Source organism: Neolamprologus multifasciatus, chromosome 3 (assembly GCF_963576455.1).
Source record: "Neolamprologus multifasciatus chromosome 3, fNeoMul1.2, whole genome shotgun sequence".
NCBI classification, from domain to species: Eukaryota; Metazoa; Chordata; class Actinopteri; order Cichliformes; family Cichlidae; genus Neolamprologus; species Neolamprologus multifasciatus.
Window position 1 is genome coordinate 12496827 of NC_140441.1, and position 54842 is coordinate 12551668.

The 54842-nt window shown below is 37.9% G+C and overlaps 5 protein-coding genes and 1 long non-coding RNA gene across 7 annotated transcripts; 5 read left to right on the plus strand and 1 right to left on the minus strand.

Moving 5' to 3' along the window:
- Window positions 1-13834: 13834 nt before the first annotated feature.
- Window positions 13835-21451, minus strand: syt4 (synaptotagmin IV). Its single transcript, XM_085154802.1, has 5 exons — window positions 21130-21451; window positions 18681-19291; window positions 18260-18583; window positions 15538-15658; window positions 13835-15118 (listed from the first exon to the last, which is right to left on the minus strand). The coding sequence occupies exons 1-5, from the start codon at window positions 21161-21163 to the stop codon at window positions 14799-14801; spliced, it is 1410 nt and encodes a 469-aa protein (XP_085010928.1). The 5' UTR covers window positions 21164-21451; the 3' UTR covers window positions 13835-14798.
- Window positions 21452-34114: 12663 nt separating this feature from the next.
- On the plus strand, window positions 34115-36853 carry LOC146521642 (uncharacterized). The gene is made up of 5 exons (XM_085137570.1): window positions 34115-34761; window positions 34920-34961; window positions 35109-35186; window positions 35368-35421; window positions 35602-36853. The coding sequence occupies exons 1-5, from the start codon at window positions 34639-34641 to the stop codon at window positions 35794-35796; spliced, it is 492 nt and encodes a 163-aa protein (XP_084993696.1). The 5' UTR covers window positions 34115-34638; the 3' UTR covers window positions 35797-36853.
- A 2165-nt stretch (window positions 36854-39018) lies between these two features.
- Window positions 39019-40774, plus strand: LOC146521643 (uncharacterized). Its single transcript, XM_085155534.1, has 6 exons — window positions 39019-39190; window positions 39471-39601; window positions 39738-39779; window positions 39876-39953; window positions 40073-40126; window positions 40347-40774. The coding sequence occupies exons 1-6, from the start codon at window positions 39187-39189 to the stop codon at window positions 40539-40541; spliced, it is 504 nt and encodes a 167-aa protein (XP_085011660.1). The 5' UTR covers window positions 39019-39186; the 3' UTR covers window positions 40542-40774.
- Window positions 40775-41989: 1215 nt separating this feature from the next.
- Window positions 41990-44163, plus strand: LOC146521644 (uncharacterized). 2 transcript variants are annotated; one of them, XM_085155514.1, is made up of 4 exons: window positions 41990-42027; window positions 42130-42265; window positions 42418-42471; window positions 42629-44163. In XM_085155514.1, the coding sequence occupies exons 1-4, from the start codon at window positions 41993-41995 to the stop codon at window positions 42911-42913; spliced, it is 510 nt and encodes a 169-aa protein (XP_085011640.1). In that variant the 5' UTR covers window positions 41990-41992; the 3' UTR covers window positions 42914-44163. The 2 variants fall into 2 exon arrangements, with proteins under 2 accessions (XP_085011640.1, XP_085011639.1); XM_085155513.1 differs by lacking the exon at window positions 41990-42027 and having other exon boundaries at window positions 42040-42265.
- Window positions 44164-44664: 501 nt separating this feature from the next.
- LOC146521645 (uncharacterized) lies at window positions 44665-46691 on the plus strand. Its single transcript, XR_014870190.1, has 4 exons — window positions 44665-44978; window positions 45133-45239; window positions 45409-45459; window positions 45566-46691. It is a non-coding gene; the product is annotated as an uncharacterized LOC146521645 (long non-coding RNA).
- Window positions 46692-50610: 3919 nt separating this feature from the next.
- Window positions 50611-52201, plus strand: LOC146521646 (uncharacterized). The gene is made up of 4 exons (XM_085136743.1): window positions 50611-50806; window positions 50923-51058; window positions 51207-51260; window positions 51462-52201. Exons 2-4 carry the CDS (start codon window positions 50930-50932, stop codon window positions 51741-51743), a joined length of 465 nt encoding a protein of 154 aa, XP_084992869.1. The 5' UTR covers window positions 50611-50806; window positions 50923-50929; the 3' UTR covers window positions 51744-52201.
- Window positions 52202-54842: the final 2641 nt, after the last annotated feature.

Sequence of the window (54842 nt, forward strand, 5' to 3'; positions counted from 1 at the left end):
CTCTTTTTGGAGAATTGGTACGTTAACTCTGATTTAGTGTTAAACACCAAATCTGTCTGGAGTTGATAATTTAACGCTTACTAATGCTAACTAGGTGTTAAGAGTTTATATATTAACTCTCAAAGAGTATTTTAGTTTAACTATGTAAGAGTTATCTTCTAATTAATTCTAAAAAGTGGGAATTTTCCTGTTCTGAACTTCTAGAAATTTCTTTTGGAAATAAACATTTACTAAAAAGATGCAATGGTTTTTGAAAAACATTTATTCTGAACTGTGCACCACAATTTCAAAACATTTTCTGAAAGATGTAACAGTGTACATGTTCTCACTTTCATTAGAATTTTGTTTATCAAAAGGTCTGACATAGGTGAGCTGGTAAATGCAAATAACAGCATTCTCATCACTTATTTCTTCAATACAATATGCATGTTCTTCATTCATCACTTTGTGGAACTGCAACGCACTTCTGCTCTCCCCCATATTCCATCTTCACAAGCATATCCTATGTGGAGATTGAATAAAAATTAGTTGACACTAATTAATGGCACAAATAATCAATTGCAGCACAGTAAAAAAAAAGGAATCCTTTTTGAGACATTACTTGTGTAAAGTAGTTTCCCAAAAGACAAGGACACAGACAACAGGTAATACTGAACTAAATGTAAAACCTCAACCTTTTTCATTTTTACCTAAACCGTGTGCACAAAACTCTGGAGGGATCTAAATGCTAATGTAGAACCAGTCAGGACGTCTGCTACTGCTGTTTGCTCGTTTTTTATGGGAGATCGTTTTCAGGCTTCAAGTAGCACCATTATACCAACATTTCACATTCTAGACATTGTTTTAGGTGTATTTGACCAAAGGTTTGACTGAAAATTCACATGCAAGCTTTTTTTCAAGGCTGTGGTATTTGCCCGTAAACAATACCTTTCAGCTAGCTAAAACAGAATATTATGCTATCACCGAGCAACATGGCTAATGCCTTTCACACAGCTTTGTCTCAACTCCAAAGAGCCACAGAAGTAAAAGCTAATAATAATAATTGAAACAATCTATGAAAACATGACTTACCAAGCATGGCAAACAACTCAAATATGTAGAGCAAAATGTTCTGAAACGGCTTCACTTCAGCTTCGATTGGAGCCGTGCTGGGGGCGGAGTCTGTGAATTTACTCTATTGGTGTCATCAGTGTTGCCAACTCCTTAGTAAGGAAAATCGCTATTGGCTGTCCTAAAAGTCGCTAGAAGTCGCCAAATGACGTCATCACCTAATTTGCATAATTTGTCATGCTAATGTAATTGTAACCTACGTTGTTGGAGAGAAATAACGTTGTGGAAGAGACATAAAGTGAGTAAAAAACGTCCTAAATGCATTTAGAATTTATTTAGAACTGCAAATTAAATTTATTTTAGCAATTATTGTTTTTTAATGTCACAATTCCAACCCTTCTCCTTTATCCAGGCCTGGACCGGCAAAAGTGACCCGAAATTGGCACTCTGGTGGAGTTACTTTGTGTGTGAGAGTGTGTGTTTATAAGTAGTTTTAAACCTTGTGAGCCACAAAACAGCCTATCAGTAAAAGAAGAACTCATGCGCGATTCATTTGCAGTTTGGACGCACAGGTGTGAACGTCTCCTGCCCTGATAGCAGCTGGGGGAGGACTATCCTCCACCCGTGAGCGCTTTGGCACGGGTGAGGCGCCCACGGCAGCACCTCTGCTTGTTGAGAGTGAGAGCGATACGCGTTTTCACGTCAAAAAGTCGTCATAAATAAGTCTCCAATAATACCAGAAAAAGTCGCCAGATTTGTCGCTAGTCGCTTTTTAGAAAAAGAGTCGCTAAGGGGGTCTGAAAACTCGCTAAATATAGCGACAAAGTCGCTAAGTTGGCAACACTGGGTGTCATAGCCCCTGTAGGAGTTCAGAGTTAAGAGGTCAAGAGTTAATGTTTCCATTGTAACACCTCCAGATTTGAAACAGAAACACTAATTTTTAACACTCGGTTTTAACTACTATCATTTTACACCTCAGAGTTACATTAAAAGAATGTGAATCTACTTAGAGTAAAATTAACTCTACTTTTGCAAGAAGACTACTAACACCAAAACATTTAACACCTTTGAATTTGCTAAGGTGTTTTTGTGGACTATTTATATTCCACTTGGTGTTTGCAAACCAAATAGTTTGTGAATATTAGGATTCATGTAAATATCTCCAGTGTGTGTCTCCTAATCCATTCGTTTATTTTTTTTTTTGGTTGGTTTTCTTTGGGGGGAGGGGGGAGGGGGGGGGGTTGTACTTGTGTTTGTCTCATCTCAGCCTTAATTCCTTTCACCTGCATGTTCTTATGCAATGAGCCCCGTGTTCTATTTCAGTGTCTGTTTTCTTTGTCTTGCTTTCTCCGGCTCGTTTCTTTATATATGTGCATGAATGTGCTGTACAGTCTAATCTCCTTTCCTTTTCATTTTTGTTTGTGTTTTGTTTAGTTTTTTATATCTTCCTGCTGTGCTTTGTGTCTGTTCCCTGTGCAGTTCTTCCCCTGCTGTGTGATTTGTATCGGTTATTAAAGCTAGTTTTCTGCTCTTGAAACAAATCCTTTATGTAATGCACTTGGGTTCTCTTTTGAACTCTAAGTATCATAGGGCTCACATTTAGGCAAAACAATAAAACATCAAAACGTCTAACTTCCACCCAAAATGTCTGTATGATCAACAAAACACTAACACTCGCTGAACTAGAAAGAATAGTTAATCATTTCATCCAGTCAGTTTAATTTGTTCTCTAAAGGCAGTTCATTACAGGCAACGTGAAAATCACAAGAAAATACGCTCCATCTAGTTAACTGAAAGAAGGCAGATTATCCGTCTTATTCGCAGCACTGTAATTGTAAAGTCAGTGAGAAGTTGAAGGTTATTATGCCTTTCATCATTTTCTGTGGCGGCTACTCAAATTAAACACGGCAAAAGTTTCAAACTATGAGGTTAATGTATGTGCAAGTAATCCAAGCTCAGATTACTCTCTTTGTTTCAAACAGGGGTTTTTGTCTAATCTTGAACCTGTTTGATGTCAGTGAGGGTGGATGTCCCGAATATGATCATCATAACTCCGGCTGTGCTCTCAAAAAGCTCCCCTGGCTGTTTGCATCCCATTTGAAGAATGCTGGCTCATGAAAAAGGGCCAAGGGAGGTCAAATAGACATAAATTCCCCTTTATGCACTGCATTCATGTTGTGGCATCTAAGAGTGTAATCGGCTATGGCATATTAAAAATTTTAATTATTAATTTAGAAAAAAAAATATGTTGTATACTTTCTTCTTCATCTATATTGAGATGATGTGTGCAGATGTGAGTGTGTGTGGATCAGAGCAAGTCAGATGGAAAAATATGCTGAAAAAAATGACAAAGGGTGGAAGTAGGAGTGAGTGAGGATATTTGAGCTCTGCAGTTTAACAACATGGCAGAAGACTACGTTCATGAGAAATAGGGATCAGAGATCAAGGGTGTGTGTGTGTCTGTGTGTAGATGGGACTGAGTGAGTGATAACTCTTCATGGCAAGCCACTGCTGGCCACAGGGAATGTACAAAAAGAGCGTAACAAGAATAGCATCTGAAAGAAAAAGCAACGAGTAAGTGGAGAGTTTTTATCTGTTTTTAAAAAGGAATTTCACAGAAAGTGGCTGAATGAGAGAAATACAAAGAAGAAGAGGAAGGAGATGTAGGAAGTGGGATGGGAAAATCAAAAGGATGTTTTCCTCTGGGATCAATTAGGTTCTTACAAAAACTGAGTACCAAAGAAACACATTTTCTTTCTCCACAAGCACGATTCCACACAATTAAAAAGGCATTTAGATTAATGGAGGCCAGCTGTCACTAGACTTTTACTCAGCAGGCTTCTGTTTGAGTCAGTGGATTTGTATTCTATTTTTTGTATTGTTTGACTTTCTTTTTTGCTAGATTTAGGCACCAAATCTACTTGATTTGATTTAGCAAATGATTGTTTTACAACATTTGAAAATTCTCCTCCGTATCCTTGTTTATGAACATGCTTCTTCAAATACATGAGTCACTGTCTCAAAGTAAATGATAGTAAGAACACCAGAAAGTAAATTCCACAAATGCCGATTGCAAGTTACATATATTTGCGATATGACACATGCATAATGATTCTGCATCAATATGTATCTGAGAATACAGTTTAATAATAATAATAATAATAATACATTTTATTTGAGGGCGCCTTTCAGAAACCCAAGGTCACCTTACAAAAAAACAATTAATAAATGGAACAGTAGTACTTAAAATACATAAAATAAGTTAAAATTACAAAACAGAGCGTGACAACAGATAACAATCAGCATTAAAGCGAATAAGCCAGTTTAAACAGATGTGTTTTGAGCTGTGTCTTAAATACGGAGAGGGTGTCAATATTTCTTAGTGCAGGAGGAAGAGAATTCCAGAGCCGGAAAGCTCTGTTCCCCACAGTGATAAAGTGTGAGGACGGAACAGTAAGATGAATAACAGATGATGATCTGAGAGGGCGGGAAACAGTAGTGATATGGAGCAGGTCACACAAATATGAAGGAGATTTATGGATACACTTGTATGTAAGAAGTAAGATTTTAAAATTTATCCTGGCTTCTATGGGCAACCAGTGAAGCTGCTGAAGAACTGGAGTAATATGAGCACTTAATGGAGTACGGGTTATGATCCGAGCTGCAGAGTTTTGAAGAGTTTAGCTGTTGATCCCTGTTAGAAGACATATTGGTGAAGTCCAGGTTAGCAACACATGAAATTCCCATCACTCCAGCACTCTCACTGTCTGGTTGCTCTTGTAATCTTCCTCTGCCCGCTTCTCTGCAGACCATTAGCCGCACCTTTCCTCTGTCTCTGTCAGCGACTGTGGAAATACAAGGTGATAAAAATGATGGAGTGCCAGACTAGTGATTTAATCCACAAAACAAATTTGGCTTTTCATTTTTGCTCAGAGATGAATGTCTACAGTAGCTTATTCTGAATAATTCAACAGCTACTACTGAGTGCATTCACACATTTCTTCACACATCATCAGGCATTGTATGGATTTTCTACAATCCATGCTAACTGAGCAGTGCTATGATCCTACATAGCAGGATTTACTGTTATAATGTTGAATGTATCATATGCAGTTGTCATGATCCTGGGTCCTTTTGACCCAGCGTTTTGTGTTTTCTATTAGTGTGATTTTGGTTCTGTTGTTCCTCCTGTTTAGTGTTATTCTGTTCTGCCCATCTATTCCTGTGTTAAGTCCGCGTTTCCTAGTCTGTGTCTTTGCGTGTGTGTGTTTCCTGTTTTATTGTGAAGGTCTGCGTCTTATGTGAGTGTTTTCAGTTTGCCTCCCTAGTCTCGTCACGTTAATCACTCCCAGCTGTGTCCCCCACCTCTCCCTGTGTTCTCTGAGTGTTTTTAAGTCGTGTCTTCTATCTGTGTTGTTTCCCCTCGGTCTCCCCGTATGTATTTCCCCGGACCTCCCTGCATCTTTGTTTCTGGTTTGTTTTGTTAGTTTTACCCAGTTTAGGTTTTCCTGTTTCACCTTCACCCACGCCATTGCTGTTTGTATTTTCTTTTGTTAAATAAACACTCATCTGCACCAGAGCTGCCGCATTTTGGGTCCTATCTCCAATTCCACACATCTGCCACACCGGACGTAACAGCAGTAGGTTCGAGTAGACAAATGATTAGCCCAAAAATTATATTTCATATTTATTACTTGTCTCAAACTCCTTGACAGTACAGTAAAATCAGACCAGACTCGGGGAGTGCTGTGTGAGATCTAAGCGTGAAGATCCTAACTCCCAAAATGAAACAAGAATGTAGCCTGAGGCAAGAGGTCTAGAAAAAAACATGAGTGCAGTGCAGTGTAGAAAGTACACTATTTGTTTTAAAGAAGCATTCACACTTGATGCACAGAATTGATCATTATTTCTGAAACAAATCTAGAGTTTGCTAAAATTCTGTGTTTTGCACCTTTTTAGACTACTTGTAGAATACTGTGGAGCTGCATAACTATACAAAGTCATACATGTTAAACTGCCATGTGTTGCAGCTATTGCATTTTGCACTTATAGCATTCGGTCCATCAGAATTCCCTCGCCACAAAGACCTTCTTGCTACCCGAGCTTTTGTTTTGTGAACAGTAGAAGACGCACTTGTGACTACTCACCTTCTCTTGCTTTCTCTCTGTCTCCGTCTCCTGGGTCTCTGCAGTCATAGATCAACAGGGTCATAAATTGAACCCAGGGGAATGCTGGAATGTTGTTGTTTAATCCTTTCATTTGTATTTCTCATTCTATTTTCCTTCAATAAACCTCCCACATACTCTGCCTGCAGTTCCACTGGACATACATATTTGACTTTCTTTCACACCTCAACATATATTCTCCGTTCTTCTGTGAAAACAAGGAATAGACTTTATGAACTGTGAACCTTCACTGAAAGCAAAAGCTTATCAGTGCAGTCATGCCAGCCTTTTCTAATCATGCCCATTATCTCACTCTGGCTCTTTTCCATTCCCTCTCCTTTCTCTCCAGGATGACTGAGCAAAGCTGTAATGTCTCAGCCTTTCCTTCCCACCTCTGTTTAACCCTCAGTACTGTTCATATATCACACCTTCACAGTGTGAGCTGCATCAATTTTGGCCAATACTTCCGTCTTAGGTATCTGTTCCTTATTTTGAACTATTTTGAACTATTTCGGTGCCTAAATAGGTTCTCTGACATTAATAAACGGATGATTAATATTTAATAAATGTTTCTGAGAGCAGGGGCAGTGTTTTATTTTGTAGGTTTTACAGTCATTTTCAGAGACAAATGTCTACTATCACACAATATCATGTCCAAACATGTCCAAATCATGTCCAAACATAACAGCTATAATGATTTTAAAGAACATTTTAGGATTTGGGACTTTATATATCCATGTATAACCACTGGAACCATCAAACATTATCTTTTATATCTTAAAAAGTCATCATAGCAAAGAAATGATCACAATAATTTTATTGCACATTTACTAATTATATAACACCTGAAACATAAAACATGAAAGTGCAAATGAAACTTTTACTAATTCAGCTAGCTAGCGCCTGTCTTTGCATGAATATAGGCAAAGGTGGTCATGGTACTGTCAATCTCCCTCTCGAACTCTATCATGACTGTCCTACAAAAATAAACACATGACATGTACCGTTTCAAAGTTTCAAGATTATTTAAATCCCTCATTTTCCTTGACTTGACCCACACTAATTGGTTTAAAATCAGTATTAAGAGATAAGGTTTAAAAGTGATCAGGATCAGTCTCACTGTACAAAAATCCATTACACCTCAACAACAATTACTTATAATATTTTAATAGTTGTGTATTTTGGGTCATTTGAAAAGAAAGTCTTCCAACTTCAGCAAAAAGGGATGACATTTAGGGCTTTTTTGTTTGTTTGTTTTTTCCACTGTTGTAAAATGTCAAAATGGGTCAAATTTTAATTGCAAGTAACTGTCAACAGTTTCACTAATCTCCTACCTCCTGCTAAAAATTCCTCCTCCGTCTCTTCCAAAATATCATTTGTTATCCTCTCCATGGTCTCCGCCTTGGAAGCACTACAGCGCTCTGTTGCCATGACAGCAAAGGTAATGTCAAGGCAAGAGATCAGCGAACCTGTTTTTAACCTCTTGTTTGTGTCTGTGAATCATACAGAGACGCGGTGACACACTCTCCAGCCCCCAGGTGGTCTTAGCTTTACAGGCTGGGTCTCTCAGACCTAACAGGAGCTGGTTGTTTTTCTCAAAGAGAGAACCTGTGGCCTTCATTCTGTTGCCATGGTAACCCGCATGGATCCTTTATTTGATAATTCTTTGGTTGTAATGCCCCTGGCATAGTTTTGATTGGTTTAAATGGTGAAGGCTAGCGTTAATAAACTCTAACCTTCACCACTCTGTGTTTTGTCTGGATTGTTTTTTTATTGAGGGAGAGCTATAGGTCAAGCACATTACTGCACTGTATTCCCTGCCAGTTCTGTTTAAAAATAAAGCTATAAAAACACAGTTTGATCTTTTGGTCTTTTGAAAATACACGTGGTCATTATTGGAAGAAAGGACAGAAATGATGAGCTAATGCTAACCTGAATTTATCATTTACTGAGACACTAACTAAATGTTGATTTAGGAAATTTAAAATAATAAAACATAAATATCATTCCTTCCGCCTTAAATTATGACTTTTCCTATAGTGACCTACGATACTTAATTAATGATTAATAATTAAATACTTTTACACAGTGCTACAAATGTATGTGAATTGAGGCTGTTGACTATTTTGTATGTGGGCCTGATTTTAGGGAGTCTTGAAACTGTACGTGCCATGTCTCTGTGTTTTTATGGGAAAGTGATGACAGAGTTCATGGTAGGCTTTGGCACTGTTTATGTTCCCACAGAGAAAAGTACCTGCTGGCTTTGCATCATTTATATGAAGTCTTACCAGGCTATTTCCCTCAGATTGTTCAACATTTTGTATCGATTTAAATGGACTTGCATAATTAGTGCATGCTAACAAATAAATGTCTAAAAGACTGACAGCAGCCATACGTTTGAGCCATTGGTCACAGTAGTTATGGCTCAGGTGACGCTTGTCTACTAATTCCTGGGTTGTCAGTTTGTTCCCCAGCACCTTCTCATGTAAAAATGTCCTTGGGTAAGACAATGGACCTGAAGTTACCAGCATGCATTCTAACCAAACGCAAAATCAGCTGATTAATTCCTCCTTCCATAGTTGTTAATCAGCGACACTGCCTGCTGCTTGAAATTAAAGCCTGCAGCCTTTCAGCCTAAATTAATTGGTATATTCAAACGAAGCACTTTCATTCATGGGTCATCAAACTAACTAATTAAATGTTACTAGCAACAACAAAAATGTCTAAAGAGTCTAAAACTGACCTTTAATTAGGAAGGCACTGTTCTACTCCCAGAAAGTTATTGTTTATTCCCATTAACCAATGTCAAGCCTTTTCTCTCTAATGGCATTCCTTTTAGCTCTCACAGCCTGACTTATAGCCAATCTCTATTCCCCATTTTAATGAGGTAATTAGTGTCTGTTTGTTTATATGTGTTGTGACACAAATATCAGGACTGATGTGGATGATCAGCTTTCTTTTTTATCGGTCTATAATTGATGATTTGGTTGTCTGGAATATGCACTAAAATTGTCTGGAATAAATTCTGGTATGCAAGCAGCACCTGCAGGACAAACCTAAGAGTCTCAGTGAAACATGTTTAATTGTTGAAGTCTGCATGACTGAAAGTCGTTTGCACAATGACTCATCCCCTCCATCCCACGGTGCACCAGGGACAGATTTCTCCACACAGACAGGTAATTTGAAAGAGGAACATGCTGAAAGATTAGAAAGGCTCTGGAGTATAGTATAAACACGGTCATGACTCAGACTGCGTGAACCTTAACACAAGCTGAGCACAGAGATAAACAGTAAAAGTTAATCCTTATTACTAAAGTAAAGACGGCTGAACTTTTATCCTATAGTACCACAACTAAATAGTATGCAGTTTATATAGACTGGGATCAATCAGAAGCTAATAGGATTAGCAAAGAATAAAGCTATGCCTAAGCACAAACCAAACCACGCATTGAGCAAAGGCCCATAAGGAGAAAGACCTAAACATAAATCTGTAGGTAACTGTGGTGAAGGGGATGTGGTGCAACTGACCTTTGTTAGCCTTTATGCTACAGTCACACTAGAGAAAACAGCGTTTGGAGAAGGCAACCAAAAATCATGCAATGGTGGGAAGTGAGCTTGCATTTGCTTTTCTATCAGTTGCTATCTTTGAAATACTTTGGTGTATCAAGATTGTAATAGAAATAAGATGTAGTCTGTTTGCGTTCAGACTGCCACCAGTTTGCAGTTGAAAGACAATTGACAATTAGATGCAATCTATTTGTAAAAATACAGCAACTGACTATGATAAATCAGTGAAAATTGTGAATCTGCTGCCTTGGATATAAACAGAAATTCACATTCACTATGATATTGAGACATAATTGCTGCAAGATGGCAATTCAACTGCAAAATGACATAGGCACTTGGCAACCTTGCTTTTGTATAGGAATGTAACTAGAACACAAACACCTGGTAATCATTTGACTCCAGTCTACAACTGCAAAGAGGTGCATCACAGGCAAGTTGTGTTCAGGCTTCGATTAAATGGAACTGCCTGCATTCGAATTAGATCACAGTTATTTGCAGATATTTACCAATCTGTCTTAAAGGATTGCAGTCAGTTTGATTTGGACCGTGATTGCTTGGAGACAGGATTACCTCCCCCAAGAGTAACTGGGGAAGGATGTCTGGAATATCCTATTTAGCCTACTGCCAGCAAGAACCTGGATTTGGATGAACAGACGATCATGGGTGAGCGGATGGAGATTGCCTCTCTCCAGGCAACCAGTCCAGTCACCTTTTGAAAAAGGTCCTTGATCAGACACAATGATATCACTAATGTGTTCCTAATGATATCATTAGGAACACAACAACAAGTGTGATATTTGGAAATGTGAAGTTATAAACATACTCCTTCTAACATGTTTAATACTGAATATCATTACCACTGTCTAGTCTAGCATCAATGTTAGCATCACAAAAGATAATGTGCTATTATTATACACCTGAAAAAATGACAACAAAGTTACTTTTGCGCTGAACTGTTCCTGTACAGAATCCCTGCTCCTAATCGAATGGATGGGTTTCATCTTAGCTCTGCGGGGAACGCATGAAGCAATGCATTTTGAGGATTAGACAGGTTATTGACTGTAGTTAGGTCAATTTTAATGCACCTTTGAAACTTTTCTGCATCAGTTTATGCTGAAAATCTCAAACATCAGTTGATATCACAATATGTAATACAGTACGCGTTGCGCTTATGCTGACTCCCTACGCATTAAGACGTGATTTATTATTCTGTCCTCTTATGAAGCTTGAGACACAGTGTAGGGAGATGATAACTCTTCCATCTTTTGGATATCATCTACATCTTAACTATATTATGTAGTAGTGACAGACGAAATGGAAGGATGAACAAAGTTTCCTTTTGATCACTTAACAAAAAAGCAACAAACTTTCTGAAGCTGAAAAACAAAAGACTCGGGATGAAGTAATCATTCATAATCATATTTTTGAGGGAAAAAGCTGTGGCTCATGAAAAAAGATTCACCTCTGTCAGAGGTACCTGAGTGTTGGGTTTTTGTTCCTCTACTTGTTTTTATTATGGGGTGGTAGAGATGACACAGTGGCTCTGGGGTTATTTATTTCTGCCACACAGAAATATTGTATCTCATAACAGAATGATGGATAGAGACCAATAAGAACAATGAGGTGTAAACCACAGTGGTCTCTACGGCAACCTAGCTGGAATATTTAAAAAGTATCAACTAATTCCTTTTTAAGTGCAGTAGTGATAATTCTGCTATTTTGTATCTACATTTTTTCTCTTGCAGTCTATCCTTGATAACAGCTCCTTCCTCTCTGGGTGTGAGAATGAATGTCTCAACAGCAATTAGTGTTACGTTAGTTCAAGAAATACTTTGGCTAGGATGTTATGTAAGACTGTAATCTCTGCTTTGAAGTTTCACCATCACATGCTTTGTACTCTCTCGTCTCTCTCTACCTCAGGTAAAGCTACCTCACTGATAACAGGTTATATAAATAAGCCCCTTCTCTACAGTGTCAGCCACGTCTGCCATCTCTCCTCTGCTGTCATCACAATAGAGCAACCTTGAAGTGAAATGTTGCATGAGATTAAATGTCTGATCTGATGCAGACTATCTGGATAGTTTGGGACGTAAACAAACAAATCACAACAGTTAAAATGTCTTATATGAGCTGCTTTGTTGACATAATGAAAGAGTATTTTGAAGATGGTACTTTTTTATTGGAGGAGCAAAACAAGGGTGGGAAATGTATATTTGTTACAATGCTTAATATGGATTACTGCATGTTGTTGGTAATGTTTTTGCAACTCATAATAATAATAATTAAAATTTAATAAATAATAATTGCTTGTCTGTAATTATGATAAAAGAAATAAAGAAAGATTGACTTCAGAAATACAATGGAAATGAAACAAAAATGAAGAACATGAAATGAGACATGTGTTATTGGTGTTTTTGTTTATGCTGAAAATTCAGTTATTTACGAGATTAATTTTTTCTTATCACTATTTTATAAAAATGCTACAATTTAAACTTTATAAATTATAGTCAACTAATCTGGTTGGAATTTCTTCCTTTCTTCAGTGGATCATAAAACGTTTTTTTTCTCTGAGAACTGCTCTTTCTGTCCTTCACAAGTTCAAGTCATTGTTCAAGTTCTCTTGTCTAGTCTCCTGCAGACATCACATCTCAGTCATTCAATGTTTCCGCCTCTTCACTGCACTACTTTGTCTTCTTGACACTCAAATATACACACCCAGGCAGCTGTCTGCAAACCCACACACGTCAGCTATTCATAAACTCATCTCACACACTCCTAAACTAACTTTAGCCGTATACTCATCTCTTTCCCCATTCACTACTTTTAGTCATATGTCAGAATGGCCTTATGTGATCACTTTCCACACATCACTCTGCAGCAGTCAGGTGGCATGACTCCTGTCTCAACCTCCTGTGGCCATCTATTTGCTTCTTCCTTTGGTTGAAGTCAAAGTTATGAAGCCACGGTTGCTACTGGATCATGCATTTTGAATCTTCAGTGTCCATGTGTTGCTACCACCATGTTTGTTTTTGGACCCAAAAGTTACCTTATTTATATGAAGTTACTGAAGTTAGCAACTAATGTGCACAATCTTGGCTAACTACCTGCATTGACAAACTATGCAATGCATAGATAAACATACTAGCTGAGATACTAAAATACTAGCTAGTAGCTGATTAGTCCTAAGTAAAACTAAAAAACTGGAAAATGAGGCAAGACTTCTTGGATGAGTTGTACCATGTAGCAAGGTATAATATTAATCAGATTATTAATACACACACACACACACACACTCTTATATATATATATATATATATATATATATATATATATATATATATATATATATATATATATATATATATATATACATCATCAGCCAATCACCTTCTTAATTGTAACTGTATAGCTAGAAAAGCTGAGAATACGAGGATAGCATGGATTCGGCATCTTGCACAAAATAACCTTGAGTTCTTAAATAATGACAGACAGGTGTTTACAATAGAAACCAACTACAGTCTACAGGGGACAGACCAACAGACACTGATGTAACTCAGTGCAAGACTACAGACTAGAGGGTGGGAGGAGAAATGGAGGAATAGCAGTTTTAAAGACTTAGATTTGCAGTTGAATTTATAATTTTATGAAAGGATGGGAAAAAGAGGGGAGTAGCATGCTGAGGCAGCTGTCCTTGTTGAACCACTTAGCTGATATTAAATTCAGACATGATGACTTCATCCCCAAGCACTTAGCCACTCAGCAGTTATTACATCATCAGATTTGGAATTGAGCCGAATGATGTCATCCCTAGAGGTGGGGCAGGTGATGCGCACATCTGTGCACAGACTGTGTAATGTAGTAGTATAATTTTAAAGAAGCTTTTAGCTTATGCAGATTTTCTGTGGAGATGGTGGCTGTTGCCATAGGAAAATAATAAGAATATTTAACCTTAGTTACCTTAGTTTCTTGCATCAGGCTCAACCCTTGAAATCCTTTATAGAAGTGGTGTTAATGTATTTTTAATAACACACTGACAGTGAAATAAAAACTCATTTTCTTTCTCAGAACTTGCCATATTTTATAAGTACATACATTTACATTTCAGCCGTCTTTGTGCTCACAGTAAAGGGGACAAAACACAACGTAAATATTATGCGGCTCCCATCTCTTTAGCGCTATCACACAAACACACACACACACAAACTCACACAGTGGTGTCAGGACACTTTATTCGAAAGACGCGCACCCTCTCACACGTGTGTAAATGCATCCACATTACTGTCCCCGATGCAGTCAGTCAGTTCCAATCTATTCTCCAACCACCTAATTTAGGCTTTCTTGCACTTAAGAAAATGATATATGAAATACCACTTATACTTACAAAACATGTTCAACAAACCAAGAGTACAAATAAAAAAAGATAAATAAAAACAGTCTACATCTTTATGATGAAAACATTGTCATTATAAAATAAACTTTAATAATAATCCACTTTTTTACAGCTGTGTCAGATGTGGTTCATTCTGGTTTTCATATGATGGAATATAGGTTACTATTTATAGAAGGAAGAGCTGAAGAAAGAGAAGAAGAAGAAGAAGAGGAAAAGAAGAAGAGTAATAGCAACATTAAAGACATTCTGCACTGCACACGGCTACAGTGACAATTGGTTGCTTGCATGTAGATGATGCTGCATGTTTCCAGGTGATTTTCAGTGACAGTCTTTGGAATCGTTTAAAGCTTTGGGGTTCCTTTTGTCATGCCCCTGCCCTCCCACTGAACCCCAAATACTTCAAAGATAGGTGATTGAATGAATGAACGATTGAATGATGACATCACTTGAAATGAACCCCTCCTACACACATCAAAGTCCACTCCCCCCTTATTCAACCCGCCCTCATTTTAAGTCCATTGGTTACTGGCAAGCAGGATGTTGGATCCCACCCATCCTCATTCCGTCCCTCTCGCGGTTGAACCAGATCAGATATGGATGACAGGAGCCACCAACACCCCAACTTTCTAATCCTCTGACATGACATGCCACTTGGCGATCTGGCGACGCGGGTGGTCGCAGATCTCCCTCCAGTGCTCCCCGGGAGTACCTGCCGCCGATGTGCCCAGCACAAGGCGCCCAATGACGGTGTTGGGGCAGCGCGAGTTGCCCATGTCTGAGTCCATCAGCAGTAGCTCCACGCTGGTGTCCCTCAGGCCCTCTTCGGAGGGTAGATCGAAGACAAACAGCTCATTAAACACCGGGTTAGGCGAGCTTTTCTTCACATGGGTTTTCTTCTTGCACACGCGTTTCTTTCCATGATACATGTTCACCTTGACATATGGATCTGGAGGAGAAGAACGACAAGAGTTGAGCAAGAAAAGCCACAGCGACTATCCATGCCTGCGGCAGCTGCAGAGTGGCACATTATTCCTAAACCAGATCAATACAGCAATCAATAGAGCGGAAATGATGGATGTTAGTGATGAGGACAAAAGAGGCTGGCTGTGTAAACACTGTGTGTGTACGTGTGTGTGTGCTTGTCACTAAAGTGCTCTATCACATCCTGATCAGATTACTTTGGTGCGGTGGTGGTGCCATTAGTGCAACTATCACAGCATCTAAAGCAGTCTGGGATGCACAGCAGGAAGAGCAAAATGATTTTGGTTTCATCCCTTTACCGTTATGAAGAAGAAATACATTCAAGCCTGCAGTTATATGGACATGGTTTGCATATTAAACTGGTTCAGTTGAAAGCCTGTGTACCTGTAGGTCCATTGTTTTCAGTCTTGGGGAGGTGGCGAGCTTTGAGAACAACTACAGTCAGAGTGTTGGTGGTGGACTGGTAACACAGGGACAGCAATAACTCACCACGACCTGAAGATTTCTGTGGAGAAGAGAAGAATGGATAAAGGTTAAAAAAGAAGCAAAAATCGGCAGAGCAAACAGAGCAAACATTCGTAAGTGAAACCTACACTAAAGAAACCCTAAATCCAGCCTGTCCTTTCATGTTTTCCAATTCTACTTAATAAGCAGTCATTTGTAAAGTTGTTATTCGGTTGTCAAGTTAATACATTTAAGTAGGTTAAATTAGTCAGAAGAATGGATCCACTCAGTATGTATTAAAAGAATTAACACAATAGGGCGTTTAAATGATGAATAACCTACAAAATTACGAGCTATAAAACGGTTTGTGGTGCTGCTGCTTCCCGTGCAGCAATGGTGCCAGTCCTGACAGCTTGAGACACTGCCGGCTAAATAATCATCACCTGCTTATGTGGTAGATTTTCATATTTAACACACACAAAATGTGTCACTGAGAAGCTCCCGATCTTCTCTACAATTTGTTGCTGCTGTCACAGTTTGCTCATGCACATACACATCCATGCCCGCACCCTGTGAGAGTCGGCACCTCAGATGGTTGCGATCGCACCTTAGAGGCTCGCAGTCTCATGGTTGCCACGGCAACGAGAAGTAGCACACAGACAACTTCTGGCAATGACCTGATGTTCAGGTCTAAATCCAAAAGGATTGCCTGTTATTTTTAGTCTAATTAGTTTGATTATTTGTGTATTAATGTATTTATTGTTTCTGTACTTCCAGAGCGAAAGCATGTTGGTGATGGCTGTGTCTCTTATTTTCTGGTGTATTGATTCTTTAAACTAACTACACACAAACTACACAAAGCAGTGAGACAAAATCTATGTCACACAGACAAAGAGAGCCACCACCCTGTAAGGCACGGGCTGCAACTTTTAAGAAACAACTGCATGCGTCTCTCATGTTGATGTGGAGAAAATGGTTCTGTTTAATTATTGTCCCTTTGTACACTGTAAATCCATGTTACAAGGCCAACAAGCTGCGTTCTTCGCCCTTTTATTTGCATATGAAATGTTTCTCATTCTGACAGGTTCAGCTGCAGCAGAGCAAATAAATGAAAGAGATTAAGGATTTTCTTCAGCAAAAGAATCCAGAAATAACCTGCAAAGCAATTTCATGAATTCTAAAACTAATTTTTAGCTGATTTCACAGGTTCTTATCCCCCCTTACTATAAAGCTTTGCGAGATTTCTCTCCTCTGGGACCCAGATGAGAAATGGAATTGATGAAATACAGTTTTGTCTCAGCATGGGGTGAAGAGAAGAGAGATGAGAAATCTTATCCTCTTGAAGAGAGACGAGCGGAGATGGAATAAACCCTTTATACTTCACAGACTTCCATTTCCTAGCATTTCCCTAGAGTACGATATGGTACCAGAGACCATTAAAGACATTACACGTAGCTCATATTCCTTTTGAGAAACTACAAATATGCATGAACATATTCACAACTACCACACAGGGAAAGAGCTTCCATTTTAGAAGAGCACAATATCACCTCACACGTCTATAATTACACAATGAGAGATGCTCATTTAATACCATTTAATACCAGTCTATAGAGTGGTGCTCTATACTATACCACAGACCAATGATAAGCACAAGGATATCCTTTTACTTTTATTTAATTTAGCCAAACCAGGAATCATTTAGGCTAATGCATTTAGAGGAAATGAAGACATATTGTACTCATGGGTGTCAAAGTACTCAATACATTAAATGACACTTATAAACATTACTGCTGCATGTTTGTGGTCCTCGCAGATGCCAGGAACAGCAAGCCTGGAGTAGAAACCTACTGACCGCCTGCCCACAGATCTATAATGATGTAGTGTTGTTATCGTCTGACCTTCGTGGAATGGGAAATGTCGCCATGATAGCCTGGTTCACAGGTTGCCATTATCGTTTTAACTGTGTGATGCACTAAAGGAAAGGTATGTAGGGAGGATGTCATGTAAAGCAGTTCCAGCTGTTAAATGCAATGAGCAGATGAAATGACTTTTTCATTTTTGGCTAATGCAGTGAAAGAAAATAACAAACCCTAAAAAAGCTCCTTGTATCCAAGGCAGCTCAGTGTCAACTTGCAAATCCATATTCCTGTAACAGATCTTATCTCTCTCTCCACAGAGAGATATATACCCTCTCTGCTTTCATCTCTGGTTTCATATAATATTAAAATCATTTCTAAACCAACTAGAGGCTGTTATGATAGTTATTCCTCTGGTATATACCAATTAAATGTTAATTTAAAACTTCCATCGAAGATAGAGATCACACACACGGAATGAGATTAATCATTTTTATTAAGAGAACTTGGAATCGATAAAATGGTGGGCTTGCATTTGAATGATTTACATATTATTATATTTTAGTATTTAAATGACTTTTAAGATTATTTATTGATTAACAGTGGAAGTAATCAGCTTACTTTGCTGAATTTGACTAAGCTGTTCTGCTGTAATGCTTTTAGGGAGTGGTGGTGTAGACAGAGATGGATGAAAAAAAGCTGAGTCACTATCAGAGCAGTTGTAGAATTAAAATTGATCTCACTGAATGACTTTATACATGAAATACAACACTAAGGGTTCAAACATTTGTTCCAAATCTTACCTTGACATTTCTCTTGATTATCTCTCGGCTCATGAGGACACGCCCCTCGGACAAGTCGATCCCAGACAGGGGAACAAGGGTCTCGCCGATGACTTCATCACGAGAGAACCGGTCAAAGCTCAGCACCATGAAGTGAAGGGCCAACTCTGACACACGAGCAAGTGAGATGCCGTAGAAGCTGAAGGTCTCATCAAAAGTGGGGTCTAGAGTTTTTCGCAAGACTCTAGTCTTCACCCTGTGCTTTTTTTCCGGCAGTAGTGTCAGCTTGATGTAAGGGTCAGAGGTCAGCGACTGCTCGTCAGTTGGAGTCAGACCATGGGCTTCCTAGAAAAGTGAAAACAATCAAGTATTTAAGACTGTATGTATTAAAAATAAGTATTATTTGAAATGTTTTAAAAACAATCTTAAACATATACAGTACCTTGATATGAACAATGAATGCCTTCCTCTCTGGCTGGTATTCAAGGGAAAAGTGGAGGGTGCCTAGTCCAGCCTCCTTGTCTTCCCCCTGGGGCCTGTCCACAGCCGGGGTGGGTGCTTGGCTGGAGAGAGTACTGGATGGTGAAGGCAGGTCACGGCGGTCCATCACACCAGGCTGGGTGAACCCTGCATGGGGAGAAGGCAGCTCCAGATCTGGGGAGCTCCGCAGCTTCTGGTGGTGATGAAATGGTTTAGTGGTAAAGTTGCCATTCAGATCCCGTTTCTCCAGGTCCAGATGGAGAGTTGGCCTGGAGCCATTTGGGCTCGATGCCAGTTTGTCTGTGCCAGCTGCGTTCACTGGTGGCGCGGTGTGGCAGTTTCCATTGACATCTGTTTTACTGGTGTCGTTAGCTGCTGTGGTGGGAGCAAACTTTTTCTTGCCGCTGAGGCTCTCTGGGTAAATGTCGACTCCTTTGAGCATGTGCACAAACTTGTACGGAGGTGTCTTCTGCGACTTGGTGTTTTTACGCTGGCAACAGATCCACGCAAAGGCTGACACAGTGAATACGAGGCCGAAGACACTCACCACAGCAACACCTACTGGCACTGCCACTGTGGAGGAGGAAAGAATGAAGGGAAGGACAGCGGGGGTGTGGGTAGACAGAGGGAGAAAAATAATTCAGCTAAGTAAAATTAAAAATAAAAACTTAAACTAAGCAGCAACTGTAAAACAATTTTGATCTCACAGATTTTATTCTTACACCGAGGCAAGTGAGTCCATTTTGTGATTCTGACTAATGCAGCTGACTAACTGCAGCTGCAGACTCAGAGGGAGAACAACGCAATCTGTTCAACTCTGATCAAATCTCGGCATCACTGTTTTCAGATTCCAAACATGGTTACTCTTTATGAACAGGAAGCAGGTGGAAAAATAATGAACTTATGGGAAAACTACACAACGTCTTTTGTGACAAGGTGATCTCTCCAGCTTTATAAAAACAGCTAAACTCAGATCCAATCATTGTCACAAAAGAATTATAAAGATCAGTGTACACTATTACAAGGAAACAGGCAGAAATGTTGAAAATTCAAATATTTGCAGTGAGAATTTAATACATGTGGTTTGGGCAAATCCTTATTTCAACCGTGGTTGTTTCGGCTGCGTTGTCCTGATCTTAGAAACAGTACTTAATAACGCAGATATCTTTAGTCATACTCATCAAGGATGATGGTCACTACTATTGGGATTACTAAGGCATATTTAGGGACCTATTTCCTGTCAGTTTTCCTTTTATGGTATTGCTGGAGACAGAGATATTTACAAGTGAATGCTTCAGTTCTTTGTTTTGCAGTGCTGAGCTGTGACTCACCATCAATCAAGCTGCTTTGTCATGCTACCAGATTTAAAAGGGTTGCCTCGCAGAAGAAAATGCATACCATTTCCTGCAATTAAGCAGGCGACATAGTGGAAAAGCACTCAGATCAGCCCATAAAAAGAAGGAAGAGGTGGAAGTGGCAAGGTGGTGGTTGTGATAATCAATCACTCTGATACTTATCTTTAAAATCTGCCTTTTCATATTGTCAACACAATCACGGCTCTGCTTATGATAATTTGACAATTAGTACAGAATCACTTATTCACTTAACCCTAAATAATTAATATGTAATCTTCTTCTATGGGATTGTGGTGATCTAATAATATTGCAGAGATTTCCATTCATATAGTTTCTTAATATTGTAGGCTGATTTTGCTCTGGCAACTGTGTAATAATCTGAAAATACAACGAAATTCACTTTATCCACGAGTAAGCAGCATGTTCACTTCACTTTTAGATCACAGCACTTATACATATTGTTTTCTCTGCTTTTTTCATGAATATTTCAGCCCAGAAGCTCCCTGGGTGGGATGGCTTTCAAGGCAGCAACAACAGACAGATGGATGAGGCAACGGGAGGGCGGTGAGGTAGCAGCTGAACCGAGAGGAAAATAAAGCAAACAAACAGGTGCTTTCCTGGCTTTACCTGCGGTTGTAGTAACACCTAGAATACGAAAATAGTGACTTCATTATTGCACCCATTAATATCGCACTGAATAATGAACTCCACCCTTTCCTGGTAATTAGCTGTCGCCCTTTGGCCAGCTGCAAAATGGAGGAATGAAGTCCACCCAAACACGTTGTTTTTACGACACACTGCGCGAGCCATTCACTTTACACTAATTACACGCCCTACAAAACTAGCAAACAACGAAGAAGAAAAAGAAGAAAAAAAAGACGAAGCCGACATTTAGAAAGTCAGCTAAATTTGAAATCTATAAATTAGCTTCTGGCCACTTCCAGCCAGTGCTAGCTAACAATTTTAGGATGAGTCACGCGGCAGCTTAGACATCCACGGTGGGGTTTTCTCGATGAAAACGATATCCGTGAAGTTTTGAGCAGGATTTGGACTCACCGAGCTGAGCTCCCTCCTCCACCATTGGAGCCATGGTCGCTATCCAAGGTGCTGAACAATGTCCGTCTGCTTCAACGCTTCAGCTTCGGCGCTGCTTTCCGTAGTAGCCGCTCCTCTGATGCTATGCTCGTGCGGTTTTTCTCAGATTTTATTAATAATACAAAAGTCTTTGTAATGCTTCAATAATTAAAAAACAAACAGGATTTCCCAGAGAGAGGTATGGGGGGATGCTCTGTTCTCAGCCTGCTGCTGTTACTCCGTGATGCGTGAGTGTGTCTCTGAGGCGGCAACACCCCGTTTCTTCTCTCTCTCTCTCTCACTCACTCTCTCTCACTCTTCCCTTCTCTTCACTGTTCCCCAGGTCCCCCCTCCCCCTCCCCCACGGTAAGGCTGAGCTCATCAGTGCTGACGCAGTAGTGACGGAGGCTGGCTGTGAAATCAGGACCCCCGGTGAAGCAGCACAACAGGGTTGCCAATTTTCCTGATTGATTGCTAGGAATTGAACACTCTCCTTGTGCGTCTTCTTCATCCGTGTGCATGTGATGTGGTTGTGTATGTGTGTGGGTGTGTGTGTGTACATCCTTAGTCCATAAGACTGCTGTATTGTTATTGTGGTCATATCATTAATTAACATAACTGAGATGTATTTATGCAGTTATGCTTTACTCTGATGAAATCATAATTTTTAAGTAAAAGGTGATTATATTGCAGTCCTGTAGGGGCTATAGCAACCAGTATAGGAAACAACAGGAAACAGGAAACACAATAATAGAAACTACGAAAAAACAATTGTTTTATAAAGTCTTGACCACAACAAAACTTATCCACTAGGATAATGTACGTGAAAAATACCAGACAGGTTATAGGAGCATGATGTAGGCCCTGCACTCAGGGTCACCTATGGTTGCTGAACCAATTCAGTTGCATGAGAGACGACAGCTGACAGGAGTTGACTTCTTACAGATATGAGCAATTACTGAGCAATGGAAGGAACACTTTCATAACCTCTTAATCTAAGAAGAACAAAAGTACACAACTGCAGTACATGCACACAGCAAGTCTGCAAACTAGAGGTGGTGCTTGAGCAAGCAGGCATATTTAGTACAGAGGCCTATATCACAGCAGTTCGTCTCAGGTGGGCTGGAATCGAATTTGCAGAGAGGCTGCCTATAGCCATCTATTATGGAGAATTGTCTTCTGTTGAAGCACCAAAGGGAAGACCAAAAGATATGATTAGATAGATAGAAAGATATTTTAACATTCTGAAACACACAGGGACCCTGAAACCTGGGAGGCACAAGAAATAAAGAGATCAAATTGGTGCAATAGTTGATTAGCAAATCAACTATTAATGCTGTTGAGGACAGATGTCGACAATGCTATGTTGCTGCAAACATCATTTGGAACATAACTTCCAACTACTTGGCCAAACAATGTAACTGATGTGGAAAACTTGACTGAGTACAAGTGAGGAACTTACACTTCAGTCACGGTCTACATAAAAAAATGATGGGCACTCACTGATGATAATGATAATGATGATAATGCTGAATAGTGTTACTTTTACTATTTGCCATCTTCCAAACTATGTAAATTGTACAGTAACGCTCAATAAAGGGTTTATAGTAATTCTACCATATATCCACATATATGTTAAAGTAGGCTTACTGGCTTAATGTTTATACCTGTATCCACAAACAGGACTTGATGTGCATACACAAGATCATTTCTTCGGAAAAAGAAATATATATGAACACATTTAACATTTTATACAGTTAAATTCTGACCTCTGGTGTTGATTGTAAAGAATGCATTTCTCTTAAAAATGACAGAAAAATCACTGGCAGTGTGACTTCAACTAACAGACTAACTGTGCACTTAAAAGGGACACATGCTTAACAAAACAAGATTAATCAACTTTCTGAAAAATTACAAAAATATTTTAAAGCAATAAAAATATTGTTTCGCATATATGCATTTTAAATTGTATTATATCAGTTTATTGCATAAAAATGTATTGTGCAAATTTTGCCATTGCCAGTAAATTGTTATGCCATGTTGTTGGGCTTCCCTGCTGTCCCCGCAACCTGACCTCAGATAATCAGAAGAAACTGCCTTGATGATTTATTGTTGGCCTTTATTTAGATTTGAACTTTTATTGAAATGGTTGTCATACATTTTCAAACAATGTGCATCATTCATAATGCACGGCACAATGCGCCACACCAGTTCAGTTGCATTGTATTCGTTTTTAAGAAAAAATTAGGTTATATTTAACATTGAATTTTCCTTCTTCACTGTCTGTTTGGAGTATAACCTGCATAGTTCATAATGCATGATGTGAGGTGGAATAATTTATTATTGAAGAATGTGATGCCTTTTATCAGAGAGTTTTTGACATTGTCCATTAAATCTCCAATTTAACTTGATATCTGACTAGTTGATTGGCTAGTGCTACTTCAGGTCAGAGAGTGAGGGCGTTTTTGCCCTTGTTCACAGAGATTTCTATACAATGAGGTCTCTCTGAAAGCACACAAGACGCCCACTGCTGGCCATTACAAGAATCCTGGTTCAAGGATCTTTAAATTGGTAAAACATTATTAGAGTGTTAAATGGCTCCCAAGTAAAGTCTACAAAGAAGTTTGCAGATAATACTGACCCTTTCTCTGTTTTAAAACGTTTTCCATTTTTTAACCCTCAAAAGGATTAGTCAACACTAATTCACATATTTCCTAATAAAAAGAAGTCAAATGATTAACGTGAGACTTCAATAAAGCTTTTGTGGTGGGGCGTGGTCTGTGGTGCCGTGCAGACGCACCTGCACGGCATCTGCAGATCACGCGCGCGGTGTTAAATCCCGGGGAAGCAGGGTTGAGAGCAGGGACGGACTGGGACTAAAAAACAGCCCTGGACTTTGACTGGGCCCGGCCCAAAGTAATTGGCGTGCGGAAACTGGCATGAGTGTTACAAGACTTTAATTGTGGCTTATGCTATCAAACCATCAAAATTATAGCAACAGTGCTGATGTTGACTAGATGTTGTATTAAGAGTGTATTATGGTAGATTAACTTGAATACTCATATAGAAATGGAGGTCTCAACATACTGCAGTCCCTCTGGCTGAACCAAAAGAAAACAGTTATCTGAAACACACAACACATAGTACTGTATGAGTTATGATAAATCACAAAGTAAAGAGGTTTTAGTATGCAGGTTAACTTGAATACTCACCTTACTCAATGTTGGGGGATAAGTATTTTCTTTAACAGGTCGCTTTTTTCTGCAACTCTGTGTATGACCAAGTCATTGTCAAGGGACACGAGGATGTCTTTCTCTGTAGTCATAAGCATGAATGCTTCCAGGTGTTCTCGTGACTGTGTGTTTTATCCTGATTCTTGAGAACAAATTAAAAACTGGTCCATATGAGTTCAGTCAAACAATGATTTTATTGAACATGTGCGTGAGGAGATGTACACAGTGACATCATCAGCATAGATCTCCGCTAAAAAACACACTTCAAATCGGTTTTGTATATCAGGAGTCTGCCCCTTCTTGCGTCAGCAAATAATATAACACGCATTAGTTACAGTTAATGACAGTTAAACAAGTTCCCGTTATCAGCAACATTTTTGCCATACATGGTGTTTTCAGCCATCTTACCCTCCAGATGTTTCCTGTTGATTTACACTTCTTATGCTTATCTTTAGCCCATCCTGTCCTAACGGTTGCTATGCAGGCACAAAATGCAGTTACAAGCAAAAATATATCTCACCTCTGGCCTAAAACTCATCTACTGTTATTTGTGTCTGTAAGCGTGCTTGCATTGACCTTTGTGCGCTCTGAGACATTCACGCCAGACGAAGCTTATGACCTTAAAAGGACTGAGCGCCAACTCTTCATGAGCACATTTGCAATGTGTGTATAAAAATAACTACAACTACACATTTAATTTAAGTTTTAATAAAACTTATTCTACTTTTTATGTGTTTTAGAACAGAGAAACTTGCTACCTGTGTCACAGGCAGAGTAAGGAGGTACCTGTATCTCCAGCCAAGACTATGATAAGCATCTGTGAAGAGGTTGTATCGTTTCAGAATCTGATAACAACAGACTGGGCATTCCTTACAAGATTTGCACTGTTTGTTTAGTACATCTGTGATCTTTTCTTCGTCACCATCACAGCCAACCCCTACCATCCTGACCTTGTACTCTTCACAGCTGCGTTTTGCACCGTTTCTTTCCACCGTCTTTGCCGCTTACTCCACTTCTTCTTCTCCTTGCCTGGCGGCCACAGCCAATGCAGCTGGCGTCCAACTCAGAGGTGCAGTGTTCCCCCCTAGAGTACTGGAGTGTGAAAGAGATTAGTGGGGGGAAAAAACAGGTGTTAAAAGCATGCGTGGAGAGTGGTGGTCTGGCCCGCCGGTCTTCCTGGAATCCACAGATTCTCCAGAATCCACAGATGCCCAGTCCGCCCCTGGTTGAGAGTGTTGTTGTGGTGGTGTGACAAACTCAACCCTGTCGACTGATCTTAATACTCAATGTGAAATAAAAATCAGTTTAAGTTATTGAGCTTTTCTTAATTACTGCAAGACTGCAAGGTCATTTCCAGCAGTGATGTTTTAAAACAATGCATCTGTTGGCATATTGTCTCCTGCTGTTGTTTCTCTTTCAAATTTGTTTCTTTAGAGCACTTCATCTAACATTGTGTGCAAGCCTCGATTTTTCCACTCCATGTCTTGGAGCTAGCACTGCATCAGATGGTGTGTTGCCTCCTGCTGTTCCTTCTCTTTCAGTACTTCTGCATTGCTTCATCCAACATGACTCGTATGCCATCACTATTTTTCTCTGTGACTTTTCCCTGCATTGTATTTCTTGGCCTATAACTTCCATTTTATAACGTTTGCACTGCAGCAGTTGGTGAGTTGCCTCCTGCTGTTCTTTTTCTTTTAAGCATTTGTGTATTTCTTTGGAGCATTTTATTGAACATTGTGTGCAAGCCTTAATTTTTCCTCTCCATGTCTTGGATCATGATCTGCATTTCTTGATGTATACCTTCCAGCTGAGCTTCCATATATTGAAGTTTGTACTGCGTCACTGTATTACCTCCTGCTCCTTTTTCTCTTTTAGCTTCTCTGTATTCCTTCCCAGCACTTCATCAAACATTATTTTCCTTTGCATTTATTTTTGTTCTCCATGTCGTGGAGCTTGCACTGCATATCAGTGTACTTCTCCTCCTCAGTTTTTTCCAGGTGTCGTTTTTCCTCACTACATTAATCAAACTTCCTTCTGAGGATTATAAAATCACTCCTTTGAGGAGCGATGGGGTGAGCCTTTTTTCTTGGCTGTTTTTTTCAGAGACATTTTAGTAGCTCAATAAAATTTTCAAATTTTTCTTAGTCGATGTTGATTGATAGCTGTGAGCATGAACGCTTAAAATGGTTAACCTTAAAGTTTCTCTTGCCTTCTTATGAGTTATGACAAACGGGATGTTTGATGTAAGATTCTAATGTTGTCACTAAGCTGCTGTTAAGGTGAACAATTCACATGCAAATTAGGTAGTCACAAGAAAATTTTGAATAGGGGATTTTTGTGTTTATACAATCAAGACAATCACAAGGGGAAGGCAAAACTCCCTAAGACACAATAGGCAGCCAACTACCAAAGGAAAACAGGAAATATCCTATATGATAACTACTGAAAAAAACAAAACAAAACAAAACAAAACAACCAACCAAAGAAACAGAAAGGCATACAAAGGGAAAACAATCTTAACACAGATAATAAAATCCATAAACACTCAACAAAACAAACAAAAAAGACCTAAACATCACAAGAGCTAAAGGGTCAAAATATCAGAAAGGAAACAAAAGTAAAAACCACAGCTTAACAGTAATCAGAGTATCTGTAATTAAAGAATTTTATTAAATGGAAAGAACTATAGTACACTGTACTGTACTGAAATAGGTCAAAAACGTGACATAATTTTGCATTCCACTTTTTAAAATGAAAAAGCCTTTAATAATGAAGTTTAATAATAACAATAATTTTCCACTTTCACCATTTACAAATAAAGATTATCACTTTATGTAAAAAAATGATTTTTAATTTACAAAGTCAACTACACATTTGTAATTCCTCAATTTTTAAAAAATATTTTTCCTGATTTATTGTCCATTAGTTTATGCCTATACTTATTTTCAAATAACCCCTGAACAAAGTTTGCAGGAAGATTCTTTTGAGGATTATATTTGTCAGACAGCAGGCTGGTACATTAAAACCCTGTGCAATTACAATTCTTAAAGCTATATTCTGTAGGACATACGCTGGATTGGTGTTTGTTCTGCATAAAATGGTAAAATATATCAAAATTAAAAATTAAATAAAATGTGTTCTGATGGTTTCTGACAGTTTCTTATTTGTTTTCGTAATGTATTGTGGTTTATGTGTTTATTGTGTGTTTATGGCTCACAATAAATTAAGGTGGTAATTTCCTGTAAAATATAACAGCAGGCTTCTGGGAATTAAAATAGCTAGACACACCCACAGACCTGGATATCCGCCTACAGGTGAGTCGTGCCAGGGAGGAGGTGACACTAGAACTAAATAAAGGATTCGTCGTGTGGCGTTCCATCGTATCATTCAGTTCAGTTTGCAAATCTTCCTTATATCTGTTTTTATACTGGTTGCTCTGTTAGAGTAGTGATGGCAACAGCAGGTTTGGCCGGAAGCAACGGAGGGAATGGTGTTGCAACTACCAAAGGCTTTTTTGTCATTTTCAGTCTGCTGTGTCTGGTTTGCCTGTCAAGTTCACTGATTGATGAGGAACAACTGGTAGAATAACTTTTTTGTTTTAATTAAGTCATTTTAATTAATTAATCAGAACTAAGTCATCACAATCAGATTTATGATTTTTTTAAATTTCTTTTTGTGAGGTCATAATCAAATGCTTTATTTTGATGTTTGTTGGCGTTCTGTCTGGATTTGCAGGAAGAATTAAAAGAAAACCTCCAGAAACTACAACACGAAGCAGTGAGAAGGAAGGTGAGTCTGTCAGCATTCATGCTATGGATGAGTAATTTGGAGAGTCTCTTAATGCTAATATAAACATTTCTATTAAATAAGCAAAGCAAAACAAAATTGCCAATCATTATTTTATTATTTATATATTCTAAAAAATACCTGTACTATATATATATATATATATATATATATATATATATATATATATATACTTTTTTTTTTTTTACTTTTTCTCTTTCAGGCAAGTCATAAATTAGATAGAATCTACATTCCCGAAATCTTCAATGATGTTATACACATGATGGACACTTTGTCTGAAATAGTGAAGGAACCAACAAAAGATTTTCCACCACTGCTGGATTTAATGGATGACTTGAAGACATTCATGGAAGCAGGCAAGGACTACATAGATAAAATCCTTGACAATTCAGCTGCTGAAATCAGCGACTATGAAAAGAAACTAAGTGGTGTGATGGAGCAGATAGCACACCTAGAAGTGCAAAATGAATTGTAAGTTATTAGTCATTGACTTTCTCTCATATTGTACTCACTGTATCTCTAAAACTTGTCTCAGCCTGACTTTGAAGTTCTTTTAAAGTAGCCTTGGATGTTTTTGACTCAGTGAGCAAATTTGTTTGTGAATTTGAATTTGTATTGTATTAAATTACAAAGACCTTTATCATAAATAGGAAATCGTTTGTTTGTTTGTTTTTTATCACATCCCATGCTTGAATTGCTCATTCTACACTCCTACATATATTTTTTTATTTCACTGGTAAGATATTTTATTGATTAATAGAGAAAGATCACCACACTGAATAAAAATGATAAACTAACACTAAAATTATTAGCACCCTGGACTGCTCTGTTTTTAAAAAATAAAAATGTCTCTAATATTGATTACTCTCAGGAGCGTGGTCATAAACTCTGGAAATGTGCATCAATACAAAGAGGCCGAAAAATTAAGCTTGTTTAATGTTCAGCTGCTTTTTAAACAAAGAGACACCTTGACTACTTTCCAGATAACCAGTAAATTTTTTGTTGTAAGACTCTATGAGTTCATGAATTAATGATGTTAGGTGGAAAATGCATGAGTAACATAAGAATAAACTTTAGTATACACAATATATTGTATTAGAATTACGTGTTGTTCTTTAGTCTTATCATAAAAACTACACACATAGACACACATTTCTTCACTATGGCAACAGCGAGTCCCTTGCATCACAGAACCCAGTAATACAATGTACACTCACACTTATCCACTCATCTAAAGACCATTCTATAATCATTTGTTCACTAATTACTGGATTTTCATCTTCTCTTAACTTGATTATAAACATTTACAGAAAAAGTTTTATCTACTGAACAAGTCATTTAATACTCTATGTACTTGGTGAAACTAGCGCACTAAACAAACACCATTCATTTGTAAGTTTTGCTATTGTACTTGCTATGTGCTTTTGTACTTTTGTGTATGTGCACATTTCTATTAAACACTATCTAATAGATATTTGTTGTGCAATCATTTATTAAAGTGACTGTCAATTTACCCAGTTTTATGTTCAGTGCTGCAAATAAAGGAAAAGGCGAGTTTAGTACGTTGCTATTCCCCAATCACATTACAGAACACAAGAAACAGCACACACGTAATAGCCTTATCTTTTTTTAGTTGCCTTGCAAATCATCAGTGGCACCCTTAAAAAGAGAGCATGCATCAAAAGGGCATAAAAATACAAAAGCATTCCTTGTGTGGGTCAAAATGTGCATTCACTGCAGAATTCTCTTTGCAAGAGCTCCAATGTGTAGTGACCAGGACAAGAGCATCCATTATCTGCAACCCTAGGAACTTGGTGCTGCTGAACCCCTCCACTGCGGCATTGTTGAGGAGGAGGAGGAGTGTATGACTGTGCAGCTTCTCCTGAAGTTAGTTTACACTTCATTAACCACTGTGCAAAAAGGCCTCTGAGGCCTCTTTTCTTTGTGATCCAAAGGATACACTTGAAAAAGGAACTTTTCTCATGACTCAGGATGAAAGTACAATCTTTCAGGGCCATTAAGAGGATATGTAGCAGCCAGGTGCTGCTTATCAGAAGCACTTAATTATTTGAGAAACTGTAAGAATCTCTTACTGATGTTCGGCCAGAATGTACATTGTCATGTTTGTTGAAATCCAAACACAGCATATGAGAACAAAAGCCTCGTGCTGACTGTGTAGCACAGTAGCAGAGAGGTGATACATTTTTGTTTTTGACTTTGCAGTCATTGAGTCGACCGTGAACTGCTCATACCAAGTCATACCAGAGTCAAATGTGAGAACATATGTCTGACAGCTACAGCTCGGCTGAAGTTGGCTCATGCGACAATACAATTATCCTACAGCAGCAAATCTACATCAGAATGGTGGATAAAGAAAACCAGTCAAAGTCCACAGATCAATCCGCTGTGCATAAACTAACACCCCCAAGCCTCAATGACGCATCACTGTGAAGAACGTGGGGCCAAAATTGCTCGATAGTGATGTGAAAGACTGATAAAGTCATACAGAAGACATAGAAGCAAAAGAATCCTCTAATTTTCTTCTGCTGTAAGACTAAGTTGGAGCCCTAAACTACTTTCTCAAGCTTTTTCTGTCATCCACTACTATCATCTATCATTAAAAGTGGATTGCTGTTGGGGCGTCTCCATAGCAACTTTTTTAAATGTCATGTTAATAACTAATCTGCCTCCATTCCCGTAAAGAGGATCAAACATTACTTCAGTGAAAATGAAAGTAAAAGGGCAGCTCACACGAGTATATAAAGCATTTACAGCATGTCACCTCATTATGTTTTCAGCCCTCACTTGTACAGTACAGCAGTTCTTCCTCCATTAATCAGGTAGGCAAGATCAGTAACACTCTACAGTAAGATGGTTAATATTTAGTAGATTTTATATATTATATCAATAATTTAACAATAGGAAAAATCCATTTGATTCTTCTGTCATCTTTTCTGAAGTTGATACATCTCTTTTTCCAGCAATGGCACCATCAACTTTGTCCAGAAACAGAGGCGTGACTGGCGTCAGAAACACCAACAGATTGATTTTATTCATCTTCTCTCTGCTGTCCCTGGCTTATGTTGCAAACTCACTGAGCAACAAGGAACTTTTGGTAAATGAATTCTTGCTAAAGCTGCAGTTACACCTTTATGTGTCACTGCAAGTCACCATGAGCTCATTGAGGTAGACATTTTTTTTATGTAGGGCTGAAGCAACTGAAACACTTACAACCGCTTTGTGGAAATTACAGAAATTCAAAGAAAAACTTCAGAAAGCAGAAGAAAATGCAGCCAAAATGAAGGTAAGTCAGTGAGTTTCATGTTGATCACATGTCAGTGAAATTTGAAACAAGAAATGCATATTAGTCATATCTATGTTGATGTTGATGTGAGCGAGCACACAATACATATACCAGTAAATTTGATCTGTGTCAGAAATGTTTCTTCATCAGGCATACAGAAAAGCAACATCCTCACAAGAACTGGATGAAAAAATGAAGCAGATTCATTCTTTTGTGGAACTAATGAAGACGTCGTCATGGTCAGAGGATTTTCCACCACTGGTGGATTTGGCAAACAGTTTGAGTCGCTTCATTGACAAAACCAAGGTTTGGTTAAAAAAGCAAGACGACAGCTTCGTTGCGACAGTAATTGAAAATGAAAAGGAACTGGAAAATCTGAAGAACGTCCTACGATTCCTAGAGGAGCAAAATGATGAACTGTAACAGTTTCTGTGTAACTTCTTTAAAATAAATACAATTTAAAATATTGTGTTTACACATTGTTTTAGAATTTGGAGTAATTTTGTATTGTTATTATTATTATATTTCTGGTTAATAAGGTGGTCAGAACTTGTATTTTAAACATTTTTTAACTTTATTTTGCTTTTACCGTTCCTGACCGTTTGTTTTCTGTTAAGTAATAAAACCTTTACTTATTTACACACTTAAATTTCACAAATATGAAATTTATGTACTTCACAAAAGTAGATCAAACTTAAATTAATATGTCCATTACATGAAATAACTATGTATGCAGCCTCAACACATGACGGGTGTATTCTCTGCAAAACTGGTGACAGAGCTCATTGAGCTGATACAGCTTGATTTTGACATCTAGTCGTTGTTGATATTAAAGTTATTCATTAAAACACTCTCTTGTTTTAAACTAATTGCTCTGTTGGTGATTCATTGTGGTACTTTAACGTTAATTCTACTTAACTTGTCAATGAAACCCTGTAAAATTACTTTAATCATCTCCAAGTTACTACCGAATGGTAATAAAACCCAGTCAAATTTGCAGCACTAGCTTTCACATGTCTGAATTTGTACTGAATTGTAGAGATGTGATTTATGCATGCATCAGCCTCTTTTAAGCTGCTTTTAACCCCTCAGCGTTATTACTGGTGTTATGGCCCGTCTAGGCGCGGCCAGACCACAACATAAAGGGTGATCCATCCCCGTCCAACCCCAAGCAGCACGTCACACACTTAATATTTTGTGACAGTGATTTATTTACAATAAGTGCAGTTAAACCAAGGAAGGGAGCATATCGTAACTTCAGGGTGAACCCAAGGCCAAAACAACAAACAAAAGGTAACCTATCTCAGGAATAAACAACTTACCTACTCAAAAAGAACTAAACCAAACGACAATCACTTTCCTCTCTGCCTAACAAAAACAGGAGAAAACTGATCAAACAAAAAGGCGGTCCACCCCTACATGCTCTTACATCAAGTAACATAGCAACACAGTGACACAGTGAATGGTCTGCCGGTTGGGTTGGGCCGAGGATGAATGAAGTGGCAGTCGCCGGCGGTCTCTTCTTATCCGCTGCCTCCCGGTCCGCAGCCAATTGGTGCGAGGCATCCACCCTGGATGCACCAATCCCGGAGGAGCACCTGGACACTCAAATTTACACATGATTACGATCACAGTCGTAACACTGGACATCCATCCATCCATTCGCTTATCCTTCTCAGGGTCGCGGGGGGCACTGGAGCCTATCCCAGCTGTCATAGGGCGAGAGGTGGGGTACACCCTGGACAGGTCGCCAGTCTGTCGTGGGGCCAACACACAGGGACAGACAACCATTCACACTCACATTCACCCGCACATTCACACCTAGTGGCAGTTTGGATTATCCAATTAACCTATTCGCACAAGCTGCATGTCTTTGGACGGTGGGAGGAAGCCGGAGTACCCGGAGGGAACCCACGCAAACACGGGGAGAACATGCAAACTCCACACAGAAAGACCCCGACCTGATGTTGGAATTGAACTCAGGACCTTCTTGCTGTGCAGCAACAGTGCGCTAACCACCGTGCTGCCCTGTCCAGTATTACTGGACAGCTTTATATATTTTATGACAGTAATATCACTGTAGCTTTTTCTGGAAAGCTGCCATTTTGCAATACTCCCACATTACAGTGGTACTTTAAGTCATACCAAACTCAAGCACAGCAAACTTACTTGTAGTTATTATACTTCATCCACCTAGAAGCTTTGCACTGCAGCCTGAAAGATGAATGATTAACCTAAACTGATGATTACAAAACATTTAGCATGGGTCCATGCTTGATTTAACTGATTTTCCTTCTCTATCTAAAAATACTCAATATATATAGTATGTGTTTCCATAGTGTAGTGGTTTACACATTTGTTTTACATATGAAAGGTTGCTTGTTTATTTCCAACCAGAGACACACAATTCCCTTTATTTATTTTATTTCTACTGCATTGTCAAAGTCTGCTGAACGTCACTTTATCTGAATCTTAATCTCTCAATTACTTGTGCTTCCACACTGTGGTCTTACTCTTCCATCTTGTCTTTGTATCTTCTATTCATTGCATCATTTTGAATAGTGATTTTCGAATTCAACTACAACTACTGTCTGCCAATCATTGACAAATATAGTCTGCCCTATTGTACTCAGAATATAATCATCAACGCGCTTTCAGCTTTGATACAAGACACATTATCATTTATGATTCATTCAAAATTTTAAGACTGTTCATTCTTTTGGACAAGTGGACCCTGCTGAATGGAAAGCTCCAGCGTGCTGTGTATGCCATATAGATAGAAAATGTAATAGGAGGGCAGAAAGTGCATGAAGCAGGAAGTTAAAGGAGTGTTTTTATAGGGTTTTATGGTAACTGATAACCACATATTCCAGTAAAGTGTTCAGACAAATACTGCTCCTTTGAAAACAAAGGTGAAAGGGCAGCTCACACACACCCTGTAATATGATTGAGGTGATATCAAGAGTATATAAAAGCATTTACAGCATGTCCTCTCATTATGTTTTCATTCTTCACCCGCACGGCAGCTCTTGCTCAGTTGATCTAACAGGTAATGTCATTAACATTGTTCAGTAAGACTGAATAAACCTTGTGTACCCACAGTTTTCTATTTCCTTTTTGTCTCAAGCTCTTGCCATTTTCAGAGCGATGGCAGCAGCAGACTTATCAAGAACCAGAGAACCAGCCAGAACTAGCAAAGGCTTGTTTCTCATCTTCTCTCTGCTGTGTCTTGCTTATGTCACAAGTTCGCTGAAGACCGAGGATCAACTGGTGAATAATTCTTGCTTACTTTCCTTTATTTTAATATAAATCGAATTATAGACTTATTTTTACAGATTTACCCCACATAATGATGGGATCATTAATTTTTCTTTATCCTCAAAAGGTTATATAGATCCTTCAGCTGCTGTTATTTTCTCAAATTTCAGGAAAAAATGAAAACTGCATTAGAAGAGGCTGAAAGACAGAAGGTGGGTCAATCAGTCTCCGAGTTGCTCACATGTTGGCTTTGAAAGTCTTCCATATGTGTAGGAAGAAAAGTTATGTTTAAAAATATAAATTAACAATTACATTTTGCATCACACTGCCTTAGTGACATTTAATATATGTTTTTATAGGCAGAAGAGAAGTACAGAAATGCAACCATCACAAAACTATTTGATCTTGCAAGTTCACTAACTAACAAGGACCAGATGGTAATTTCATATTTTCTTAACCTTTTATTTTGATGTGAAACAGTTACAAATGTATTTCTATCATAAACTCCAGTATTTTTATATCATGACAACCTCATTCACTACTGGAACTTCCTACATTTGCAGTTGTTTTCACTGAGTTCATAATCCTTATGGTTTGTTCCCTGCTGGGAAATTTCAGGAAATGTTCAAGGAAACACTTCGCAAAGCTGTAAAACAAGAAGAGAGACTGAAGGTAGGTCAGTCAGTCTCCAGGTTATTCACATGTTGACTGAGACAGTTTGTCATTTGCAAACCCTTTAGTATACCTTTAGTGATGTTACACACAGCATACTGACAGAACTGCAAGGATGTGTAGGTAATAGGAGTGTACACAACACAATGTAACAATAACAGTTGTATTTGTCTCCATCAGGCAGAATACGAGCACAAAATTCGAAGTGCCTCAAAACAATTTGATGAAATATGGAGGCAAGTTCTTCCTCAGCTGGAATTAGTGAAGACATATGATTCTCCACCACTACGGGAAATGCTAAACATTGTGATGCGTTCACTGACGAATAGCAGAACCTATTTAGACAAGAAGATGGCTTTGCTGCAAGAACAGTAAGAAGCCAGAAAAAACTGAGTGAAACGTAGACCTCCATAAAATAATAGGAGGAAAAAACTAATTGAACTGCAACAATTTATATTTCCATCCATGTATTTGTTGATCTGTGTTGTAGATATATATGTATCTGTGAAATAAACGTTACTCTTAAATGTTAAAAAGTTAAATGTTCTCCAATGTTTTTTGTTTGCTTTAAAGTCCAGATATACAACAAGAGAGTGAATTAGGGGAACCAGGGACACACACACACACACACACACACACACACGTGCTGAGGAGAACTACATACGAGCAGGAGAGTGAAACACAGGTGTATACAATCAAGAAAATCATGAGGAGGAGCCAAAACTCAAAGCAGGACACAATAGACAACTAAAACAAAAAACTACTAAACAGAAAGACAAAAAAATTACACTGAACATGATAGAAAAAGGAAAACTGAGGAAACCAAATACAAAACATAAACACTCAACAAAAAGTTGAACCTAAATAACTAAGATAAACACAAAAACTAAAAATTCAAGTTACTAGAGTGTAACTAAAACATTACTCAAAAACTTCAGGGTTAACGTTGGGTGTTTGCTGCTATCAAGGTTGTTCATTTCTTACAGGGTGTATTTTAACTTTTGCTGTGAACCTGGGATGCTCTGAAGCAGGTTGGATTCCAGATTAGAGATCAAAAGCTTTCAAATCGCAGTCTAATGATCAATCAGGAGTGCGAAGTTTATTCTACAGTTTAGTCACATTGTACACTAAAAACAATGAACTGTCAGTCATGATGAATGATACTATTCATGATGTGTTTATTTGTCATCAGCTAAACTAAATAAAGGACTTTTGGTCTATATATACATGCACATACATGCCTACTGACGTGATTGAATTGCTGTACTAAGAAGCCCACACAGCTTCTTCTGGAAAGCAACACATTTAACACAGTCGAATACTGCCCCCTGGTGCTGATTGTAAAGAAATAATTTCTCCTAAAAACAAAGGATGCTACAAAAAATAGGAAAGAGAAAAACTTTAAAATTGTGAATAATAGATATGTGTATAATGCTTGTACACACAGATCACATCTGTGTGTATCAGATGTGATCTTATTGGGCTTTGAGACTCACATAGTTCCGCATACGTAAGCTAGGTTCAAGTGCTAGTGGAAACATGGGACATCTGGGCTTCCTGTTGATTCCTGTGTCATTATTTACTCTTTACCCTTCCTTTGTTCTAAGTGCTTAATGTGTTCATCACATTTCATGCCTTTTGTTAATGATTGCTTCTGTCTGTGTTTTTTCTTTTCTTTTCTTTTTTAATGTCCGAACAATAAGTGATGAGTATCAGTGATTCTGTGGTTTATGCTTCAAATTCTTCAGCTTCATGCTGACTCCCTTTTGGGGATCAGTATGAGCAGAAACTCTTTTTATCTCCTGCACTGCCCTTCTCTGTTACACATTTCATTGTTTTTCGTTTTTGCTACCTAGCCTGACCTGTCTCCCCAATGTGATGTTTGTGTATTGTCCGTACGGTCTGCAAGGTCTTTAATCTCAGTTGCAGGCATCTGCAACCGACAAATAAAGGCATTTATCCAATCCAAGTTCACTAACTAACAACACTTGGTGAATCCTTGCTTAAGCTCCATTTACAAAATGACAAATACACATTTTCATTTGCTGAACATTAATAACTGTCTGAAATCTAGACCCCATGCACATCACCAAACACCGTGTTTCCTACCTTGAGATGCTCTTGTGGGTCTTTCTTCACTCACTTTTGTCATCACTAACTGCAAAAAATGGTCTGTTGGGTTGAGATCACGTGACGGACTTGGCCATTGAAGAATATCTCATTTTCAACAACTCGTGGATTCCTTTTGCAGTATGATTTGGGTCATTGTCCATTTGCACTGTTAAGCACTCTCTGCTCAGTTATGCAGTATTTGGCTGAACTTCTACACTTCAGAATTCATTTTAACACTTCTACGAATACTCCATGTCACTGCTGGGCCATCTTAAATCAGTCATGTGAATTGGTGAATCCCTGGACTCTAAAAGGTTAAATCAAGCATACAAGTCTGTCACGTGTATTTCTTTTTTAAGATCCACCATTGTGATGTACAGAGGCAAAATTACAAAAAAAATATATCATTGCCCAAAAACTTGGACGTAACTGTGTAAGAGGCATGTTTTATTAAAAGAAAGAAAGACAAAAAAAACAACAAACAACAAAACAACAAACAACAACAAAAACAATAACATTTAGGTCAGATGTGCATGATAAAGCCTACCACATTATGTAGATCACTGAATGATGCACTAGTAAATGTACTCAATCAACAATTTGAATACTGTGTTTCCAACCTTGCAGATTGCAGAGACAAAAATCCCTAAAAACAAAAGAGGCATCTATTGTTTTTAGGAACATGTAGAAACTCCAGACCCCGAGAGCTGTAACCAAAAGAGATCTGAAAGCAATGCCAAAGTGGCACCAACTTTGACATTGCCACACAGTTCCTCCTAACTGCTTTCAGAAACATGATACCAAACACATGGTAACACCACTGACATAATCCAAAAGTTGTCAGGGCTGCTTTTTGCAGCCAAGCTTGGCCTGGACAACAAGGACTGTGTTTATCCATATAAAGGTGTAAATTTCAATCAAAACCAATCTCTAAATGTTAAACAGTATGCTGTTATAGCTTGTTATAGTTTCTGTTGACTCTAAAGAAATTATAACAAGCTCTGTTTTGCTCCAGAAACCTCTTCCTTCAACTGTAACAGTTTAGAAATGACCAGCAATTGTTACTGAGCTCTAGATGTGCATTCTCTTGTGTAACTGCTTTAAAATAAATCCATGCACAATATTTTCCTGACTGAATGACTGGGAAACATCCTTACTGATCAAATATAGCTTTACTATTAAACAAAAATAATATTTACTCATATTTAACAAACACTAATATGTTATTATTAGTATATTTTTTATCAGCTTAGTTACAATACATTATTACTACAGAGAATTCATTTCAAAATAGGTTTGTGCAAAAACTATTTGTCATAGGTGGATATAACTAATTTTACTAAAAGTTAGTAAACATTGCTAATTACCTACCCTACCCTAAAATCTTATAAAATGGTTCCTAGTCACTTTTTATAAAAGGAATGAAGAGCTTAAAGTGGAAAACTATTGGAGGGTTTTTATAGTATAATAACTGGCAGCTGTCTATTCCCAAACAGTGTAAAACACTGACACTGAAACTGAAAGGGTAGCTCACACATGTGAGATGATGATAAGTGAAGTGACAAAAGAGAACATAAAGCATTTGCAGTGAGTCATCTCACCGTGTTGTCATTCCTTACCCCTACGGTACAGTACTTCTTCTTCAAGTCACAAATGGGTAAGACCGATAGCATTGTACAGCAGCATGTCAGTGTGTGTGTGTGTTTGTTTGATTGAGTGAGTAAAAGATTGCATTCTGGTTGTGCGTTTACGTTCAGCACAGCACGTACCACTTACTGTAACTCATGTTTACTTGATTTCATGTTCATGAAAGGTGAAGCCGGTCTCGACATCCTACATTTAGCTCTGTCTGATCAAAATATTTAAAAATATCAGCATATCTATTCAACTACAATTCTCCATTTTCCAATATTTTTGATATTCTGTGTTAACTTCAGGGCCGATGGCAGCAGCCTTATCCGAAACCAGAGGACAAGCTTGTGTCAGAGAACACAAGTGCCTGTTTTTCATCTTTTCTCTACTGTGTCTCGTTAGCGTCATAAATTCACTGAAAACCAAGGACTATGTGGTGAATTCATCCTTGCTTAACATCCTTGCAATTCATTTGTTAACTTGTTAACATACACTGCAAGTTATCAGCATTTTTCTTTAAATGAAATGGGCTTTATACTTGGCTGAGCAGTTTCCATTGTCTCAAATTTCAGCAACAAATGAAGATAGCAATAGCAGAAACAAACAGAATGAAGGTTGGTCAGTCTCCAAGTTTTATGTATCATGCATCTCTAATAACTGTAACTAATATCAGTAAACTAACATGTAACTGTGATTTTTTTTCTCATCAGGCAGAACACAAGCATAGAAATGCAACAATCACAAAATTATTCGAGCTTTCAAATTCACTGGCTAACAGTGAAAAACTGGTAAATGAATAATTTTGCTTTTGTTAATTTTGAGAAAATTAAGAATTTACTTGTTTTCATGTGTGTTTTCATTATATTAGCCCACATGCTGTGCTCTGCTTCTTTCTGGGAAATTGTAGGAACTATTCAAGGAAACACTCCGCAAAGCTGTAAAAGAAGAAGAGAGACTGAAGGTGGGTCAGTCAGTCTTCAGATTACATTTATTTAGAAATATACAACATGAATTCATAAAATTAGGAAGTAAAATAAAATCGATATGATATCAGTATACCTTCAGTGATGCACAGCACACTGAAGTCTAATACATGGATCTGTAGGAAACAGGAGTCTATGTGGCACAAAGTAACACTGAACAATGAATTTAAATGCTAAAAGTAGTATTTTCTCCATCAGGCACAATACAAGAACAGCATGCTGACTGCCTCAAAGGAATTTGAAGAAAAAAAGAAGCAATTTCTTCCTCAGTTGGAACTAGTGAAGACATTGCCATATTCTCCAGACCTGATGGAAATGGCTAACATCGCAAGGAAAGCCTTAAAGATTGCTAGAATGTACTTAGACGAGAGACTGGCTTTGCTGCAAGACTAGAGAACAAGAGAAACAAGATACTGAGTTGTAACAGTTTACGTTCTGTCTGCGTCTCAGTGGAAAAATATTGTTTTTATATAATTTTCCAGATTAAACCAAACATATTCTTATGAAATTATCTGCAACTTTTTTAAATAAGTAAATGTTTGATGCAATAAAAGTTATCTTTATTCCCAGAGAACTTCTTTTGGTTTTGCCGCTCTTGTCCAATGATTTGACATCATAATACAATTTTAATAAATATGTTATGTAAAAAAATTAATAAATCATGTTACGCGTCCTTCTTTGAAGCTCATAATGTGAAATCTTTTGTTTCTGAAGTCTGATTTTCAAGTCTTGATATGAGGCTAAAAGGGTGGGTCTGATGGAAAACCAGAAATTCATTGTCTAATAAGTTGTCACAAAGTCATTAGGTTATAAGCCAAAAGAAGATCATCCAGGGTTTCATATCATAATTTATTCCTCCCTTTTGAAACATAGTATTAACAAGACTTACTTTTTCTTCAGTGTGACCAAAAATGAATGACAAACTAGTAGAGAATTATTTATTCTGATTATTTGTCTATGAATGCTAATGGACCTCACACTGATTTTAGAGACTGTCCCATCCTCTGTAACACACATGTAATGACGATTTACAGCAACAGTCTTTTCTTAATTTCCAAGTTCCTCTAACTGTGAACTTTAAACCCTTCAACATATGATATAAATCCATTTTATACAGTCAGTGCCAAAGGTGAAAGTCTGTCATTACAATAATAATAATAATAATAATAATAATAATAATAATAATAATAATAATAATAATAATAATAATAATAATAATAATAATAATAATAATAATAAACAGAAAGCACAAACTTAAAAAGCAAACTATTATTATTTTTAATTCTTCATTGCATTTGCATTAGTTAGCAGCATGATTGCTGTTACCTTTTATGTTGAGTTTGAATAATAACTCAACTCCCTGGTCAGGTGAGTTTTCTTCAGTTAACATTAAATGGGAATCATTAAACATGCCTGTTAAAAGCTGCCTGTCCAAGACTCTAACCTCAAAAGTTACACTTCCTTATTAGATAAAGCGTTGTTAAAATCGAACCACAGTGCACAGTCTTTGAGCTAAAACTTCACCAAGGACAAAGGAAAAAAAACAAATCAACAAAAGACAGTTCAAAGAAATGTTAACCCTCTTATTGAATTCAGTTTCTGTTCCATTTATTTTGTATTTACTGCAGGAGTTGTTCATATCTCTTAGTAGTTACAGTAAATGAAATGGGAATTTTCCTGTAAAACAAAACATCCAAATATGACTTAAGAATTTAAAATTAAAGAGGCAGTTAGCAACAACCCTCCAACCCACCCACCTAAACACCCACCCACCTACCCGCCCACAGGCTAGCCTTTTCAAGGAGTCTATAAAGCATTTTGTGTTGTGTTGTCATTCAACATTCATGCTATTATTCATGACTCCTCCTTCTAGTAGCAGGTAAGAAGAGCAACACTGTACTGTGAGAAGATAGTGTATGCAGATTTTTAATACATCATGTCCAGTGAAATTTAAAGAGTTTACTTTGTTGTGTTGTTTTAGAACTGTGATGGCAGCAGTAGATTTGTCCAGAAGCAAAGGACTGAGTGGTGTCATAACAACCAAAGGCTTATACATCATTTTAACTCTTCTGTGTCTGATCCGCCTTTCAAGTTCACTAATAGACCAGGACCAGCTGGTAAAGCGATTGTTGACTTTCCAAACGAACAGCTAAATTGAGCACTTCTACAACTAAGTCACTACATTCAAATGTACAGTGTTTTGGGGGGTTTTCTGGCATAATCACATGCTTCACGTGCATGTTTGTTGATGTTTCCTCTTTATTTGCAGGAGGAACTGAAAGAAAATGTTCAGAAACTGCAACGAGAAGCATTGAGATGGAAGGTAAGTCAGTCAGTATCCAGTATGGAGGGTCTATAACTATAAACCACCAAAGCAAATCAAAATTTTCCATCATGCAAAGCTTTTTTGTAACACAATACACTTAATTATTTTCTTGTTTGTTTGTTTTTTATTCCTCTGGCTTTATTTTTTCCTTCAGGCTGAAAACAAGATTGACAGAACCTACATACCAGAATTGTTAGATGATTTGCCACGCATAATGAAGTCTTTATCTGAAGTGCTAAGAAAAGATTTTGCACCAGTGTTGAATTTTCCACCACTGCTGGAGATAACTGATGACCTAAAGACATTCCTTGATGCATTCAGTAAGTACATAGGTAAATACCTTGAAACTACATCTGCAGAAATCAAGGACTATGAAGAGAAACTAAGTGTTGTGATGGAGCGGATAACACACCTAGAGAAGCACAAAGACGAACTGTAACATATTAATCATTACAGACACAACACATTGGTCTGTTTCTGCTCTTGTATGTACCGCCTGTGTAAAACTTCTTCTATACTAAGCAGCTTTAGTTTGAAATTTTTGGAAAGTGGCTTTGAAATGTTTTCACTGAGGAAGACTTTGTGTACAAGTGTGCTACAAAGTTTGATGACTTGATCAGCTTGTAAACATTTTAGAGATCTAATATAAACAAAAACCACTGAACACATAGATTGTGTGTTGAACTGCATCAGTAAATCTGGCAGTAGTCAATGATTTACAATGTTTTGCAACATGTCATAAAGAAATGTGTTTATATGGATGGTTAAATGATTTATTACATTCCCATGCTTATATTGCTCATTTGAAAACTGTTAAGATATCCATCTGAATAATAGAGAATGTTTCCAAAGCTATATAATAAATGTCAAACTGAAAATTGAAGATACTGGGAACCTGGACTATTCCCTTGTTTCACAAAAATGTCTCTAATGTTCATTTGGACCCATTATCATTTATGTGCATTATATTTTGTATTGCTTTAAATATATGCAGGGATTTTTTTCCTTTCTCCCCTTTCAATCTGTAGTGGTTCGGTCCAGAACCTCTTTCGGCTTTGGCTTAACCAATTAACCAATCAGCCAACGCCACCTTGTTAATGTTAATTTGGTCAGCTGGTTTATTTGTGAAGGTGTGATTGGTCCACTTGGATTTTTTTCTGTTTCCTGTTTTTATTTAAACACAAAATGTTTAAACAAAAAAGGTTTGGTCACTTAATAAAGTTGTTCCCTAATACTATAAGTGTGGCTGGAGTCTTCCACGTCATCAGATCTTTGTCTTCTCCATGCACCTTGGAAGTAGGGGAAGTTGTGCCAGAAAAACGTTTTTGCTTTAAATGTACAGCAACATTGTAAGTGAGTGCTAGCCTTAAGGGATTTTTCAAATTTAAATAAATGAAACCTCTGTCCCTGTTTACTTTTATGTGTTTGTGCAATTTTATTCCATAGTATTAACTGGATTATACTGATATTGTTAATAATTATTTATTTAAAGTACCTTATTGTGTGATTCTTACTCTGAATCTGAATAAGTACGTGGGACCACTGTGTGCGGTAAGACCAACTCTTTACTCACTGTATTACCATCTCCCAGCATGCATTGCCAGTGCGTAACACGTAATTACACAATCAAACAATGAACACATACTGCCCATACAACAAATGTACCAGAGACAATTATGAATACACCACACTTATAATCTACTAGATATTGTATTCAGTTATATAAATAAAGTAACAGCGAGGTTTATGTTATACTCCCGTCGCATGAAAGATACAAGCAACAATACACAGCATAATATTTGATGCCTCAGTAAAGCTTTGTGTAAAATATTTTTTTATTTCAAATGATTTGAAATGATCAGTGACAATCAGATTGATGTGCATGTTACAATAACTGTGGATCCTGGTATTTGTAGAAGGAATGGCTGCTCTAAGAAAAAACTGTGTTCTGATAACCAACTATTTAAATTTATTATATGTTATTACTAACTTCCTGTGTTGATTGTAGCGAGTAACAAAAGTGGCACAAAATTAGTGACACATGAATACGTAGTACAATAGTAGTAACACAGTAGTAACACAGTATACAAACCTAACATCACCTTACATCATATTTGGTTCACTGATATTATTGGAAAAACTGAGACTCTGCTATTGTCTTGTCTAACAAAAATGACAGTTCTACCATTGTATCATGACTGGTTTCATTTTTGTCTTTGTGGTTAAAATGTGTTAACCACATTCTTGTGCCTTTGCTGTCGGTGGCTTCTGTCAGTTTTTTCTTTAAATGTCACAAGAGTAACTGATGACCCTTAATTCCTGTAAAGCGTGTCTGACCGACACTATTTCTGTGGAAAGAAAAGCAAAAGAGCAGCTCACACACATGAGATGTAACATTAGTGAAGTAACAGCAGAGAATATAAGCCATTTGCAGCGTGTCGTCTCATTGTGTTTTCAGCCCTGACTTGTACAGTAAAGCAACTCCTACTCCATTCACCAGGCAGGTAAGATCAGTAACACTCTACAGTGAGATGGTTTACATTTAATGTATTTTATACAATATATCAATAAATTAACAACAGGACACATCCATTGAATTCTTTTTTCAATAATATTTAGTTATTTTCTTTCAAACTGATACCAGTTTTTTTCAAACAGGAATGGCAGCATCAGCTTTATCCAGAAACAGAGGACTGATTTTTTTCATCTTCTCTCTGCTGTCATTGGTTTATGTTGCAAATTCACTGAGCAATAAGGAACTTTTGGTAAATCTTTTAGCTTCTTTTGTCATATGACCAATACATGTTTATCTGTCACTGCAAGTCACCACAAGCTCATTAATGGTTGGATTTTTTTTTTTATTCAGTTCGAGATGTTTGTATGTGGTGCTGTGAAGCAACTGACACACTTACAACCTCTTTCTGCAAATTTCAGAAACTCAAAGAACAACTTCGGAAACTAGAAGAAAGAACAGCCAAAATGAAGGTGAGTCTGTCAGTTTCGTGTTGATCACATGTTGTCAGCCAAATGTGGACATGAAAGTACATTCCACAACAGAATATAAACTAAACATCTTTATTTTCTTCATTAGGCAGACTACGAGAACAGAAAAGCAACCGATTTAAGAGAATATGATGAAAAAATAGAGCAGTTTTATTCTGTTTATGAACTAATAAAGACATCATCAATCGCAGAGGATTTTCCACCATTGCTGGAACTGATGAACAAATGTAGTCGCTTCATTGACAAATCCAGGGTTTGGTTTAATGGGGCGGAAGATCACATTAAAGCAAGAATGAAGGACAATGAAAAGAAACTGAAAGAACTAAAGAACATCATCAAATTTCTAGAGGAGAAACAAGATGAACTCTAACGGTTTCTATTTAATATCTTCAAAATAAATACATGTTAGAACGTGTTGTTTAGATATACTATGTTTTCATGAAAGAGGTGAACATAATTTATTGCCTGAACTGTGATTTATTTTCATTCATTTATACACTTTAAATAAAACCTGAAATATGATGGATGTATTACCTGCGGAAAACATGATTCTAGGCCAACTCCTTTTTACTTCATTTTAACAATTTATATTGATAGCACTGTGTTTTTTGTTAACTAATTCTTATTTACAATTATATATAAGTGACACAATATATAATAATACTTTATTCCTGATTCTTTTCAACTTAACATGTAAAACCTGCAGCATTACTTTGATTTTGTCCAAGCTGTGCTTAATGATTAAAACTGGCATTGATTTAAGGTTAGACTTATTAAAGTTTACATTATTCTCCTGTCACTGTTATCGCCTGCCATTCAACTGTCACATTTCTGCTTTTCTCAGATCTAGTCAGAAGGTTTCTGATTATAAATAACTTGGCATTTGGATAAATGACAAATTTCATATATTGACATATCAAGGCAACAAAACAAAACATAAAATTACAAGAGAAAGTTCAAAGGAATGTGAACCAACTTATTATGAATTCAATTCTAGTTAAATTATTACACTACATATACTAAATTTGAAAAAAAAAAAAGCAGTGAAGATTTTGTTAAAATATGAAGTGGCTTTAAAGCAGTTACCATAACAGTTTATTAGACAAAAGTATAATTCATTGATTGTTGTATTGTGTCAAATCTCACCACTAGATGTCATCAGATTGCAGACTGTACTCTCCAATCAGTCAGCTGAATTCTCTTTTCTTAACCCCTGCATATAATAACCCCATATGACAAACGTTTAGGGATTTGTTTTGTTTTGTTTTTTCAAAATCCATGTGTCAGTATGACATCCAGCTCATTTCCTATTCCTACAAGTAATTAGATTAGCCTAGAATTACATTGAGTTGTCCCCATGGTTCACAAATGCTTATGAGTTCTTTTTTTATTCTTCGCCTTCTGGGCTGGCCCTAAGATTTCAATGGCCCTAACTGAGATTTTATATGTAGCCCCAAAACACTTCCAGCACAGCCACCTCATTGAAAAAAAGAAAGAAAGCAACTTGTGTAAAAGGTATATCAGTAAAGAAAATGAAAAATAACATTGAAAAGAACAAATAAATAGCAATGAAAAATCAATATGAATATGTTCTAATGAAAAAGACATTAGCAAAAATTAATGATAAATTTATTACTTTCTAGTTGCTGTTTGTCAGGTGAAAAGATTTGCCTCATATACAAGAAAACACTACGAGTTTATTTGGTCATTAGTTTTGTCTATTGATTTCATGTTACGACCCATCTAGGGCCAGGCAATAACATGAGTGAGGCACTCGCTTCACCCCCCCAAGACCCAAGCAGCCACAGGAAACAAATCCGTTAGTTACAATGTGATTTATTTACAATGTGAAAAAAGGGAACAACAAAAGGGAATGTCAACACTTCAGGGTGAGCCAAGGCCAAAACAATAAACAAATCTACACAAATCTTGCACCCCTGACCTTACCAAAACAAAGTCACAAATAAAGACAGAGTCTGACCTCCTTAACTAACTCAAAACAGGAGAAAAACGGGTGATCAAAAGAAACGGCAGCTCACCCCTACCCACTCCACTTCCACAACTTTTAAGCGGCACTGCAGCCAGCGGCTGCCACAGGAACACTGCTGGGTCATGAGGAGAAACGCGAGGACCTCTCCCGCCGTAGCACTCCAGCCTCCTTTTAATGGGCGGGTCCTCCAGCTGGAACCAGTCACGTCGGGGCGGTGTATCCACGCACCAATCGGAGCAGGGCCCTGGCACAGCTAAATTAACATAAAAAAATATAACACCTGCACAAAACAAACACATGAACATGCAAGTTCGTAACACCCATGACGGGGAAATTTTTGTTACCTCAGCGCAGGTACAGATATCAAAAATACAGTACAATCAATGAAAAAAAGTAAGATAATACACTATATACAATGGTAGCATAGACAATATGTGATTAAGGATATGGTTGGAAATATGCAAGACATAAACTATATAGCTTCACATAACTATTGTACCACTACTATTCCTGTGTATAGACATGTACACACACACATGTACACACTAAATATACATATGTATACATATACATACATATATACCTGCACATGTCCATACACATGGAAGGTCCATTATGCATGAAGTGGTGACCGTGGATGTTCACAGTGTCCAGTGACTTATGACATCGTGATTGAGGAGTTATAGAGTCTAACTGCTGTTGGGATGAATGATCTGCGAAAGCGCTCCTTCCTGTAGCGAGGGTGTTTCAGTCTCTGACTAAAGGAGCTGCTCAGCCCACTCACAGACTCATGCACTGGATGATGTGGGTTGTTCATGATGGATGTCAGCTTTACTAACATCCTCCTCTCGCCAACCACATCCACAGACTCCAGGGGACATCCCAGCACGGAGCTAGACCTCCGCACCAGTTTGTCAATCCTGCTCCTGTCCCTGTCCGTGCATCCACTCCCCCAGCAGGCCACTGCATAGAAAAGGGCAGATGCTACCACAGTGTCATAGAATGTCCTTAACAGAGTCCTGCAGACTCCGAAGGACCTCAGTCTCCTCAGCAGGTGGAGTCGACTCTGGCCCTTCTTATACAGGATGTCTGTATTTGTAGTCCAGTTTATTGTTGAGGTGAACACCCAGGTACTTATAAGAGTCCACTATCTCAACGTCTTTCCCTTGGATGTTCACCAGTGTTGTAGGGGGTGACTTCCTCCTGAAGTCTATGATCATCTCCTTTGCCTTGTCGCCGTTGATTTGGAGTACGTTGGTCTCACACCAGCCTACAAAGTCACTGATGACCCCCCTGTATTCCTGATCATTCCCGTCTGATACGCATCCAATGATGGCTGTATCATCTGAGAACTGTAGATGGCAATCGTCTGAATTATTATAAGTCTGAAGTGTAAAGGCTGAACAGGAAAGGTGAGAGAACCGTGCCCTGTGGTGCCCCCGTGCTGCAGATTACCACCTAGGACACACAGTCATCGAGCCTCACATACTGTGGTCTGTTGGTAAGGTAGTCGATGGTCCATGCAGTCAGCTGTTTGCCTACACCGGCTCCCTCCAGCTTCGTTCTCAGTACTGCAAGTTGGATGGTGTTGAAAGCACTGGAGAAGTCAAAAAACATGATCCTCACAGTGCTTCCCGCCTGCTCTAGGTGAGAGAGGGATCGGTGTACCAGGTAGATGACAGCGTCATCCATCCCAATTACAGAATGGTAGGCAAACTGCAGGGGGTCCATCACTGAGCCCACCAGTGGCTGAAGATGGTGCAGGATGAGCCTTTCCATGGTCTTCATCAGATGAGAAGTCAAGGCAACAGGCCTGAAGTGGTTGGGCTCCCTGGGGTGTGCGTTTTTTGGCACCGGAACCACACAGGAAGTCTTCCACAGTTCAGGAACCCTCTCCAGGCTCAGGCTCAGGTTGAAGATGTACAGGGCCACCTGACAGAGCTGGTCTGCACAGTCCCTGAGCAGTCTGGAGCAGATTCCATCCAGACCTGCTGTCTTCCTTGCCTTCGTCTTCTTGAGCTGATTTTTTGCTCTTCTTTGTACCATCTCTCTGTAATGGATTCTTCCGTGTGTACACGGACTACTGTGCTCTAAAGTAATGTGTAGTAGAGGTAGCACTGTTATTTTTGATATTTTAAATAAATGAGTACTTTTGGAAAGTTAGAAGCTTTTGCTCATTTGCCATCCACCTGCACACCTCTGCAGCTGGCTTCATCTTCACCGCACGTTGCAAATCTAGTTGGGTTGGCGAACGAACTGTCATAAAATAAGTATGTTCTCAGAAAAAATGCTTCAGAGTCATCATCTCATCTATTATGTTGAGCCAGCAGGTCAGGTACTGTGGCTATTTACTGTTACATATGTTCAAACAAAACTTTGATATAAGAATTTGAACATTTGAAATAAGAATCGTCAAATTCACTCCGGTAGAGTCAATAAATAATACTTGTTTTTTCCATCTCCGATTTTCTTTTTATTTCTTTTTCTTTTGAGCACCTAGATATTCTTTTAGGAGCCATTTATCAGTGTTAGGATAATCAAAAGTCCATATTGAGATGTAGCATTATGATGCAGTTGTTCCAATTTTGCCCAGTCACTACTGGGGCTAACTTCTGGTTAGCGATGCTGGGGCTAACCTAAACAACCACAAAGGCACTTTATGCCAGGGGCCAGCCCTGTGTTGTCGTTCTCTAACCACGTGCATAAAACATGATTAGATGGATGTCCATGTCAGCCAGTATATTTAAGATGCCAGGGCACATTAGCGGCTTCCACACCCCGATGTCTGCTCCTCTGTACTTTTAATTGATTAATTTTAAGTTTATAAGGATCCACCAGTTTGTTTGTTTTTTGAAAACTTAATTAGACACTTTGTTTTCATAACTTACGAAAAAAAACTGACTGTAAATTGTGTAGGTGTCTGTGGCCCTTACGCAGCTACACTTTGTCTGTTTGATCATTTAAACTCTGTTCAAACGGAAAAAAAAACCCCATCATGTATGACAGTGTCAATATTTGTTGTTACAATGTGACAGTTAAGTATATGAACATAAAGGATACCCACCTGCTGCAGGTTTTTGCCAGTTTCTCTTTTACTTTTACAACTTATTGTAGTATTTTGTATACTGTGTTTCACTGGCTCACTGTAATTAATAAAATTAGAGAAACAAATAATTATGCACAAAAAAAGTAAATACAAATATAGCTGGATACACCCACAGACCTTCCCACCCATAAGTGAGCCGTGTCATAGAGGAGGTAACACTAGGTCTTATATAACATACGTGTGGTGTATCATCCAATTATTTTGTCATTCATCGCTTCTCCTTCCAATACCAGGTATCATCTGTAACGCTGTATTAAGAGAAGATTTTGTTATCAAATTGTAATCTAATATCATGACTCATAGTAAGAAAAAGTTTACTTTGTAAGTTTGCTCTTTGTTGTTGTTTCAGAACAGTGATGGCAGCAGCAGGTTTGCCTAGAAGCAAAGAAGTGAGTGGGATCACAGTCACCAAAGGCTTATTCATCATTTTCACTCTACTGTATCCAGCTAACCTTTCAAATTCACTGATAGATGAGGATCAACTGGTAAAATTATTGATTAGTTTTGTTTTTTTTAAATTACATTGTTTTTGTATTGGGTTAAGGACCACCCAAGCAAAATTATTGTTTTTGTTTCGCTTTTGGCGTAATCACATGCTTCACATGTTTGTTGACATTTCCTCTGAATATACAGGAGGAACTGAGAGAAAATGTTGAGAAACTACAGGAAGAAGTACTGAGAAAGAAGGTGAGTGTCAATTTTCACTCATATGGATGAGAGTCTGTCACTGCTAATATAAATCTTTCTAATGTTATGAAATTAGCAAAGCCAAAAAAACAAATAACTATAAATAAAATCCATCAATGTATCTTTTTATATCTTTGATATATACATAATATAAAAAGGATATATGTATTGATTTTGCTTTGTTTTTGTTTTTTTTGTCAGGCTGAAAACAAGCTAGATAGCATTTATACCGCACTAATCTATGATGATGCTACACGCTTAATAGACCATATATTTAAAATGAGAAATACAGTGCAAGAGGTTAAACTGCTCATGCCATTGCTGCATTTCATGGATGACCTAAAGAAGCTCACGGATTCTACCAAGAAGTACAAAGGCAAATACCTTGAGTTAAAAGCTGCAGAACTCAAAGACAGTGAAGAGAAACTAAGTGGAATTATGAAGTGGTTAATATTATTAGAGGGGCATAAAGATGAACTGTAGCATATTAGTCATTGTCTGTCTATGGCGCTGATTCATAAAGCTTCTCTTCCATAATGTGCAGACTCAGTGTGAAGTTTTTCACTCTCATTACTATAACATTGTTATAATTTGTTTTATTAAGTAGTATCAGTAAAGCTGACAGTTAATAATAATGTATAGGAAAAATAAACCCTGTCTGCAAATAAAGCTCATGTTTAATAACCAACAATTTGTCCAATGCTTACTCATTGATAAAATATATCACAACCCACAAAATGTAGCACACCAATCAATTAGTCACATGATGAAGGCTAGCCAATTTATACACTCATATCATTAATTTAATATATACTCATTCCTCACCACTCTGAAACATAAGGCTCAGGCTTTTAAAATATGTCTGTTTATGCCTCACTGCCAGGTGATAAGGCTACTGGATTATCACATAAAGGTATCGTCTGCTGCTGGATTAAAGCAATATTCACTCACATTCACAATATTTGTGCCTCAGTCTGAATCACAAAATTGGTCGTGTGTAAACCTTAATCTACATGATGATAAGAAAAAAAAACATTCTGCTCTTCAGGCACTGATAGGTATAAAACTACTATATATTTCTATCCTAGGTCTACTAAAAACAGCATTAACAGTAATGTTCTCTAAATTGTCAAGTTACAGAAAATAGTCTGACTTGCTCTTTTTATATATACTCTTAACTTCATCTCTTTTTTAAAGGCACCTATATACATAGATAGTTAATAGGTTTATTATTACTGTTGGAGAAAGTGAAGATATGCGTAGCCTATTTTAGAGTTTAGAAATGTGTTAGAATGTAGAATTATTGTAGAGACACTGACACTGCCCTCGATGTAATAAAGGCCTGAGTGTGTCAGGAATTTAGGAGTAGATTTCTAGGAGGCCCTCCCCCAGTTTGAACTGTGAAAGTGAGACAAAGAGAGGTTAATGTTGAGTGGAAATTCCTCAGGGGATACCTGGGAGGGGGTCTCAGTCTTTGCAGTTTGTTAACTCTGTTTTGTATGTGCTCTAAAGGAATTTGGTGTAGCTTGGGTGAGGAGATTACTTTTATGACCCCCAGAAAGTCACAGACATAGACACACACAGAGTGCTTTAACTGTTACGCACCCACATGCACACTCACTCACGTGCACTCACGTAGACATACGGGTACGCGCACACACAGGCACTCACGTGCTCATGCACATAGATATGGACACAGAGTTTGCAGCACACCGTGGGGGTTTTATGATAGGGTCGCTCCTACAAAACTGTGTTTCACAGACAAAGGAGTGAAGATTTTGCAGAGGGACACTGGCCTGACAAGTCTTCCCTTCTAGAAGAATGCATGCTTAAATGAGGATGAATAAAGATGAATAAAGTTTTTATGAAAATGACTACTGAGTCCGGTGCATCTCTGGAGGCCCGAGGAATAAAAAAGAACCGGGGTAAAACTGATTTCCCAACAAAAGTTTGAAATAACCATATTACAAATTACTGACTGAAAACTGTACTTATTGGAAACCCAGACTGTGTATTGGTGGTATTGTACATTTTTCAGTTAGAATATATATTCCCTGGAATTTTCAAATGTTGTTTCTTTTTTGTTAGGGTTAGTAAAATGAATATGTGTAATATCCCCAATTCCATGCTTTCCTCTTCAGACACTTGTAATCAAACACAATGATGCAATTAGTTTAATATGTCATGAAGATTTCTGTGAAAGTGAAACAACAGAAAGTGCTCAATGTAAACACATATCAGAGGTGCGCCATCAGGGAGGTGGCTGCAGGTCTGCATAAAAGCACTGTGTAAAGTCCCATCTCTTCATTTCATTTATCAGCTTGTATTTGCATCACAGGTAAGCTGAAAACTAATATTTACAACATCATAGTTTATTCTATAACTTTTCACTAATCAGACGGTTGCAGATTCGACTGAGTATTTCTATTACCATTGTTTGTGTATTGCTAACATTGTACATTTTTCAATTAGAATATGTATTCCCTGGAATTTTCTAATATTGTTTCTTTTTTGTAAATATTCTATTTGTTTTCTTACAGTGTAAAAATTTCATGTTGTTTACTCCAAACAGTGATGGCAGCAGCAGTTTTGGCCAGAAGCAGAGCGGTGGCTGTTTCCAGTATCACCAAAGGCCTGTTCCTCATGTCCATCCTGCTGTGTCTGATTTGCCTTTCAGCTTCACTGACAAACAAGAACCAACTGGTAAACTGATGTTTGCTTTAAGTCCAATCTTTTTCTTTTTTTTTTACCTAATGCATGTGATTGTGAGTCACCAAACTATATGAAAGTTTTTGTCAGCCATTATAAACCGTAACCACATGTCACTGCTCCCTGTTAAGTTCCAGGAAGTGCTCAAGGAACGTTACAAGGAAGCACAACAGGAAATGGATGAACTGATGGCCAGTAAAAGTTTCTCACTGCATATAAAATATACTGAGTTTGTCCCTTGTGTGCATTAAGAATAACATCATGCATGACTTTGAAGCATGACTTTGTTGTGTATTTATTGATCTTGTGCCATGAAGATTTTCTTTTTCCTATTAGAAGTGCAACTCAGACATGTTGAAAGCTTCAGAGCTGGTAGATGAATATCTGGCTCTCATGGACCCAATGATAGCAGTGATCAAGAAATTTGACGCACTGCTTGGTGAAACAGATCCTGACACAGATATGGAGGACCTTAAGGTTTCCATGGAAGAAACCAAAGCTGAACTAGACAGCACAAATGAAGAGCTTGATGAGGAAATTGCATCCATGGAAAAGAAACTGAGAACAATGAAGACATTGATTGAAAACGTTGGGGAGCAGCACACTGAACTGTAAATACATAAGTATTTATTTACAAGTGCTGCATCCCTTTAATTTGCACTAAAATAGCCTCTGAAAATACTTGTTTTACCTGTTTGAAAACAATGTCAATGCAAAATAATACAGAATAAAAACATTTACATTCTCTTCATGCTCTGGTAGTTATGTCAACAACAGACAGAACTAATCACACACATTTTGACTTGGCATCATTTCAGGTGTCCTGGTAAATAATGAAAGCGAACATCTGCTAAATAGCACCTGGAACCCTGA

What these genes read in the sequence shown, in the direction of transcription:
- LOC146521642 (XM_085137570.1), top strand. Translation starts at nt 34,639, where the DNA reads ATGGCAGCAGCAGACTTATCAAGAACCAGAGAACCAGCCAGAACTAGC. An exon ending in AAGAGGCTGAAAGACAGAAG is followed by an intron (nt 34,962 to 35,108) that starts GTGGGTCAATCA and finishes ATGTTTTTATAG; the next exon opens with GCAGAAGAGAAGTACAGAAA. An exon ending in TAACTAACAAGGACCAGATG is followed by an intron (nt 35,187 to 35,367) that starts GTAATTTCATAT and finishes GGGAAATTTCAG; the next exon opens with GAAATGTTCAAGGAAACACT.
- LOC146521643 (XM_085155534.1), top strand. An exon ending in CAGAAACAAACAGAATGAAG is followed by an intron (nt 39,780 to 39,875) that starts GTTGGTCAGTCT and finishes TTTTCTCATCAG; the next exon opens with GCAGAACACAAGCATAGAAA. An exon ending in TGGCTAACAGTGAAAAACTG is followed by an intron (nt 39,954 to 40,072) that starts GTAAATGAATAA and finishes GGGAAATTGTAG; the next exon opens with GAACTATTCAAGGAAACACT.
- LOC146521644 (XM_085155513.1), top strand. Translation starts at nt 42,065, where the DNA reads ATGCAGATTTTTAATACATCATGTCCAGTGAAATTTAAAGAGTTTACT. An exon ending in TAATAGACCAGGACCAGCTG is followed by an intron (nt 42,266 to 42,417) that starts GTAAAGCGATTG and finishes CTTTATTTGCAG; the next exon opens with GAGGAACTGAAAGAAAATGT. An exon ending in GAGAAGCATTGAGATGGAAG is followed by an intron (nt 42,472 to 42,628) that starts GTAAGTCAGTCA and finishes TTTTTCCTTCAG; the next exon opens with GCTGAAAACAAGATTGACAG.
- syt4 (XM_085154802.1), bottom strand. Translation starts at nt 21,163, where the DNA reads ATGGCTCCAATGGTGGAGGAGGGAGCTCAGCTCG. An exon ending in GGAGGAGGGAGCTCAGCTCG is followed by an intron (nt 19,292 to 21,129) that starts GTGAGTCCAAAT and finishes CCTCCTCCACAG; the next exon opens with TGGCAGTGCCAGTAGGTGTT. An exon ending in TAATCAAGAGAAATGTCAAG is followed by an intron (nt 15,659 to 18,259) that starts GTAAGATTTGGA and finishes TCTTCTCCACAG; the next exon opens with AAATCTTCAGGTCGTGGTGA.
- LOC146521646 (XM_085136743.1), top strand. Translation starts at nt 50,930, where the DNA reads ATGGCAGCAGCAGGTTTGCCTAGAAGCAAAGAAGTGAGTGGGATCACA. An exon ending in TGATAGATGAGGATCAACTG is followed by an intron (nt 51,059 to 51,206) that starts GTAAAATTATTG and finishes CTGAATATACAG; the next exon opens with GAGGAACTGAGAGAAAATGT. An exon ending in AAGAAGTACTGAGAAAGAAG is followed by an intron (nt 51,261 to 51,461) that starts GTGAGTGTCAAT and finishes TTTTTTTGTCAG; the next exon opens with GCTGAAAACAAGCTAGATAG.